General features: G+C 44.6%; 15 non-coding genes across 15 annotated transcripts; all 15 read right to left on the bottom strand.

Moving 5' to 3' along the window:
* Nucleotides 1-2,833: 2,833 nt before the first annotated feature.
* Nucleotides 2,834-2,997, bottom strand: LOC142190707 (U1 spliceosomal RNA). The gene has a single exon (XR_012714388.1). It is a non-coding gene; the product is annotated as a U1 spliceosomal RNA (small nuclear RNA).
* Nucleotides 2,998-6,866: 3,869 nt separating this feature from the next.
* LOC142190642 (U1 spliceosomal RNA) lies at nucleotides 6,867-7,030 on the bottom strand. The gene has a single exon (XR_012714327.1). It is a non-coding gene; the product is annotated as a U1 spliceosomal RNA (small nuclear RNA).
* A 3,869-nt stretch (nucleotides 7,031-10,899) lies between these two features.
* LOC142190641 (U1 spliceosomal RNA) lies at nucleotides 10,900-11,063 on the bottom strand. Its single transcript, XR_012714326.1, has one exon. It is a non-coding gene; the product is annotated as a U1 spliceosomal RNA (small nuclear RNA).
* Nucleotides 11,064-14,932: 3,869 nt separating this feature from the next.
* LOC142190640 (U1 spliceosomal RNA) lies at nucleotides 14,933-15,096 on the bottom strand. The gene has a single exon (XR_012714325.1). It is a non-coding gene; the product is annotated as a U1 spliceosomal RNA (small nuclear RNA).
* Nucleotides 15,097-18,968: 3,872 nt separating this feature from the next.
* On the bottom strand, nucleotides 18,969-19,132 carry LOC142190639 (U1 spliceosomal RNA). The gene has a single exon (XR_012714324.1). It is a non-coding gene; the product is annotated as a U1 spliceosomal RNA (small nuclear RNA).
* A 3,872-nt stretch (nucleotides 19,133-23,004) lies between these two features.
* Nucleotides 23,005-23,168, bottom strand: LOC142190637 (U1 spliceosomal RNA). Its single transcript, XR_012714322.1, has one exon. It is a non-coding gene; the product is annotated as a U1 spliceosomal RNA (small nuclear RNA).
* A 3,866-nt stretch (nucleotides 23,169-27,034) lies between these two features.
* On the bottom strand, nucleotides 27,035-27,198 carry LOC142190636 (U1 spliceosomal RNA). Its single transcript, XR_012714321.1, has one exon. It is a non-coding gene; the product is annotated as a U1 spliceosomal RNA (small nuclear RNA).
* Nucleotides 27,199-31,061: 3,863 nt separating this feature from the next.
* On the bottom strand, nucleotides 31,062-31,225 carry LOC142190635 (U1 spliceosomal RNA). The gene has a single exon (XR_012714320.1). It is a non-coding gene; the product is annotated as a U1 spliceosomal RNA (small nuclear RNA).
* Nucleotides 31,226-35,097: 3,872 nt separating this feature from the next.
* On the bottom strand, nucleotides 35,098-35,261 carry LOC142190634 (U1 spliceosomal RNA). Its single transcript, XR_012714319.1, has one exon. It is a non-coding gene; the product is annotated as a U1 spliceosomal RNA (small nuclear RNA).
* A 3,866-nt stretch (nucleotides 35,262-39,127) lies between these two features.
* LOC142190633 (U1 spliceosomal RNA) lies at nucleotides 39,128-39,291 on the bottom strand. Its single transcript, XR_012714318.1, has one exon. It is a non-coding gene; the product is annotated as a U1 spliceosomal RNA (small nuclear RNA).
* A 3,863-nt stretch (nucleotides 39,292-43,154) lies between these two features.
* Nucleotides 43,155-43,318, bottom strand: LOC142190632 (U1 spliceosomal RNA). Its single transcript, XR_012714317.1, has one exon. It is a non-coding gene; the product is annotated as a U1 spliceosomal RNA (small nuclear RNA).
* Nucleotides 43,319-47,190: 3,872 nt separating this feature from the next.
* Nucleotides 47,191-47,350, bottom strand: LOC142190731 (U1 spliceosomal RNA). The gene has a single exon (XR_012714411.1). It is a non-coding gene; the product is annotated as a U1 spliceosomal RNA (small nuclear RNA).
* A 3,866-nt stretch (nucleotides 47,351-51,216) lies between these two features.
* LOC142190631 (U1 spliceosomal RNA) lies at nucleotides 51,217-51,380 on the bottom strand. Its single transcript, XR_012714316.1, has one exon. It is a non-coding gene; the product is annotated as a U1 spliceosomal RNA (small nuclear RNA).
* Nucleotides 51,381-55,247: 3,867 nt separating this feature from the next.
* LOC142190630 (U1 spliceosomal RNA) lies at nucleotides 55,248-55,411 on the bottom strand. Its single transcript, XR_012714315.1, has one exon. It is a non-coding gene; the product is annotated as a U1 spliceosomal RNA (small nuclear RNA).
* Nucleotides 55,412-59,274: 3,863 nt separating this feature from the next.
* On the bottom strand, nucleotides 59,275-59,438 carry LOC142190629 (U1 spliceosomal RNA). The gene has a single exon (XR_012714314.1). It is a non-coding gene; the product is annotated as a U1 spliceosomal RNA (small nuclear RNA).
* Nucleotides 59,439-59,752: the final 314 nt, after the last annotated feature.

Here is a 59,752-nt window from a genome sequence, read left to right as displayed (position 1 = left end):
GTCAGTAATAAAAGACAATTACCTATCGCAACTAGTGCAGGACCCAACAAGAGGCCAGGCCCTTTTAGACCTAATTTTAACAAATGAACCTGACACACTATCAAAAGTGGAGGTTGGGGGACATCTGGGTAATAGTGACCATAACAGAATAAGTTTTCTTGTACACATTAAGAAGACGTTCATTAGAGGGGGTACAAAAACACTAAACTTCAGGAAGGCAAATTTTAACCAGCTGAGAGAGGAGCCTAGCAGCATAAACTGGGACAATGTCCTCAACGTGACGGGAACACAAACTAAATGGGACATCTTCAAAAATATACTAAATAAGAGCACTAGAAAACACATACCCTATGGGAATAAGCGGGCTAGAAATCATAGAAAACCAATATGGCTAACTAAAACAGTACAGAATGCAATGAGGGATAAAAAGGAAGCATTTAAAGTACTAAAACAAGAGAGTAGCGACACAGCATTAAAAAACTATAACAGAGAAAAATAAATTGTGCAAAAAACAAATAAAGGAGGCGAAGATTGAGGCTGAGAGAAAAATTGCCAAGGAAAGTAAAAGTAATCCAAAATTATTCTTCAATTACATAAATAATAAGAGAATAAAAACTGACAATGTCGGCACTCTCAAAAATAATCTGGGTGTAATGGTGGAGGAGGATGAGGAAAGAGCACAAGTATTAAATGCCTTCTTCTCTACAGTGTTTACACAAGAATATCCATTGGCCGGCAACATGATTAGGGGTAATGTTAACTCTCAATTAAATGTCACCTGCTTAACCCAGGAAGAAGTGCAGCGCCGCCTGCAAAACACTAAAATAGAGAAATCGCCCGGTCCAGATGGTATACACCCCCGAGTTCTGAGGGAATTAAGCATGGTCATAGATAGACCCTTGTATCTAATATTTAAGGATTCAGTAATGACTGGGTCTGTTCCACAGGATTGGCGAATAGCAAATGTGGTGCCAATTTTCAAAAAGGGGTGTAAAAGGGAACCTGGAAACTATAGGCCAGTAAGTTTAACTTCTGTGGTGGGAAAGATATTTGAGGGCTTTCTAAGAGATGCTATCCTGGGGTATCTCAATGTAAATAATCTTATAACACCCAATCAGCATGGGTTTATGAGGAATCGGTCCTGTCAGACTAATCTGATCAGCTTCTATGAGGAGGTCAGTTCAAGACTGGACATGGCTAATGCAGTAGACGTGGTGTACCTGGACTTTTCAAAGGCTTTTGATACTGTTCCAGATAAACGGTTGGGATGCAAAATGAGATTGTTGGGACTGGGGGGAAACATATGCATTTGGGTTAGCAACTGGCTCACTGATAGGAAACAGAGGGTACTTGTTAATGGTAAATATTCAGACGGGGCCACAGTCACCAGTGGGGTGCCGCAGGGGTCAGTATTAGGTCCTCTCTTGTTTAACATCTTTATTAATGACCTGGTAGAGGGTTTACAAAGCAGGGTGTCTATATTTGCAGATGATACTAAACTTTGTAGGGTAATCAATAATGAGGAGGATAGTAGAATATTACAAGGGGATCTAAGGAAACTGGAAGCATGGGCGGAGACTTGGCAAATGAAGTTTAATGTTGACAAATGTAAAGTAATGCACTTTGGGCGACGTAATAAAATGTATGACTATGTACTAAATAGTAAATTACTGGGTAAGACTGTCAATGAAAAAGACTTAGGGATTTTGGTGGACAGCAAGCTTACCTTTAATGACCAGTGTCAGGCAGCTGCTGCCAAGGCAAATAAAATTATGGGATGCATCAAAAGAGGTCTAGATTCTCATGACAAGGACATAGTTATGCCTCTATACAAATCACTGGTACGGCCACACTTAGAATATTGTGCACAATTTTGGGCCCCGATATACAAGAAAGACATACGTGAACTTGAAAAAGTGCAAAGACGGGCAACCAAAATGATTAGGGGAATGGGTGGACTGGAGTACAACGATAGATTAACAAACTTGGGGTTATTCAGCTTAGAGAAAAGACGTCTACGGGGAGATCTAATAACAATGTACAAATACATGAAGGGACAATACAAAGAACTTTCTAAGGATCTTTTTACTCCTAGGCCAGTGACAGTGACAAGAGGACATCCACTACGTATGGAGGAGAGAAGGTTTCACCAGAAACATAGAAGGGGATTCTTCACAGTAAGAACAGCGAGGCTCTGGAAGTCTCTGCCCCAGGAAGTGGTGATGGCGGATTCACTGAACAAGTTCAAAGTGGGCCTGGATGCCTTTCTTGAAGAGAAAAATATAATGGGTTATGGTCTCTAGATTTTAAGGACACGTTGATCCAGGGTTTTATACTGACTGCCAGATTTGGAGTCGGGAAGGAATTTTTTCCTCTGAAATAGGGCAATTGGCATGAGCCTCATGGGGGTTTTTGCCTTCCCCTGGATCAACACTGTAGGGGATTGTAGGGCTATAGGTTGGACTTGATGGACTCATGTCTTTATCCAACTTCATCTACTATGTAACTATGAATGGCAGGTATGGAAAGCGGCGGGTTCAGGCCTGAAGCGGAGAACTTGCTGCATCACCATAACAGTTGAAACTCTAACGTTCCAACGGTGTGACTGAATGAGTGGACTGTCGCTCATCCACTAGAGGGAGACAAAGGCCACCTGGAATGCTTTGCTTACACTGTGGCAGCGGCGGCAGCAGCAGCAGCGTGCCTCTCTGCCAGCAACCCGGTTGCGATAGTCTAACCATCTGAGTGTACTGCACAGGTACGCAGCATCGAGCAACAAACTAGCAAGCGAGAGGAAGCAAGGAACGAGCACTGTCTTTCAACCAGAGAAAATCAGGGGAAAGCGCGAACGCAGTCCCCCACTACCACAAATTATGCAGTCGAGTTTCCCGCATTTGGGGAAATCGCAGGGGTCAGCACACCCGGAGTGCAAGGGATGAGCCTCACCCTGGGAGAACCACCTTCATGATCATGGTATCTCCCCTGCCAGGTAAGTATGAGTTATTCACCGACTGCTAGGCCAGCGCCCCTCCCCCGCAGCCCTGCCGCATTGGGGAGGCATTGGCCCTTGGCCAACAGAGGTCCGCATGGTGCAATGCCACACCGCATGCGTTTTCCTCGGTAGGCGGCCGTAGCACAGGCTGCGCTCCATTCCTCGCCCCGACACCCCGCTGCCTGCATTCAAATGTTCCCGGCTAGGCATTTCCAAGATGCAGTGCAGCAAGGGCATTAGCATAAAACGAAAGGGGAGGGGGCGAATGGGTGGCGGCTTCCAGAAACCGAGCTCCGGCTGGGCAGCAGAGTCAGGCACGAGGCAGCTGCGTGCCTTTGGTTTACTTAAGCCGGGATGGCTCATTAGAATTAGAAGAGAAGATGGCTAGACGGTTGGAGGAGTGTTTAAACTAGGTACTGGGGGGAGAGGGTAACATGTAGAGGGCAAGATAGTGTAGAAATGGAAAGAGGGCTAGATACTGAAACTGGGGGTGGAGCAGGGGGTCGGGTTAGAGCAGTCAGTAGGCAGTGGAAGAGTAGGGAAGATAAATCTATGAAATGTATGCATACGAATGCCCGAAGTCTTACTAACAAGATGGAGGAACTAGAAGTGATGATGTTGGAAGACAATTATGACATGGTGGGGGGTAAGTGAGACATGGCTGGACTCTAGCTATGACTGGGCTGTAAATAAACAAGGGTACAGTATGTTTAGAAAGGAGCGTACAAATAAGAAAGGGGGAGGGGTTTGCTTATACGTAAAAAACGGCCTTAAGCCAGTCCTGCGTGAGGACATCTGGGAGGAAAATGATTATGTGGAGTCCTTATGGGTGGAGATTACGGGAGGAACAAAAAATAATAAAATACTGATAGGGGTTTGTTATAAATCTCCAAATATAATGGAAGAAGCTGAAAATGTACTAATAAAACAAATAGATGAGGCCGCAAAGCAGAATAAAGTCATTATTATGGGGGATTTCAACTACCCAGATATCAACTGGGAGGCAGAAACCTGCAGATCCAACAAAGGGAGCAGGTTCTTGTCAGTAATAAAAGACAATTACCTATCGCAACTAGTGCAGGACCCAACAAGAGGCCAGGCCCTTTTAGACCTAATTTTAACAAATGAACCTGACACACTATCAAAAGTGGAGGTTGGGGGACATCTGGGTAATAGTGACCATAACAGAATAAGTTTTCTTGTACACATTAAGAAGACGTTCATTAGAGGGGGTACAAAAACACTAAACTTCAGGAAGGCAAATTTTAACCAGCTGAGAGAGGAGCCTAGCAGCATAAACTGGGACAATGTCCTCAACGTGACGGGAACACAAACTAAATGGGACATCTTCAAAAATATACTAAATAAGAGCACTAGAAAACACATACCCTATGGGAATAAGCGGGCTAGAAATCATAGAAAACCAATATGGCTAACTAAAACAGTACAGAATGCAATGAGGGATAAAAAGGAAGCATTTAAAGTACTAAAACAAGAGAGTAGCGACACAGCATTAAAAAACTATAACAGAGAAAAATAAATTGTGCAAAAAACAAATAAAGGAGGCGAAGATTGAGGCTGAGAGAAAAATTGCCAAGGAAAGTAAAAGTAATCCAAAATTATTCTTCAATTACATAAATAATAAGAGAATAAAAACTGACAATGTCGGCACTCTCAAAAATAATCTGGGTGTAATGGTGGAGGAGGATGAGGAAAGAGCACAAGTATTAAATGCCTTCTTCTCTACAGTGTTTACACAAGAATATCCATTGGCCGGCAACATGATTAGGGGTAATGTTAACTCTCAATTAAATGTCACCTGCTTAACCCAGGAAGAAGTGCAGCGCCGCCTGCAAAACACTAAAATAGAGAAATCGCCCGGTCCAGATGGTATACACCCCCGAGTTCTGAGGGAATTAAGCATGGTCATAGATAGACCCTTGTATCTAATATTTAAGGATTCAGTAATGACTGGGTCTGTTCCACAGGATTGGCGAATAGCAAATGTGGTGCCAATTTTCAAAAAGGGGTGTAAAAGGGAACCTGGAAACTATAGGCCAGTAAGTTTAACTTCTGTGGTGGGAAAGATATTTGAGGGCTTTCTAAGAGATGCTATCCTGGGGTATCTCAATGTAAATAATCTTATAACACCCAATCAGCATGGGTTTATGAGGAATCGGTCCTGTCAGACTAATCTGATCAGCTTCTATGAGGAGGTCAGTTCAAGACTGGACATGGCTAATGCAGTAGACGTGGTGTACCTGGACTTTTCAAAGGCTTTTGATACTGTTCCAGATAAACGGTTGGGATGCAAAATGAGATTGTTGGGACTGGGGGGAAACATATGCATTTGGGTTAGCAACTGGCTCACTGATAGGAAACAGAGGGTACTTGTTAATGGTAAATATTCAGACGGGGCCACAGTCACCAGTGGGGTGCCGCAGGGGTCAGTATTAGGTCCTCTCTTGTTTAACATCTTTATTAATGACCTGGTAGAGGGTTTACAAAGCAGGGTGTCTATATTTGCAGATGATACTAAACTTTGTAGGGTAATCAATAATGAGGAGGATAGTAGAATATTGCAAGGGGATCTAAGGAAACTGGAAGCATGGGCGGAGACTTGGCAAATGAAGTTTAATGTTGACAAATGTAAAGTAATGCACTTTGGGCGACGTAATAAAATGTATGACTATGTACTAAATAGTAAATTACTGGGTAAGACTGTCAATGAAAAAGACTTAGGGATTTTGGTGGACAGCAAGCTTACCTTTAATGACCAGTGTCAGGCAGCTGCTGCCAAGGCAAATAAAATTATGGGATGCATCAAAAGAGGTCTAGATTCTCATGACAAGGACATAGTTATGCCTCTATACAAATCACTGGTACGGCCACACTTAGAATATTGTGCACAATTTTGGGCCCCGATATACAAGAAAGACATACGTGAACTTGAAAAAGTGCAAAGACGGGCAACCAAAATGATTAGGGGAATGGGTGGACTGGAGTACAACGATAGATTAACAAACTTGGGGTTATTCAGCTTAGAGAAAAGACGTCTACGGGGAGATCTAATAACAATGTACAAATACATGAAGGGACAATACAAAGAACTTTCTAAGGATCTTTTTACTCCTAGGCCAGTGACAGTGACAAGAGGACATCCACTACGTATGGAGGAGAGAAGGTTTCACCAGAAACATAGACGGGGATTCTTCACAGTAAGAACAGCGAGGCTCTGGAAGTCTCTGCCCCAGGAAGTGGTGATGGCGGATTCACTGAACAAGTTCAAAGTGGGCCTGGATGCCTTTCTTGAAGAGAAAAATATAATGGGTTATGGTCTCTAGATTTTAAGGACACGTTGATCCAGGGTTTTATACTGACTGCCAGATTTGGAGTCGGGAAGGAATTTTTTCCTCTGAAATAGGGCAATTGGCATGAGCCTCATGGGGGTTTTTGCCTTCCCCTGGATCAACACTGTAGGGGATTGTATGGCTATAGGTTGGACTTGATGGACTCATGTCTTTATCCAACTTCATCTACTATGTAACTATGAATGGCAGGTATGGAAAGCGGCGGGTTCAGGCCTGAAGCGGAGAACTTGCTGCATCACCATAACAGTTGAAACTCTAACGTTCCAACGGTGTGACTGAATGAGTGGACTGTCGCTCATCCACTAGAGGGAGACAAAGGCCACCTGGAATGCTTTGCTTACACTGTGGCAGCGGCGGCAGCAGCAGCAGCGTGCCTCTCTGCCAGCAACCCGGTTGCGATAGTCTAACCATCTGAGTGTACTGCACAGGTACGCAGCATCGAGCAACAAACTAGCAAGCGAGAGGAAGCAAGGAACGAGCACTGTCTTTCAACCAGAGAAAATCAGGGGAAAGCGCGAACGCAGTCCCCCACTACCACAAATTATGCAGTCGAGTTTCCCGCATTTGGGGAAATCGCAGGGGTCAGCACACCCGGAGTGCAATGGATGAGCCTCACCCTGGGAGAACCACCTTCATGATCATGGTATCTCCCCTGCCAGGTAAGTATGAGTTATTCACCGACTGCTAGGCCAGCGCCCCTCCCCCGCAGCCCTGCCGCATTGGGGAGGCATTGGCCCTTGGCCAACAGAGGTCCGCATGGTGCAATGCCACACCGCATGCGTTTTCCTCGGTAGGCGGCCGTAGCACAGGCTGCGCTCCATTCCTCGCCCCGACACCCCGCTGCCTGCATTCAAATGTTCCCGGCTAGGCATTTCCAAGATGCAGTGCAGCAAGGGCATTAGCATAAAACGAAAGGGGAGGGGGCGAATGGGTGGCGGCTTCCAGAAACCGAGCTCCGGCTGGGCAGCAGAGTCAGGCACGAGGCAGCTGCGTGCCTTTGGTTTACTTAAGCCGGGATGGCTCATTAGAATTAGAAGAGAAGATGGCTAGACGGTTGGAGGAGTGTTTAAACTAGGTACTGGGGGGAGAGGGTAACATGTAGAGGGCAAGATAGTGTAGAAATGGAAAGAGGGCTAGATACTGAAACTGGGGGTGGAGCAGGGGGTCGGGTTAGAGCAGTCAGTAGGCAGTGGAAGAGTAGGGAAGATAAATCTATGAAATGTATGCATACGAATGCCCGAAGTCTTACTAACAAGATGGAGGAACTAGAAGTGATGATGTTGGAAGACAATTATGACATGGTGGGGGGTAAGTGAGACATGGCTGGACTCTAGCTATGACTGGGCTGTAAATAAACAAGGGTACAGTATGTTTAGAAAGGAGCGTACAAATAAGAAAGGGGGAGGGGTTTGCTTATACGTAAAAAACGGCCTTAAGCCAGTCCTGCGTGAGGACATCTGGGAGGAAAATGATTATGTGGAGTCCTTATGGGTGGAGATTACGGGAGGAACAAAAAATAATAAAATACTGATAGGGGTTTGTTATAAATCTCCAAATATAATGGAAGAAGCTGAAAATGTACTAATAAAACAAATAGATGAGGCCGCAAAGCAGAATAAAGTCATTATTATGGGGGATTTCAACTACCCAGATATCAACTGGGAGGCAGAAACCTGCAGATCCAACAAAGGGAGCAGGTTCTTGTCAGTAATAAAAGACAATTACCTATCGCAACTAGTGCAGGACCCAACAAGAGGCCAGGCCCTTTTAGACCTAATTTTAACAAATGAACCTGACACACTATCAAAAGTGGAGGTTGGGGGACATCTGGGTAATAGTGACCATAACAGAATAAGTTTTCTTGTACACATTAAGAAGACGTTCATTAGAGGGGGTACAAAAACACTAAACTTCAGGAAGGCAAATTTTAACCAGCTGAGAGAGGAGCCTAGCAGCATAAACTGGGACAATGTCCTCAACGTGACGGGAACACAAACTAAATGGGACATCTTCAAAAATATACTAAATAAGAGCACTAGAAAACACATACCCTATGGGAATAAGCGGGCTAGAAATCATAGAAAACCAATATGGCTAACTAAAACAGTACAGAATGCAATGAGGGATAAAAAGGAAGCATTTAAAGTACTAAAACAAGAGAGTAGCGACACAGCATTAAAAAACTATAACAGAGAAAAATAAATTGTGCAAAAAACAAATAAAGGAGGCGAAGATTGAGGCTGAGAGAAAAATTGCCAAGGAAAGTAAAAGTAATCCAAAATTATTCTTCAATTACATAAATAATAAGAGAATAAAAACTGACAATGTCGGCACTCTCAAAAATAATCTGGGTGTAATGGTGGAGGAGGATGAGGAAAGAGCACAAGTATTAAATGCCTTCTTCTCTACAGTGTTTACACAAGAATATCCATTGGCCGGCAACATGATTAGGGGTAATGTTAACTCTCAATTAAATGTCACCTGCTTAACCCAGGAAGAAGTGCAGCGCCGCCTGCAAAACACTAAAATAGAGAAATCGCCCGGTCCAGATGGTATACACCCCCGAGTTCTGAGGGAATTAAGCATGGTCATAGATAGACCCTTGTATCTAATATTTAAGGATTCAGTAATGACTGGGTCTGTTCCACAGGATTGGCGAATAGCAAATGTGGTGCCAATTTTCAAAAAGGGGTGTAAAAGGGAACCTGGAAACTATAGGCCAGTAAGTTTAACTTCTGTGGTGGGAAAGATATTTGAGGGCTTTCTAAGAGATGCTATCCTGGGGTATCTCAATGTAAATAATCTTATAACACCCAATCAGCATGGGTTTATGAGGAATCGGTCCTGTCAGACTAATCTGATCAGCTTCTATGAGGAGGTCAGTTCAAGACTGGACATGGCTAATGCAGTAGACGTGGTGTACCTGGACTTTTCAAAGGCTTTTGATACTGTTCCAGATAAACGGTTGGGATGCAAAATGAGATTGTTGGGACTGGGGGGAAACATATGCATTTGGGTTAGCAACTGGCTCACTGATAGGAAACAGAGGGTACTTGTTAATGGTAAATATTCAGACGGGGCCACAGTCACCAGTGGGGTGCCGCAGGGGTCAGTATTAGGTCCTCTCTTGTTTAACATCTTTATTAATGACCTGGTAGAGGGTTTACAAAGCAGGGTGTCTATATTTGCAGATGATACTAAACTTTGTAGGGTAATCAATAATGAGGAGGATAGTAGAATATTACAAGGGAATCTAAGGAAACTGGAAGCATGGGCGGAGACTTGGCAAATGAAGTTTAATGTTGACAAATGTAAAGTAATGCACTTTGGGCGACGTAATAAAATGTATGACTATGTACTAAATAGTAAATTACTGGGTAAGACTGTCAATGAAAAAGACTTAGGGATTTTGGTGGACAGCAAGCTTACCTTTAATGACCAGTGTCAGGCAGCTGCTGCCAAGGCAAATAAAATTATGGGATGCATCAAAAGAGGTCTAGATTCTCATGACAAGGACATAGTTATGCCTCTATACAAATCACTGGTACGGCCACACTTAGAATATTGTGCACAATTTTGGGCCCCGATATACAAGAAAGACATACGTGAACTTGAAAAAGTGCAAAGACGGGCAACCAAAATGATTAGGGGAATGGGTGGACTGGAGTACAACGATAGATTAACAAACTTGGGGTTATTCAGCTTAGAGAAAAGACGTCTACGGGGAGATCTAATAACAATGTACAAATACATGAAGGGACAATACAAAGAACTTTCTAAGGATCTTTTTACTCCTAGGCCAGTGACAGTGACAAGAGGACATCCACTACGTATGGAGGAGAGAAGGTTTCACCAGAAACATAGAAGGGGATTCTTCACAGTAAGAACAGCGAGGCTCTGGAAGTCTCTGCCCCAGGAAGTGGTGATGGCGGATTCACTGAACAAGTTCAAAGTGGGCCTGGATGCCTTTCTTGAAGAGAAAAATATAATGGGTTATGGTCTCTAGATTTTAAGGACACGTTGATCCAGGGTTTTATACTGACTGCCAGATTTGGAGTCGGGAAGGAATTTTTTCCTCTGAAATAGGGCAATTGGCATGAGCCTCATGGGGGTTTTTGCCTTCCCCTGGATCAACACTGTAGGGGATTGTAGGGCTATAGGTTGGACTTGATGGACTCATGTCTTTATCCAACTTCATCTACTATGTAACTATGAATGGCAGGTATGGAAAGCGGCGGGTTCAGGCCTGAAGCGGAGAACTTGCTGCATCACCATAACAGTTGAAACTCTAACGTTCCAACGGTGTGACTGAATGAGTGGACTGTCGCTCATCCACTAGAGGGAGACAAAGGCCACCTGGAATGCTTTGCTTACACTGTGGCAGCGGCGGCAGCAGCAGCAGCGTGCCTCTCTGCCAGCAACCCGGTTGCGATAGTCTAACCATCTGAGTGTACTGCACAGGTACGCAGCATCGAGCAACAAACTAGCAAGCGAGAGGAAGCAAGGAACGAGCACTGTCTTTCAACCAGAGAAAATCAGGGGAAAGCGCGAACGCAGTCCCCCACTACCACAAATTATGCAGTCGAGTTTCCCGCATTTGGGGAAATCGCAGGGGTCAGCACACCCGGAGTGCAATGGATGAGCCTCACCCTGGGAGAACCACCTTCATGATCATGGTATCTCCCCTGCCAGGTAAGTATGAGTTATTCACCGACTGCTAGGCCAGCGCCCCTCCCCCGCAGCCCTGCCGCATTGGGGAGGCATTGGCCCTTGGCCAACAGAGGTCCGCATGGTGCAATGCCACACCGCATGCGTTTTCCTCGGTAGGCGGCCGTAGCACAGGCTGCGCTCCATTCCTCGCCCCGACACCCCGCTGCCTGCATTCAAATGTTCCCGGCTAGGCATTTCCAAGATGCAGTGCAGCAAGGGCATTAGCATAAAACGAAAGGGGAGGGGGCGAATGGGTGGCGGCTTCCAGAAACCGAGCTCCGGCTGGGCAGCAGAGTCAGGCACGAGGCAGCTGCGTGCCTTTGGTTTACTTAAGCCGGGATGGCTCATTAGAATTAGAAGAGAAGATGGCTAGACGGTTGGAGGAGTGTTTAAACTAGGTACTGGGGGGAGAGGGTAACATGTAGAGGGCAAGATAGTGTAGAAATGGAAAGAGGGCTAGATACTGAAACTGGGGGTGGAGCAGGGGGTCGGGTTAGAGCAGTCAGTAGGCAGTGGAAGAGTAGGGAAGATAAATCTATGAAATGTATGCATACGAATGCCCGAAGTCTTACTAACAAGATGGAGGAACTAGAAGTGATGATGTTGGAAGACAATTATGACATGGTGGGGGGTAAGTGAGACATGGCTGGACTCTAGCTATGACTGGGCTGTAAATAAACAAGGGTACAGTATGTTTAGAAAGGAGCGTACAAATAAGAAAGGGGGAGGGGTTTGCTTATACGTAAAAAACGGCCTTAAGCCAGTCCTGCGTGAGGACATCTGGGAGGAAAATGATTATGTGGAGTCCTTATGGGTGGAGATTACGGGAGGAACAAAAAATAATAAAATACTGATAGGGGTTTGTTATAAATCTCCAAATATAATGGAAGAAGCTGAAAATGTACTAATAAAACAAATAGATGAGGCCGCAAAGCAGAATAAAGTCATTATTATGGGGGATTTCAACTACCCAGATATCAACTGGGAGGCAGAAACCTGCAGATCCAACAAAGGGAGCAGGTTCTTGTCAGTAATAAAAGACAATTACCTATCGCAACTAGTGCAGGACCCAACAAGAGGCCAGGCCCTTTTAGACCTAATTTTAACAAATGAACCTGACACACTATCAAAAGTGGAGGTTGGGGGACATCTGGGTAATAGTGACCATAACAGAATAAGTTTTCTTGTACACATTAAGAAGACGTTCATTAGAGGGGGTACAAAAACACTAAACTTCAGGAAGGCAAATTTTAACCAGCTGAGAGAGGAGCCTAGCAGCATAAACTGGGACAATGTCCTCAACGTGACGGGAACACAAACTAAATGGGACATCTTCAAAAATATACTAAATAAGAGCACTAGAAAACACATACCCTATGGGAATAAGCGGGCTAGAAATCATAGAAAACCAATATGGCTAACTAAAACAGTACAGAATGCAATGAGGGATAAAAAGGAAGCATTTAAAGTACTAAAACAAGAGAGTAGCGACACAGCATTAAAAAACTATAACAGAGAAAAATAAATTGTGCAAAAAACAAATAAAGGAGGCGAAGATTGAGGCTGAGAGAAAAATTGCCAAGGAAAGTAAAAGTAATCCAAAATTATTCTTCAATTACATAAATAATAAGAGAATAAAAACTGACAATGTCGGCACTCTCAAAAATAATCTGGGTGTAATGGTGGAGGAGGATGAGGAAAGAGCACAAGTATTAAATGCCTTCTTCTCTACAGTGTTTACACAAGAATATCCATTGGCCGGCAACATGATTAGGGGTAATGTTAACTCTCAATTAAATGTCACCTGCTTAACCCAGGAAGAAGTGCAGCGCCGCCTGCAAAACACTAAAATAGAGAAATCGCCCGGTCCAGATGGTATACACCCCCGAGTTCTGAGGGAATTAAGCATGGTCATAGATAGACCCTTGTATCTAATATTTAAGGATTCAGTAATGACTGGGTCTGTTCCACAGGATTGGCGAATAGCAAATGTGGTGCCAATTTTCAAAAAGGGGTGTAAAAGGGAACCTGGAAACTATAGGCCAGTAAGTTTAACTTCTGTGGTGGGAAAGATATTTGAGGGCTTTCTAAGAGATGCTATCCTGGGGTATCTCAATGTAAATAATCTTATAACACCCAATCAGCATGGGTTTATGAGGAATCGGTCCTGTCAGACTAATCTGATCAGCTTCTATGAGGAGGTCAGTTCAAGACTGGACATGGCTAATGCAGTAGACGTGGTGTACCTGGACTTTTCAAAGGCTTTTGATACTGTTCCAGATAAACGGTTGGGATGCAAAATGAGATTGTTGGGACTGGGGGGAAACATATGCATTTGGGTTAGCAACTGGCTCACTGATAGGAAACAGAGGGTACTTGTTAATGGTAAATATTCAGACGGGGCCACAGTCACCAGTGGGGTGCCGCAGGGGTCAGTATTAGGTCCTCTCTTGTTTAACATCTTTATTAATGACCTGGTAGAGGGTTTACAAAGCAGGGTGTCTATATTTGCAGATGATACTAAACTTTGTAGGGTAATCAATAATGAGGAGGATAGTAGAATATTGCAAGGGGATCTAAGGAAACTGGAAGCATGGGCGGAGACTTGGCAAATGAAGTTTAATGTTGACAAATGTAAAGTAATGCACTTTGGGCGACGTAATAAAATGTATGACTATGTACTAAATAGTAAATTACTGGGTAAGACTGTCAATGAAAAAGACTTAGGGATTTTGGTGGACAGCAAGCTTACCTTTAATGACCAGTGTCAGGCAGCTGCTGCCAAGGCAAATAAAATTATGGGATGCATCAAAAGAGGTCTAGATTCTCATGACAAGGACATAGTTATGCCTCTATACAAATCACTGGTACGGCCACACTTAGAATATTGTGCACAATTTTGGGCCCCGATATACAAGAAAGACATACGTGAACTTGAAAAAGTGCAAAGACGGGCAACCAAAATGATTAGGGGAATGGGTGGACTGGAGTACAACGATAGATTAACAAACTTGGGGTTATTCAGCTTAGAGAAAAGACGTCTACGGGGAGATCTAATAACAATGTACAAATACATGAAGGGACAATACAAAGAACTTTCTAAGGATCTTTTTACTCCTAGGCCAGTGACAGTGACAAGAGGACATCCACTACGTATGGAGGAGAGAAGGTTTCACCAGAAACATAGAAGGGGATTCTTCACAGTAAGAACAGCGAGGCTCTGGAAGTCTCTGCCCCAGGAAGTGGTGATGGCGGATTCACTGAACAAGTTCAAAGTGGGCCTGGATGCCTTTCTTGAAGAGAAAAATATAATGGGTTATGGTCTCTAGATTTTAAGGACACGTTGATCCAGGGTTTTATACTGACTGCCAGATTTGGAGTCGGGAAGGAATTTTTTCCTCTGAAATAGGGCAATTGGCATGAGCCTCATGGGGGTTTTTGCCTTCCCCTGGATCAACACTGTAGGGGATTGTAGGGCTATAGGTTGGACTTGATGGACTCATGTCTTTATCCAACTTCATCTACTATGTAACTATGAATGGCAGGTATGGAAAGCGGCGGGTTCAGGCCTGAAGCGGAGAACTTGCTGCATCACCATAACAGTTGAAACTCTAACGTTCCAACGGTGTGACTGAATGAGTGGACTGTCGCTCATCCACTAGAGGGAGACAAAGGCCACCTGGAATGCTTTGCTTACACTGTGGCAGCGGCGGCAGCAGCAGCAGCGTGCCTCTCTGCCAGCAACCCGGTTGCGATAGTCTAACCATCTGAGTGTACTGCACAGGTACGCAGCATCGAGCAACAAACTAGCAAGCGAGAGGAAGCAAGGAACGAGCACTGTCTTTCAACCAGAGAAAATCAGGGGAAAGCGCGAACGCAGTCCCCCACTACCACAAATTATGCAGTCGAGTTTCCCGCATTTGGGGAAATCGCAGGGGTCAGCACACCCGGAGTGCAATGGATGAGCCTCACCCTGGGAGAACCACCTTCATGATCATGGTATCTCCCCTGCCAGGTAAGTATGAGTTATTCACCGACTGCTAGGCCAGCGCCCCTCCCCCGCAGCCCTGCCGCATTGGGGAGGCATTGGCCCTTGGCCAACAGAGGTCCGCATGGTGCAATGCCACACCGCATGCGTTTTCCTCGGTAGGCGGCCGTAGCACAGGCTGCGCTCCATTCCTCGCCCCGACACCCCGCTGCCTGCATTCAAATGTTCCCGGCTAGGCATTTCCAAGATGCAGTGCAGCAAGGGCATTAGCATAAAACGAAAGGGGAGGGGGCGAATGGGTGGCGGCTTCCAGAAACCGAGCTCCGGCTGGGCAGCAGAGTCAGGCACGAGGCAGCTGCGTGCCTTTGGTTTACTTAAGCCGGGATGGCTCATTAGAATTAGAAGAGAAGATGGCTAGACGGTTGGAGGAGTGTTTAAACTAGGTACTGGGGGGAGAGGGTAACATGTAGAGGGCAAGATAGTGTAGAAATGGAAAGAGGGCTAGATACTGAAACTGGGGGTGGAGCAGGGGGTCGGGTTAGAGCAGTCAGTAGGCAGTGGAAGAGTAGGGAAGATAAATCTATGAAATGTATGCATACGAATGCCCGAAGTCTTACTAACAAGATGGAGGAACTAGAAGTGATGATGTTGGAAGACAATTATGACATGGTGGGGGGTAAGTGAGACATGGCTGGACTCTAGCTATGACTGGGCTGTAAATAAACAAGGGTACAGTATGTTTAGAAAGGAGCGTACAAATAAGAAAGGGGGAGGGGTTTGCTTATACGTAAAAAACGGCCTTAAGCCAGTCCTGCGTGAGGACATCTGGGAGGAAAATGATTATGTGGAGTCCTTATGGGTGGAGATTACGGGAGGAACAAAAAATAATAAAATACTGATAGGGGTTTGTTATAAATCTCCAAATATAATGGAAGAAGCTGAAAATGTACTAATAAAACAAATAGATGAGGCCGCAAAGCAGAATAAAGTCATTATTATGGGGGATTTCAACTACCCAGATATCAACTGGGAGGCAGAAACCTGCAGATCCAACAAAGGGAGCAGGTTCTTGTCAGTAATAAAAGACAATTACCTATCGCAACTAGTGCAGGACCCAACAAGAGGCCAGGCCCTTTTAGACCTAATTTTAACAAATGAACCTGACACACTATCAAAAGTGGAGGTTGGGGGACATCTGGGTAATAGTGACCATAACAGAATAAGTTTTCTTGTACACATTAAGAAGACGTTCATTAGAGGGGGTACAAAAACACTAAACTTCAGGAAGGCAAATTTTAACCAGCTGAGAGAGGAGCCTAGCAGCATAAACTGGGACAATGTCCTCAACGTGACGGGAACACAAACTAAATGGGACATCTTCAAAAATATACTAAATAAGAGCACTAGAAAACACATACCCTATGGGAATAAGCGGGCTAGAAATCATAGAAAACCAATATGGCTAACTAAAACAGTACAGAATGCAATGAGGGATAAAAAGGAAGCATTTAAAGTACTAAAACAAGAGAGTAGCGACACAGCATTAAAAAACTATAACAGAGAAAAATAAATTGTGCAAAAAACAAATAAAGGAGGCGAAGATTGAGGCTGAGAGAAAAATTGCCAAGGAAAGTAAAAGTAATCCAAAATTATTCTTCAATTACATAAATAATAAGAGAATAAAAACTGACAATGTCGGCACTCTCAAAAATAATCTGGGTGTAATGGTGGAGGAGGATGAGGAAAGAGCACAAGTATTAAATGCCTTCTTCTCTACAGTGTTTACACAAGAATATCCATTGGCCGGCAACATGATTAGGGGTAATGTTAACTCTCAATTAAATGTCACCTGCTTAACCCAGGAAGAAGTGCAGCGCCGCCTGCAAAACACTAAAATAGAGAAATCGCCCGGTCCAGATGGTATACACCCCCGAGTTCTGAGGGAATTAAGCATGGTCATAGATAGACCCTTGTATCTAATATTTAAGGATTCAGTAATGACTGGGTCTGTTCCACAGGATTGGCGAATAGCAAATGTGGTGCCAATTTTCAAAAAGGGGTGTAAAAGGGAACCTGGAAACTATAGGCCAGTAAGTTTAACTTCTGTGGTGGGAAAGATATTTGAGGGCTTTCTAAGAGATGCTATCCTGGGGTATCTCAATGTAAATAATCTTATAACACCCAATCAGCATGGGTTTATGAGGAATCGGTCCTGTCAGACTAATCTGATCAGCTTCTATGAGGAGGTCAGTTCAAGACTGGACATGGCTAATGCAGTAGACGTGGTGTACCTGGACTTTTCAAAGGCTTTTGATACTGTTCCAGATAAACGGTTGGGATGCAAAATGAGATTGTTGGGACTGGGGGGAAACATATGCATTTGGGTTAGCAACTGGCTCACTGATAGGAAACAGAGGGTACTTGTTAATGGTAAATATTCAGACGGGGCCACAGTCACCAGTGGGGTGCCGCAGGGGTCAGTATTAGGTCCTCTCTTGTTTAACATCTTTATTAATGACCTGGTAGAGGGTTTACAAAGCAGGGTGTCTATATTTGCAGATGATACTAAACTTTGTAGGGTAATCAATAATGAGGAGGATAGTAGAATATTACAAGGGGATCTAAGGAAACTGGAAGCATGGGCGGAGACTTGGCAAATGAAGTTTAATGTTGACAAATGTAAAGTAATGCACTTTGGGCGACGTAATAAAATGTATGACTATGTACTAAATAGTAAATTACTGGGTAAGACTGTCAATGAAAAAGACTTAGGGATTTTGGTGGACAGCAAGCTTACCTTTAATGACCAGTGTCAGGCAGCTGCTGCCAAGGCAAATAAAATTATGGGATGCATCAAAAGAGGTCTAGATTCTCATGACAAGGACATAGTTATGCCTCTATACAAATCACTGGTACGGCCACACTTAGAATATTGTGCACAATTTTGGGCCCCGATATACAAGAAAGACATACGTGAACTTGAAAAAGTGCAAAGACGGGCAACCAAAATGATTAGGGGAATGGGTGGACTGGAGTACAACGATAGATTAACAAACTTGGGGTTATTCAGCTTAGAGAAAAGACGTCTACGGGGAGATCTAATAACAATGTACAAATACATGAAGGGACAATACAAAGAACTTTCTAAGGATCTTTTTACTCCTAGGCCAGTGACAGTGACAAGAGGACATCCACTACGTATGGAGGAGAGAAGGTTTCACCAGAAACATAGAAGGGGATTCTTCACAGTAAGAACAGCGAGGCTCTGGAAGTCTCTGCCCCAGGAAGTGGTGATGGCGGATTCACTGAACAAGTTCAAAGTGGGCCTGGATGCCTTTCTTGAAGAGAAAAATATAATGGGTTATGGTCTCTAGATTTTAAGGACACGTTGATCCAGGGTTTTATACTGACTGCCAGATTTGGAGTCGGGAAGGAATTTTTTCCTCTGAAATAGGGCAATTGGCATGAGCCTCATGGGGGTTTTTGCCTTCCCCTGGATCAACACTGTAGGGGATTGTAGGGCTATAGGTTGGACTTGATGGACTCATGTCTTTATCCAACTTCATCTACTATGTAACTATGAATGGCAGGTATGGAAAGCGGCGGGTTCAGGCCTGAAGCGGAGAACTTGCTGCATCACCATAACAGTTGAAACTCTAACGTTCCAACGGTGTGACTGAATGAGTGGACTGTCGCTCATCCACTAGAGGGAGACAAAGGCCACCTGGAATGCTTTGCTTACACTGTGGCAGCGGCGGCAGCAGCAGCAGCAGCGTGCCTCTCTGCCAGCAACCCGGTTGCGATAGTCTAACCATCTGAGTGTACTGCACAGGTACGCAGCATCGAGCAACAAACTAGCAAGCGAGAGGAAGCAAGGAACGAGCACTGTCTTTCAACCAGAGAAAATCAGGGGAAAGCGCGAACGCAGTCCCCCACTACCACAAATTATGCAGTCGAGTTTCCCGCATTTGGGGAAATCGCAGGGGTCAGCACACCCGGAGTGCAATGGATGAGCCTCACCCTGGGAGAACCACCTTCATGATCATGGTATCTCCCCTGCCAGGTAAGTATGAGTTATTCACCGACTGCTAGGCCAGCGCCCCTCCCCCGCAGCTCTGCCGCATTGGGGAGGCATTGGCCCTTGGCCAACAGAGGTCCGCATGGTGCAATGCCACACCGCATGCGTTTTCCTCGGTAGGCGGCCGTAGCACAGGCTGCGCTCCATTCCTCGCCCCGACACCCCGCTGCCTGCATTCAAATGTTCCCGGCTAGGCATTTCCAAGATGCAGTGCAGCAAGGGCATTAGCATAAAACGAAAGGGGAGGGGGCGAATGGGTGGCGGCTTCCAGAAACCGAGCTCCGGCTGGGCAGCAGAGTCAGGCACGAGGCAGCTGCGTGCCTTTGGTTTACTTAAGCCGGGATGGCTCATTAGAATTAGAAGAGAAGATGGCTAGACGGTTGGAGGAGTGTTTAAACTAGGTACTGGGGGGAGAGGGTAACATGTAGAGGGCAAGATAGTGTAGAAATGGAAAGAGGGCTAGATACTGAAACTGGGGGTGGAGCAGGGGGTCGGGTTAGAGCAGTCAGTAGGCAGTGGAAGAGTAGGGAAGATAAATCTATGAAATGTATGCATACGAATGCCCGAAGTCTTACTAACAAGATGGAGGAACTAGAAGTGATGATGTTGGAAGACAATTATGACATGGTGGGGGGTAAGTGAGACATGGCTGGACTCTAGCTATGACTGGGCTGTAAATAAACAAGGGTACAGTATGTTTAGAAAGGAGCGTACAAATAAGAAAGGGGGAGGGGTTTGCTTATACGTAAAAAACGGCCTTAAGCCAGTCCTGCGTGAGGACATCTGGGAGGAAAATGATTATGTGGAGTCCTTATGGGTGGAGATTACGGGAGGAACAAAAAATAATAAAATACTGATAGGGGTTTGTTATAAATCTCCAAATATAATGGAAGAAGCTGAAAATGTACTAATAAAACAAATAGATGAGGCCGCAAAGCAGAATAAAGTCATTATTATGGGGGATTTCAACTACCCAGATATCAACTGGGAGGCAGAAACCTGCAGATCCAACAAAGGGAGCAGGTTCTTGTCAGTAATAAAAGACAATTACCTATCGCAACTAGTGCAGGACCCAACAAGAGGCCAGGCCCTTTTAGACCTAATTTTAACAAATGAACCTGACACACTATCAAAAGTGGAGGTTGGGGGACATCTGGGTAATAGTGACCATAACAGAATAAGTTTTCTTGTACACATTAAGAAGACGTTCATTAGAGGGGGTACAAAAACACTAAACTTCAGGAAGGCAAATTTTAACCAGCTGAGAGAGGAGCCTAGCAGCATAAACTGGGACAATGTCCTCAACGTGACGGGAACACAAACTAAATGGGACATCTTCAAAAATATACTAAATAAGAGCACTAGAAAACACATACCCTATGGGAATAAGCGGGCTAGAAATCATAGAAAACCAATATGGCTAACTAAAACAGTACAGAATGCAATGAGGGATAAAAAGGAAGCATTTAAAGTACTAAAACAAGAGAGTAGCGACACAGCATTAAAAAACTATAACAGAGAAAAATAAATTGTGCAAAAAACAAATAAAGGAGGCGAAGATTGAGGCTGAGAGAAAAATTGCCAAGGAAAGTAAAAGTAATCCAAAATTATTCTTCAATTACATAAATAATAAGAGAATAAAAACTGACAATGTCGGCACTCTCAAAAATAATCTGGGTGTAATGGTGGAGGAGGATGAGGAAAGAGCACAAGTATTAAATGCCTTCTTCTCTACAGTGTTTACACAAGAATATCCATTGGCCGGCAACATGATTAGGGGTAATGTTAACTCTCAATTAAATGTCACCTGCTTAACCCAGGAAGAAGTGCAGCGCCGCCTGCAAAACACTAAAATAGAGAAATCGCCCGGTCCAGATGGTATACACCCCCGAGTTCTGAGGGAATTAAGCATGGTCATAGATAGACCCTTGTATCTAATATTTAAGGATTCAGTAATGACTGGGTCTGTTCCACAGGATTGGCGAATAGCAAATGTGGTGCCAATTTTCAAAAAGGGGTGTAAAAGGGAACCTGGAAACTATAGGCCAGTAAGTTTAACTTCTGTGGTGGGAAAGATATTTGAGGGCTTTCTAAGAGATGCTATCCTGGGGTATCTCAATGTAAATAATCTTATAACACCCAATCAGCATGGGTTTATGAGGAATCGGTCCTGTCAGACTAATCTGATCAGCTTCTATGAGGAGGTCAGTTCAAGACTGGACATGGCTAATGCAGTAGACGTGGTGTACCTGGACTTTTCAAAGGCTTTTGATACTGTTCCAGATAAACGGTTGGGATGCAAAATGAGATTGTTGGGACTGGGGGGAAACATATGCATTTGGGTTAGCAACTGGCTCACTGATAGGAAACAGAGGGTACTTGTTAATGGTAAATATTCAGACGGGGCCACAGTCACCAGTGGGGTGCCGCAGGGGTCAGTATTAGGTCCTCTCTTGTTTAACATCTTTATTAATGACCTGGTAGAGGGTTTACAAAGCAGGGTGTCTATATTTGCAGATGATACTAAACTTTGTAGGGTAATCAATAATGAGGAGGATAGTAGAATATTACAAGGGGATCTAAGGAAACTGGAAGCATGGGCGGAGACTTGGCAAATGAAGTTTAATGTTGACAAATGTAAAGTAATGCACTTTGGGCGACGTAATAAAATGTATGACTATGTACTAAATAGTAAATTACTGGGTAAGACTGTCAATGAAAAAGACTTAGGGATTTTGGTGGACAGCAAGCTTACCTTTAATGACCAGTGTCAGGCAGCTGCTGCCAAGGCAAATAAAATTATGGGATGCATCAAAAGAGGTCTAGATTCTCATGACAAGGACATAGTTATGCCTCTATACAAATCACTGGTACGGCCACACTTAGAATATTGTGCACAATTTTGGGCCCCGATATACAAGAAAGACATACGTGAACTTGAAAAAGTGCAAAGACGGGCAACCAAAATGATTAGGGGAATGGGTGGACTGGAGTACAACGATAGATTAACAAACTTGGGGTTATTCAGCTTAGAGAAAAGACGTCTACGGGGAGATCTAATAACAATGTACAAATACATGAAGGGACAATACAAAGAACTTTCTAAGGATCTTTTTACTCCTAGGCCAGTGACAGTGACAAGAGGACATCCACTACGTATGGAGGAGAGAAGGTTTCACCAGAAACATAGAAGGGGATTCTTCACAGTAAGAACAGCGAGGCTCTGGAAGTCTCTGCCCCAGGAAGTGGTGATGGCGGATTCACTGAACAAGTTCAAAGTGGGCCTGGATGCCTTTCTTGAAGAGAAAAATATAATGGGTTATGGTCTCTAGATTTTAAGGACACGTTGATCCAGGGTTTTATACTGACTGCCAGATTTGGAGTCGGGAAGGAATTTTTTCCTCTGAAATAGGGCAATTGGCATGAGCCTCATGGGGGTTTTTGCCTTCCCCTGGATCAACACTGTAGGGGATTGTATGGCTATAGGTTGGACTTGATGGACTCATGTCTTTATCCAACTTCATCTACTATGTAACTATGAATGGCAGGTATGGAAAGCGGCGGGTTCAGGCCTGAAGCGGAGAACTTGCTGCATCACCATAACAGTTGAAACTCTAACGTTCCAACGGTGTGACTGAATGAGTGGACTGTCGCTCATCCACTAGAGGGAGACAAAGGCCACCTGGAATGCTTTGCTTACACTGTGGCAGCGGCGGCAGCAGCAGCAGCAGCGTGCCTCTCTGCCAGCAACCCGGTTGCGATAGTCTAACCATCTGAGTGTACTGCACAGGTACGCAGCATCGAGCAACAAACTAGCAAGCGAGAGGAAGCAAGGAACGAGCACTGTCTTTCAACCAGAGAAAATCAGGGGAAAGCGCGAACGCAGTCCCCCACTACCACAAATTATGCAGTCGAGTTTCCCGCATTTGGGGAAATCGCAGGGGTCAGCACACCCGGAGTGCAATGGATGAGCCTCACCCTGGGAGAACCACCTTCATGATCATGGTATCTCCCCTGCCAGGTAAGTATGAGTTATTCACCGACTGCTAGGCCAGCGCCCCTCCCCCGCAGCCCTGCCGCATTGGGGAGGCATTGGCCCTTGGCCAACAGAGGTCCGCATGGTGCAATGCCACACCGCATGCGTTTTCCTCGGTAGGCGGCCGTAGCACAGGCTGCGCTCCATTCCTCGCCCCGACACCCCGCTGCCTGCATTCAAATGTTCCCGGCTAGGCATTTCCAAGATGCAGTGCAGCAAGGGCATTAGCATAAAACGAAAGGGGAGGGGGCGAATGGGTGGCGGCTTCCAGAAACCGAGCTCCGGCTGGGCAGCAGAGTCAGGCACGAGGCAGCTGCGTGCCTTTGGTTTACTTAAGCCGGGATGGCTCATTAGAATTAGAAGAGAAGATGGCTAGACGGTTGGAGGAGTGTTTAAACTAGGTACTGGGGGGAGAGGGTAACATGTAGAGGGCAAGATAGTGTAGAAATGGAAAGAGGGCTAGATACTGAAACTGGGGGTGGAGCAGGGGGTCGGGTTAGAGCAGTCAGTAGGCAGTGGAAGAGTAGGGAAGATAAATCTATGAAATGTATGCATACGAATGCCCGAAGTCTTACTAACAAGATGGAGGAACTAGAAGTGATGATGTTGGAAGACAATTATGACATGGTGGGGGGTAAGTGAGACATGGCTGGACTCTAGCTATGACTGGGCTGTAAATAAACAAGGGTACAGTATGTTTAGAAAGGAGCGTACAAATAAGAAAGGGGGAGGGGTTTGCTTATACGTAAAAAACGGCCTTAAGCCAGTCCTGCGTGAGGACATCTGGGAGGAAAATGATTATGTGGAGTCCTTATGGGTGGAGATTACGGGAGGAACAAAAAATAATAAAATACTGATAGGGGTTTGTTATAAATCTCCAAATATAATGGAAGAAGCTGAAAATGTACTAATAAAACAAACAGATGAGGCCGCAAAGCAGAATAAAGTCATTATTATGGGGGATTTCAACTACCCAGATATCAACTGGGAGGCAGAAACCTGCAGATCCAACAAAGGGAGCAGGTTCTTGTCAGTAATAAAAGACAATTACCTATCGCAACTAGTGCAGGACCCAACAAGAGGCCAGGCCCTTTTAGACCTAATTTTAACAAATGAACCTGACACACTATCAAAAGTGGAGGTTGGGGGACATCTGGGTAATAGTGACCATAACAGAATAAGTTTTCTTGTACACATTAAGAAGACGTTCATTAGAGGGGGTACAAAAACACTAAACTTCAGGAAGGCAAATTTTAACCAGCTGAGAGAGGAGCCTAGCAGCATAAACTGGGACAATGTCCTCAACGTGACGGGAACACAAACTAAATGGGACATCTTCAAAAATATACTAAATAAGAGCACTAGAAAACACATACCCTATGGGAATAAGCGGGCTAGAAATCATAGAAAACCAATATGGCTAACTAAAACAGTACAGAATGCAATGAGGGATAAAAAGGAAGCATTTAAAGTACTAAAACAAGAGAGTAGCGACACAGCATTAAAAAACTATAACAGAGAAAAATAAATTGTGCAAAAAACAAATAAAGGAGGCGAAGATTGAGGCTGAGAGAAAAATTGCCAAGGAAAGTAAAAGTAATCCAAAATTATTCTTCAATTACATAAATAATAAGAGAATAAAAACTGACAATGTCGGCACTCTCAAAAATAATCTGGGTGTAATGGTGGAGGAGGATGAGGAAAGAGCACAAGTATTAAATGCCTTCTTCTCTACAGTGTTTACACAAGAATATCCATTGGCCGGCAACATGATTAGGGGTAATGTTAACTCTCAATTAAATGTCACCTGCTTAACCCAGGAAGAAGTGCAGCGCCGCCTGCAAAACACTAAAATAGAGAAATCGCCCGGTCCAGATGGTATACACCCCCGAGTTCTGAGGGAATTAAGCATGGTCATAGATAGACCCTTGTATCTAATATTTAAGGATTCAGTAATGACTGGGTCTGTTCCACAGGATTGGCGAATAGCAAATGTGGTGCCAATTTTCAAAAAGGGGTGTAAAAGGGAACCTGGAAACTATAGGCCAGTAAGTTTAACTTCTGTGGTGGGAAAGATATTTGAGGGCTTTCTAAGAGATGCTATCCTGGGGTATCTCAATGTAAATAATCTTATAACACCCAATCAGCATGGGTTTATGAGGAATCGGTCCTGTCAGACTAATCTGATCAGCTTCTATGAGGAGGTCAGTTCAAGACTGGACATGGCTAATGCAGTAGACGTGGTGTACCTGGACTTTTCAAAGGCTTTTGATACTGTTCCAGATAAACGGTTGGGATGCAAAATGAGATTGTTGGGACTGGGGGGAAACATATGCATTTGGGTTAGCAACTGGCTCACTGATAGGAAACAGAGGGTACTTGTTAATGGTAAATATTCAGACGGGGCCACAGTCACCAGTGGGGTGCCGCAGGGGTCAGTATTAGGTCCTCTCTTGTTTAACATCTTTATTAATGACCTGGTAGAGGGTTTACAAAGCAGGGTGTCTATATTTGCAGATGATACTAAACTTTGTAGGGTAATCAATAATGAGGAGGATAGTAGAATATTGCAAGGGGATCTAAGGAAACTGGAAGCATGGGCGGAGACTTGGCAAATGAAGTTTAATGTTGACAAATGTAAAGTAATGCACTTTGGGCGACGTAATAAAATGTATGACTATGTACTAAATAGTAAATTACTGGGTAAGACTGTCAATGAAAAAGACTTAGGGATTTTGGTGGACAGCAAGCTTACCTTTAATGACCAGTGTCAGGCAGCTGCTGCCAAGGCAAATAAAATTATGGGATGCATCAAAAGAGGTCTAGATTCTCATGACAAGGACATAGTTATGCCTCTATACAAATCACTGGTACGGCCACACTTAGAATATTGTGCACAATTTTGGGCCCCGATATACAAGAAAGACATACGTGAACTTGAAAAAGTGCAAAGACGGGCAACCAAAATGATTAGGGGAATGGGTGGACTGGAGTACAACGATAGATTAACAAACTTGGGGTTATTCAGCTTAGAGAAAAGACGTCTACGGGGAGATCTAATAACAATGTACAAATACATGAAGGGACAATACAAAGAACTTTCTAAGGATCTTTTTACTCCTAGGCCAGTGACAGTGACAAGAGGACATCCACTACGTATGGAGGAGAGAAGGTTTCACCAGAAACATAGAAGGGGATTCTTCACAGTAAGAACAGCGAGGCTCTGGAAGTCTCTGCCCCAGGAAGTGGTGATGGCGGATTCACTGAACAAGTTCAAAGTGGGCCTGGATGCCTTTCTTGAAGAGAAAAATATAATGGGTTATGGTCTCTAGATTTTAAGGACACGTTGATCCAGGGTTTTATACTGACTGCCAGATTTGGAGTCGGGAAGGAATTTTTTCCTCTGAAATAGGGCAATTGGCATGAGCCTCATGGGGGTTTTTGCCTTCCCCTGGATCAACACTGTAGGGGATTGTAGGGCTATAGGTTGGACTTGATGGACTCATGTCTTTATCCAACTTCATCTACTATGTAACTATGAATGGCAGGTATGGAAAGCGGCGGGTTCAGGCCTGAAGCGGAGAACTTGCTGCATCACCATAACAGTTGAAACTCTAACGTTCCAACGGTGTGACTGAATGAGTGGACTGTCGCTCATCCACTAGAGGGAGACAAAGGCCACCTGGAATGCTTTGCTTACACTGTGGCAGCGGCGGCAGCAGCAGCGTGCCTCTCTGCCAGCAACCCGGTTGCGATAGTCTAACCATCTGAGTGTACTGCACAGGTACGCAGCATCGAGCAACAAACTAGCAAGCGAGAGGAAGCAAGGAACGAGCACTGTCTTTCAACCAGAGAAAATCAGGGGAAAGCGCGAACGCAGTCCCCCACTACCACAAATTATGCAGTCGAGTTTCCCGCATTTGGGGAAATCGCAGGGGTCAGCACACCCGGAGTGCAATGGATGAGCCTCACCCTGGGAGAACCACCTTCATGATCATGGTATCTCCCCTGCCAGGTAAGTATGAGTTATTCACCGACTGCTAGGCCAGCGCCCCTCCCCCGCAGCCCTGCCGCATTGGGGAGGCATTGGCCCTTGGCCAACAGAGGTCCGCATGGTGCAATGCCACACCGCATGCGTTTTCCTCGGTAGGCGGCCGTAGCACAGGCTGCGCTCCATTCCTCGCCCCGACACCCCGCTGCCTGCATTCAAATGTTCCCGGCTAGGCATTTCCAAGATGCAGTGCAGCAAGGGCATTAGCATAAAACGAAAGGGGAGGGGGCGAATGGGTGGCGGCTTCCAGAAACCGAGCTCCGGCTGGGCAGCAGAGTCAGGCACGAGGCAGCTGCGTGCCTTTGGTTTACTTAAGCCGGGATGGCTCATTAGAATTAGAAGAGAAGATGGCTAGACGGTTGGAGGAGTGTTTAAACTAGGTACTGGGGGGAGAGGGTAACATGTAGAGGGCAAGATAGTGTAGAAATGGAAAGAGGGCTAGATACTGAAACTGGGGGTGGAGCAGGGGGTCAGGTTAGAGCAGTCAGTAGGCAGTGGAAGAGTAGGGAAGATAAATCTATGAAATGTATGCATACGAATGCCCGAAGTCTTACTAACAAGATGGAGGAACTAGAAGTGATGATGTTGGAAGACAATTATGACATGGTGGGGGGTAAGTGAGACATGGCTGGACTCTAGCTATGACTGGGCTGTAAATAAACAAGGGTACAGTATGTTTAGAAAGGAGCGTACAAATAAGAAAGGGGGAGGGGTTTGCTTATACGTAAAAAACGGCCTTAAGCCAGTCCTGCGTGAGGACATCTGGGAGGAAAATGATTATGTGGAGTCCTTATGGGTGGAGATTACGGGAGGAACAAAAAATAATAAAATACTGATAGGGGTTTGTTATAAATCTCCAAATATAATGGAAGAAGCTGAAAATGTACTAATAAAACAAATAGATGAGGCCGCAAAGCAGAATAAAGTCATTATTATGGGGGATTTCAACTACCCAGATATCAACTGGGAGGCAGAAACCTGCAGATCCAACAAAGGGAGCAGGTTCTTGTCAGTAATAAAAGACAATTACCTATCGCAACTAGTGCAGGACCCAACAAGAGGCCAGGCCCTTTTAGACCTAATTTTAACAAATGAACCTGACACACTATCAAAAGTGGAGGTTGGGGGACATCTGGGTAATAGTGACCATAACAGAATAAGTTTTCTTGTACACATTAAGAAGACGTTCATTAGAGGGGGTACAAAAACACTAAACTTCAGGAAGGCAAATTTTAACCAGCTGAGAGAGGAGCCTAGCAGCATAAACTGGGACAATGTCCTCAACGTGACGGGAACACAAACTAAATGGGACATCTTCAAAAATATACTAAATAAGAGCACTAGAAAACACATACCCTATGGGAATAAGCGGGCTAGAAATCATAGAAAACCAATATGGCTAACTAAAACAGTACAGAATGCAATGAGGGATAAAAAGGAAGCATTTAAAGTACTAAAACAAGAGAGTAGCGACACAGCATTAAAAAACTATAACAGAGAAAAATAAATTGTGCAAAAAACAAATAAAGGAGGCGAAGATTGAGGCTGAGAGAAAAATTGCCAAGGAAAGTAAAAGTAATCCAAAATTATTCTTCAATTACATAAATAATAAGAGAATAAAAACTGACAATGTCGGCACTCTCAAAAATAATCTGGGTGTAATGGTGGAGGAGGATGAGGAAAGAGCACAAGTATTAAATGCCTTCTTCTCTACAGTGTTTACACAAGAATATCCATTGGCCGGCAACATGATTAGGGGTAATGTTAACTCTCAATTAAATGTCACCTGCTTAACCCAGGAAGAAGTGCAGCGCCGCCTGCAAAACACTAAAATAGAGAAATCGCCCGGTCCAGATGGTATACACCCCCGAGTTCTGAGGGAATTAAGCATGGTCATAGATAGACCCTTGTATCTAATATTTAAGGATTCAGTAATGACTGGGTCTGTTCCACAGGATTGGCGAATAGCAAATGTGGTGCCAATTTTCAAAAAGGGGTGTAAAAGGGAACCTGGAAACTATAGGCCAGTAAGTTTAACTTCTGTGGTGGGAAAGATATTTGAGGGCTTTCTAAGAGATGCTATCCTGGGGTATCTCAATGTAAATAATCTTATAACACCCAATCAGCATGGGTTTATGAGGAATCGGTCCTGTCAGACTAATCTGATCAGCTTCTATGAGGAGGTCAGTTCAAGACTGGACATGGCTAATGCAGTAGACGTGGTGTACCTGGACTTTTCAAAGGCTTTTGATACTGTTCCAGATAAACGGTTGGGATGCAAAATGAGATTGTTGGGACTGGGGGGAAACATATGCATTTGGGTTAGCAACTGGCTCACTGATAGGAAACAGAGGGTACTTGTTAATGGTAAATATTCAGACGGGGCCACAGTCACCAGTGGGGTGCCGCAGGGGTCAGTATTAGGTCCTCTCTTGTTTAACATCTTTATTAATGACCTGGTAGAGGGTTTACAAAGCAGGGTGTCTATATTTGCAGATGATACTAAACTTTGTAGGGTAATCAATAATGAGGAGGATAGTAGAATATTACAAGGGGATCTAAGGAAACTGGAAGCATGGGCGGAGACTTGGCAAATGAAGTTTAATGTTGACAAATGTAAAGTAATGCACTTTGGGCGACGTAATAAAATGTATGACTATGTACTAAATAGTAAATTACTGGGTAAGACTGTCAATGAAAAAGACTTAGGGATTTTGGTGGACAGCAAGCTTACCTTTAATGACCAGTGTCAGGCAGCTGCTGCCAAGGCAAATAAAATTATGGGATGCATCAAAAGAGGTCTAGATTCTCATGACAAGGACATAGTTATGCCTCTATACAAATCACTGGTACGGCCACACTTAGAATATTGTGCACAATTTTGGGCCCCGATATACAAGAAAGACATACGTGAACTTGAAAAAGTGCAAAGACGGGCAACCAAAATGATTAGGGGAATGGGTGGACTGGAGTACAACGATAGATTAACAAACTTGGGGTTATTCAGCTTAGAGAAAAGACGTCTACGGGGAGATCTAATAACAATGTACAAATACATGAAGGGACAATACAAAGAACTTTCTAAGGATCTTTTTACTCCTAGGCCAGTGACAGTGACAAGAGGACATCCACTACGTATGGAGGAGAGAAGGTTTCACCAGAAACATAGAAGGGGATTCTTCACAGTAAGAACAGCGAGGCTCTGGAAGTCTCTGCCCCAGGAAGTGGTGATGGCGGATTCACTGAACAAGTTCAAAGTGGGCCTGGATGCCTTTCTTGAAGAGAAAAATATAATGGGTTATGGTCTCTAGATTTTAAGGACACGTTGATCCAGGGTTTTATACTGACTGCCAGATTTGGAGTCGGGAAGGAATTTTTTCCTCTGAAATAGGGCAATTGGCATGAGCCTCATGGGGGTTTTTGCCTTCCCCTGGATCAACACTGTAGGGGATTGTAGGGCTATAGGTTGGACTTGATGGACTCATGTCTTTATCCAACTTCATCTACTATGTAACTATGAATGGCAGGTATGGAAAGCGGCGGGTTCAGGCCTGAAGCGGAGAACTTGCTGCATCACCATAACAGTTGAAACTCTAACGTTCCAACGGTGTGACTGAATGAGTGGACTGTCGCTCATCCACTAGAGGGAGACAAAGGCCACCTGGAATGCTTTGCTTACACTGTGGCAGCGGCGGCAGCAGCGTGCCTCTCTGCCAGCAACCCGGTTGCGATAGTCTAACCATCTGAGTGTACTGCACAGGTACGCAGCATCGAGCAACAAACTAGCAAGCGAGAGGAAGCAAGGAACGAGCACTGTCTTTCAACCAGAGAAAATCAGGGGAAAGCGCGAACGCAGTCCCCCACTACCACAAATTATGCAGTCGAGTTTCCCGCATTTGGGGAAATCGCAGGGGTCAGCACACCCGGAGTGCAATGGATGAGCCTCACCCTGGGAGAACCACCTTCATGATCATGGTATCTCCCCTGCCAGGTAAGTATGAGTTATTCACCGACTGCTAGGCCAGCGCCCCTCCCCCGCAGCCCTGCCGCATTGGGGAGGCATTGGCCCTTGGCCAACAGAGGTCCGCATGGTGCAATGCCACACCGCATGCGTTTTCCTCGGTAGGCGGCCGTAGCACAGGCTGCGCTCCATTCCTCGCCCCGACACCCCGCTGCCTGCATTCAAATGTTCCCGGCTAGGCATTTCCAAGATGCAGTGCAGCAAGGGCATTAGCATAAAACGAAAGGGGAGGGGGCGAATGGGTGGCGGCTTCCAGAAACCGAGCTCCGGCTGGGCAGCAGAGTCAGGCACGAGGCAGCTGCGTGCCTTTGGTTTACTTAAGCCGGGATGGCTCATTAGAATTAGAAGAGAAGATGGCTAGACGGTTGGAGGAGTGTTTAAACTAGGTACTGGGGGGAGAGGGTAACATGTAGAGGGCAAGATAGTGTAGAAATGGAAAGAGGGCTAGATACTGAAACTGGGGGTGGAGCAGGGGGTCGGGTTAGAGCAGTCAGTAGGCAGTGGAAGAGTAGGGAAGATAAATCTATGAAATGTATGCATACGAATGCCCGAAGTCTTACTAACAAGATGGAGGAACTAGAAGTGATGATGTTGGAAGACAATTATGACATGGTGGGGGGTAAGTGAGACATGGCTGGACTCTAGCTATGACTGGGCTGTAAATAAACAAGGGTACAGTATGTTTAGAAAGGAGCGTACAAATAAGAAAGGGGGAGGGGTTTGCTTATACGTAAAAAACGGCCTTAAGCCAGTCCTGCGTGAGGACATCTGGGAGGAAAATGATTATGTGGAGTCCTTATGGGTGGAGATTACGGGAGGAACAAAAAATAATAAAATACTGATAGGGGTTTGTTATAAATCTCCAAATATAATGGAAGAAGCTGAAAATGTACTAATAAAACAAATAGATGAGGCCGCAAAGCAGAATAAAGTCATTATTATGGGGGATTTCAACTACCCAGATATCAACTGGGAGGCAGAAACCTGCAGATCCAACAAAGGGAGCAGGTTCTTGTCAGTAATAAAAGACAATTACCTATCGCAACTAGTGCAGGACCCAACAAGAGGCCAGGCCCTTTTAGACCTAATTTTAACAAATGAACCTGACACACTATCAAAAGTGGAGGTTGGGGGACATCTGGGTAATAGTGACCATAACAGAATAAGTTTTCTTGTACACATTAAGAAGACGTTCATTAGAGGGGGTACAAAAACACTAAACTTCAGGAAGGCAAATTTTAACCAGCTGAGAGAGGAGCCTAGCAGCATAAACTGGGACAATGTCCTCAACGTGACGGGAACACAAACTAAATGGGACATCTTCAAAAATATACTAAATAAGAGCACTAGAAAACACATACCCTATGGGAATAAGCGGGCTAGAAATCATAGAAAACCAATATGGCTAACTAAAACAGTACAGAATGCAATGAGGGATAAAAAGGAAGCATTTAAAGTACTAAAACAAGAGAGTAGCGACACAGCATTAAAAAACTATAACAGAGAAAAATAAATTGTGCAAAAAACAAATAAAGGAGGCGAAGATTGAGGCTGAGAGAAAAATTGCCAAGGAAAGTAAAAGTAATCCAAAATTATTCTTCAATTACATAAATAATAAGAGAATAAAAACTGACAATGTCGGCACTCTCAAAAATAATCTGGGTGTAATGGTGGAGGAGGATGAGGAAAGAGCACAAGTATTAAATGCCTTCTTCTCTACAGTGTTTACACAAGAATATCCATTGGCCGGCAACATGATTAGGGGTAATGTTAACTCTCAATTAAATGTCACCTGCTTAACCCAGGAAGAAGTGCAGCGCCGCCTGCAAAACACTAAAATAGAGAAATCGCCCGGTCCAGATGGTATACACCCCCGAGTTCTGAGGGAATTAAGCATGGTCATAGATAGACCCTTGTATCTAATATTTAAGGATTCAGTAATGACTGGGTCTGTTCCACAGGATTGGCGAATAGCAAATGTGGTGCCAATTTTCAAAAAGGGGTGTAAAAGGGAACCTGGAAACTATAGGCCAGTAAGTTTAACTTCTGTGGTGGGAAAGATATTTGAGGGCTTTCTAAGAGATGCTATCCTGGGGTATCTCAATGTAAATAATCTTATAACACCCAATCAGCATGGGTTTATGAGGAATCGGTCCTGTCAGACTAATCTGATCAGCTTCTATGAGGAGGTCAGTTCAAGACTGGACATGGCTAATGCAGTAGACGTGGTGTACCTGGACTTTTCAAAGGCTTTTGATACTGTTCCAGATAAACGGTTGGGATGCAAAATGAGATTGTTGGGACTGGGGGGAAACATATGCATTTGGGTTAGCAACTGGCTCACTGATAGGAAACAGAGGGTACTTGTTAATGGTAAATATTCAGACGGGGCCACAGTCACCAGTGGGGTGCCGCAGGGGTCAGTATTAGGTCCTCTCTTGTTTAACATCTTTATTAATGACCTGGTAGAGGGTTTACAAAGCAGGGTGTCTATATTTGCAGATGATACTAAACTTTGTAGGGTAATCAATAATGAGGAGGATAGTAGAATATTACAAGGGGATCTAAGGAAACTGGAAGCATGGGCGGAGACTTGGCAAATGAAGTTTAATGTTGACAAATGTAAAGTAATGCACTTTGGGCGACGTAATAAAATGTATGACTATGTACTAAATAGTAAATTACTGGGTAAGACTGTCAATGAAAAAGACTTAGGGATTTTGGTGGACAGCAAGCTTACCTTTAATGACCAGTGTCAGGCAGCTGCTGCCAAGGCAAATAAAATTATGGGATGCATCAAAAGAGGTCTAGATTCTCATGACAAGGACATAGTTATGCCTCTATACAAATCACTGGTACGGCCACACTTAGAATATTGTGCACAATTTTGGGCCCCGATATACAAGAAAGACATACGTGAACTTGAAAAAGTGCAAAGACGGGCAACCAAAATGATTAGGGGAATGGGTGGACTGGAGTACAACGATAGATTAACAAACTTGGGGTTATTCAGCTTAGAGAAAAGACGTCTACGGGGAGATCTAATAACAATGTACAAATACATGAAGGGACAATACAAAGAACTTTCTAAGGATCTTTTTACTCCTAGGCCAGTGACAGTGACAAGAGGACATCCACTACGTATGGAGGAGAGAAGGTTTCACCAGAAACATAGAAGGGGATTCTTCACAGTAAGAACAGCGAGGCTCTGGAAGTCTCTGCCCCAGGAAGTGGTGATGGCGGATTCACTGAACAAGTTCAAAGTGGGCCTGGATGCCTTTCTTGAAGAGAAAAATATAATGGGTTATGGTCTCTAGATTTTAAGGACACGTTGATCCAGGGTTTTATACTGACTGCCAGATTTGGAGTCGGGAAGGAATTTTTTCCTCTGAAATAGGGCAATTGGCATGAGCCTCATGGGGGTTTTTGCCTTCCCCTGGATCAACACTGTAGGGGATTGTAGGGCTATAGGTTGGACTTGATGGACTCATGTCTTTATCCAACTTCATCTACTATGTAACTATGAATGGCAGGTATGGAAAGCGGCGGGTTCAGGCCTGAAGCGGAGAACTTGCTGCATCACCATAACAGTTGAAACTCTAACGTTCCAACGGTGTGACTGAATGAGTGGACTGTCGCTCATCCACTAGAGGGAGACAAAGGCCACCTGGAATGCTTTGCTTACACTGTGGCAGCGGCGGCAGCAGCAGCAGCAGCGTGCCTCTCTGCCAGCAACCCGGTTGCGATAGTCTAACCATCTGAGTGTACTGCACAGGTACGCAGCATCGAGCAACAAACTAGCAAGCGAGAGGAAGCAAGGAACGAGCACTGTCTTTCAACCAGAGAAAATCAGGGGAAAGCGCGAACGCAGTCCCCCACTACCACAAATTATGCAGTCGAGTTTCCCGCATTTGGGGAAATCGCAGGGGTCAGCACACCCGGAGTGCAATGGATGAGCCTCACCCTGGGAGAACCACCTTCATGATCATGGTATCTCCCCTGCCAGGTAAGTATGAGTTATTCACCGACTGCTAGGCCAGCGCCCCTCCCCCGCAGCTCTGCCGCATTGGGGAGGCATTGGCCCTTGGCCAACAGAGGTCCGCATGGTGCAATGCCACACCGCATGCGTTTTCCTCGGTAGGCGGCCGTAGCACAGGCTGCGCTCCATTCCTCGCCCCGACACCCCGCTGCCTGCATTCAAATGTTCCCGGCTAGGCATTTCCAAGATGCAGTGCAGCAAGGGCATTAGCATAAAACGAAAGGGGAGGGGGCGAATGGGTGGCGGCTTCCAGAAACCGAGCTCCGGCTGGGCAGCAGAGTCAGGCACGAGGCAGCTGCGTGCCTTTGGTTTACTTAAGCCGGGATGGCTCATTAGAATTAGAAGAGAAGATGGCTAGACGGTTGGAGGAGTGTTTAAACTAGGTACTGGGGGGAGAGGGTAACATGTAGAGGGCAAGATAGTGTAGAAATGGAAAGAGGGCTAGATACTGAAACTGGGGGTGGAGCAGGGGGTCGGGTTAGAGCAGTCAGTAGGCAGTGGAAGAGTAGGGAAGATAAATCTATGAAATGTATGCATACGAATGCCCGAAGTCTTACTAACAAGATGGAGGAACTAGAAGTGATGATGTTGGAAGACAATTATGACATGGTGGGGGGTAAGTGAGACATGGCTGGACTCTAGCTATGACTGGGCTGTAAATAAACAAGGGTACAGTATGTTTAGAAAGGAGCGTACAAATAAGAAAGGGGGAGGGGTTTGCTTATACGTAAAAAACGGCCTTAAGCCAGTCCTGCGTGAGGACATCTGGGAGGAAAATGATTATGTGGAGTCCTTATGGGTGGAGATTACGGGAGGAACAAAAAATAATAAAATACTGATAGGGGTTTGTTATAAATCTCCAAATATAATGGAAGAAGCTGAAAATGTACTAATAAAACAAATAGATGAGGCCGCAAAGCAGAATAAAGTCATTATTATGGGGGATTTCAACTACCCAGATATCAACTGGGAGGCAGAAACCTGCAGATCCAACAAAGGGAGCAGGTTCTTGTCAGTAATAAAAGACAATTACCTATCGCAACTAGTGCAGGACCCAACAAGAGGCCAGGCCCTTTTAGACCTAATTTTAACAAATGAACCTGACACACTATCAAAAGTGGAGGTTGGGGGACATCTGGGTAATAGTGACCATAACAGAATAAGTTTTCTTGTACACATTAAGAAGACGTTCATTAGAGGGGGTACAAAAACACTAAACTTCAGGAAGGCAAATTTTAACCAGCTGAGAGAGGAGCCTAGCAGCATAAACTGGGACAATGTCCTCAACGTGACGGGAACACAAACTAAATGGGACATCTTCAAAAATATACTAAATAAGAGCACTAGAAAACACATACCCTATGGGAATAAGCGGGCTAGAAATCATAGAAAACCAATATGGCTAACTAAAACAGTACAGAATGCAATGAGGGATAAAAAGGAAGCATTTAAAGTACTAAAACAAGAGAGTAGCGACACAGCATTAAAAAACTATAACAGAGAAAAATAAATTGTGCAAAAAACAAATAAAGGAGGCGAAGATTGAGGCTGAGAGAAAAATTGCCAAGGAAAGTAAAAGTAATCCAAAATTATTCTTCAATTACATAAATAATAAGAGAATAAAAACTGACAATGTCGGCACTCTCAAAAATAATCTGGGTGTAATGGTGGAGGAGGATGAGGAAAGAGCACAAGTATTAAATGCCTTCTTCTCTACAGTGTTTACACAAGAATATCCATTGGCCGGCAACATGATTAGGGGTAATGTTAACTCTCAATTAAATGTCACCTGCTTAACCCAGGAAGAAGTGCAGCGCCGCCTGCAAAACACTAAAATAGAGAAATCGCCCGGTCCAGATGGTATACACCCCCGAGTTCTGAGGGAATTAAGCATGGTCATAGATAGACCCTTGTATCTAATATTTAAGGATTCAGTAATGACTGGGTCTGTTCCACAGGATTGGCGAATAGCAAATGTGGTGCCAATTTTCAAAAAGGGGTGTAAAAGGGAACCTGGAAACTATAGGCCAGTAAGTTTAACTTCTGTGGTGGGAAAGATATTTGAGGGCTTTCTAAGAGATGCTATCCTGGGGTATCTCAATGTAAATAATCTTATAACACCCAATCAGCATGGGTTTATGAGGAATCGGTCCTGTCAGACTAATCTGATCAGCTTCTATGAGGAGGTCAGTTCAAGACTGGACATGGCTAATGCAGTAGACGTGGTGTACCTGGACTTTTCAAAGGCTTTTGATACTGTTCCAGATAAACGGTTGGGATGCAAAATGAGATTGTTGGGACTGGGGGGAAACATATGCATTTGGGTTAGCAACTGGCTCACTGATAGGAAACAGAGGGTACTTGTTAATGGTAAATATTCAGACGGGGCCACAGTCACCAGTGGGGTGCCGCAGGGGTCAGTATTAGGTCCTCTCTTGTTTAACATCTTTATTAATGACCTGGTAGAGGGTTTACAAAGCAGGGTGTCTATATTTGCAGATGATACTAAACTTTGTAGGGTAATCAATAATGAGGAGGATAGTAGAATATTACAAGGGGATCTAAGGAAACTGGAAGCACGGGCGGAGACTTGGCAAATGAAGTTTAATGTTGACAAATGTAAAGTAATGCACTTTGGGCGACGTAATAAAATGTATGACTATGTACTAAATAGTAAATTACTGGGTAAGACTGTCAATGAAAAAGACTTAGGGATTTTGGTGGACAGCAAGCTTACCTTTAATGACCAGTGTCAGGCAGCTGCTGCCAAGGCAAATAAAATTATGGGATGCATCAAAAGAGGTCTAGATTCTCATGACAAGGACATAGTTATGCCTCTATACAAATCACTGGTACGGCCACACTTAGAATATTGTGCACAATTTTGGGCCCCGATATACAAGAAAGACATACGTGAACTTGAAAAAGTGCAAAGACGGGCAACCAAAATGATTAGGGGAATGGGTGGACTGGAGTACAACGATAGATTAACAAACTTGGGGTTATTCAGCTTAGAGAAAAGACGTCTACGGGGAGATCTAATAACAATGTACAAATACATGAAGGGACAATACAAAGAACTTTCTAAGGATCTTTTTACTCCTAGGCCAGTGACAGTGACAAGAGGACATCCACTACGTATGGAGGAGAGAAGGTTTCACCAGAAACATAGACGGGGATTCTTCACAGTAAGAACAGCGAGGCTCTGGAAGTCTCTGCCCCAGGAAGTGGTGATGGCGGATTCACTGAACAAGTTCAAAGTGGGCCTGGATGCCTTTCTTGAAGAGAAAAATATAATGGGTTATGGTCTCTAGATTTTAAGGACACGTTGATCCAGGGTTTTATACTGACTGCCAGATTTGGAGTCGGGAAGGAATTTTTTCCTCTGAAATAGGGCAATTGGCATGAGCCTCATGGGGGTTTTTGCCTTCCCCTGGATCAACACTGTAGGGGATTGTAGGGCTATAGGTTGGACTTGATGGACTCATGTCTTTATCCAACTTCATCTACTATGTAACTATGAATGGCAGGTATGGAAAGCGGCGGGTTCAGGCCTGAAGCGGAGAACTTGCTGCATCACCATAACAGTTGAAACTCTAACGTTCCAACGGTGTGACTGAATGAGTGGACTGTCGCTCATCCACTAGAGGGAGACAAAGGCCACCTGGAATGCTTTGCTTACACTGTGGCAGCGGCGGCAGCAGCAGCGTGCCTCTCTGCCAGCAACCCGGTTGCGATAGTCTAACCATCTGAGTGTACTGCACAGGTACGCAGCATCGAGCAACAAACTAGCAAGCGAGAGGAAGCAAGGAACGAGCACTGTCTTTCAACCAGAGAAAATCAGGGGAAAGCGCGAACGCAGTCCCCCACTACCACAAATTATGCAGTCGAGTTTCCCGCATTTGGGGAAATCGCAGGGGTCAGCACACCCGGAGTGCAATGGATGAGCCTCACCCTGGGAGAACCACCTTCATGATCATGGTATCTCCCCTGCCAGGTAAGTATGAGTTATTCACCGACTGCTAGGCCAGCGCCCCTCCCCCGCAGCCCTGCCGCATTGGGGAGGCATTGGCCCTTGGCCAACAGAGGTCCGCATGGTGCAATGCCACACCGCATGCGTTTTCCTCGGTAGGCGGCCGTAGCACAGGCTGCGCTCCATTCCTCGCCCCGACACCCCGCTGCCTGCATTCAAATGTTCCCGGCTAGGCATTTCCAAGATGCAGTGCAGCAAGGGCATTAGCATAAAACTAAAGGGTAGGGGGCGAATGGGTGGCGGCTTCCAGAAACCGAGCTCCGGCTGGGCAGCAGAGTCAGGCACGAGGCAGCTGCGTGCCTTTGGTTTACTTAAGCCGGGATGGCTCATTAGAATTAGAAGAGAAGATGGCTAGACGGTTGGAGGAGTGTTTAAACTAGGTACTGGGGGGAGAGGGTAACATGTAGAGGGCAAGATAGTGTAGAAATGGAAAGAGGGCTAGATACTGAAACTGGGGGTGGAGCAGGGGGTCGGGTTAGAGCAGTCAGTAGGCAGTGGAAGAGTAGGGAAGATAAATCTATGAAATGTATGCATACGAATGCCCGAAGTCTTACTAACAAGATGGAGGAACTAGAAGTGATGATGTTGGAAGACAATTATGACATGGTGGGGGGTAAGTGAGACATGGCTGGACTCTAGCTATGACTGGGCTGTAAATAAACAAGGGTACAGTATGTTTAGAAAGGAGCGTACAAATAAGAAAGGGGGAGGGGTTTGCTTATACGTAAAAAACGGCCTTAAGCCAGTCCTGCGTGAGGACATCTGGGAGGAAAATGATTATGTGGAGTCCTTATGGGTGGAGATTACGGGAGGAACAAAAAATAATAAAATACTGATAGGGGTTTGTTATAAATCTCCAAATATAATGGAAGAAGCTGAAAATGTACTAATAAAACAAATAGATGAGGCCGCAAAGCAGAATAAAGTCATTATTATGGGGGATTTCAACTACCCAGATATCAACTGGGAGGCAGAAACCTGCAGATCCAACAAAGGGAGCAGGTTCTTGTCAGTAATAAAAGACAATTACCTATCGCAACTAGTGCAGGACCCAACAAGAGGCCAGGCCCTTTTAGACCTAATTTTAACAAATGAACCTGACACACTATCAAAAGTGGAGGTTGGGGGACATCTGGGTAATAGTGACCATAACAGAATAAGTTTTCTTGTACACATTAAGAAGACGTTCATTAGAGGGGGTACAAAAACACTAAACTTCAGGAAGGCAAATTTTAACCAGCTGAGAGAGGAGCCTAGCAGCATAAACTGGGACAATGTCCTCAACGTGACGGGAACACAAACTAAATGGGACATCTTCAAAAATATACTAAATAAGAGCACTAGAAAACACATACCCTATGGGAATAAGCGGGCTAGAAATCATAGAAAACCAATATGGCTAACTAAAACAGTACAGAATGCAATGAGGGATAAAAAGGAAGCATTTAAAGTACTAAAACAAGAGAGTAGCGACACAGCATTAAAAAACTATAACAGAGAAAAATAAATTGTGCAAAAAACAAATAAAGGAGGCGAAGATTGAGGCTGAGAGAAAAATTGCCAAGGAAAGTAAAAGTAATCCAAAATTATTCTTCAATTACATAAATAATAAGAGAATAAAAACTGACAATGTCGGCACTCTCAAAAATAATCTGGGTGTAATGGTGGAGGAGGATGAGGAAAGAGCACAAGTATTAAATGCCTTCTTCTCTACAGTGTTTACACAAGAATATCCATTGGCCGGCAACATGATTAGGGGTAATGTTAACTCTCAATTAAATGTCACCTGCTTAACCCAGGAAGAAGTGCAGCGCCGCCTGCAAAACACTAAAATAGAGAAATCGCCCGGTCCAGATGGTATACACCCCCGAGTTCTGAGGGAATTAAGCATGGTCATAGATAGACCCTTGTATCTAATATTTAAGGATTCAGTAATGACTGGGTCTGTTCCACAGGATTGGCGAATAGCAAATGTGGTGCCAATTTTCAAAAAGGGGTGTAAAAGGGAACCTGGAAACTATAGGCCAGTAAGTTTAACTTCTGTGGTGGGAAAGATATTTGAGGGCTTTCTAAGAGATGCTATCCTGGGGTATCTCAATGTAAATAATCTTATAACACCCAATCAGCATGGGTTTATGAGGAATCGGTCCTGTCAGACTAATCTGATCAGCTTCTATGAGGAGGTCAGTTCAAGACTGGACATGGCTAATGCAGTAGACGTGGTGTACCCCGACTTTTCAAAGGCTTTTGATACTGTTCCAGATAAACGGTTGGGATGCAAAATGAGATTGTTGGGACTGGGGGGAAACATATGCATTTGGGTTAGCAACTGGCTCACTGATAGGAAACAGAGGGTACTTGTTAATGGTAAATATTCAGACGGGGCCACAGTCACCAGTGGGGTGCCGCAGGGGTCAGTATTAGGTCCTCTCTTGTTTAACATCTTTATTAATGACCTGGTAGAGGGTTTACAAAGCAGGGTGTCTATATTTGCAGATGATACTAAACTTTGTAGGGTAATCAATAATGAGGAGGATAGTAGAATATTACAAGGGGATCTAAGGAAACTGGAAGCATGGGCGGAGACTTGGCAAATGAAGTTTAATGTTGACAAATGTAAAGTAATGCACTTTGGGCGACGTAATAAAATGTATGACTATGTACTAAATAGTAAATTACTGGGTAAGACTGTCAATGAAAAAGACTTAGGGATTTTGGTGGACAGCAAGCTTACCTTTAATGACCAGTGTCAGGCAGCTGCTGCCAAGGCAAATAAAATTATGGGATGCATCAAAAGAGGTCTAGATTCTCATGACAAGGACATAGTTATGCCTCTATACAAATCACTGGTACGGCCACACTTAGAATATTGTGCACAATTTTGGGCCCCGATATACAAGAAAGACATACGTGAACTTGAAAAAGTGCAAAGACGGGCAACCAAAATGATTAGGGGAATGGGTGGACTGGAGTACAACGATAGATTAACAAACTTGGGGTTATTCAGCTTAGAGAAAAGACGTCTACGGGGAGATCTAATAACAATGTACAAATACATGAAGGGACAATACAAAGAACTTTCTAAGGATCTTTTTACTCCTAGGCCAGTGACAGTGACAAGAGGACATCCACTACGTATGGAGGAGAGAAGGTTTCACCAGAAACATAGAAGGGGATTCTTCACAGTAAGAACAGCGAGGCTCTGGAAGTCTCTGCCCCAGGAAGTGGTGATGGCGGATTCACTGAACAAGTTCAAAGTGGGCCTGGATGCCTTTCTTGAAGAGAAAAATATAATGGGTTATGGTCTCTAGATTTTAAGGACACGTTGATCCAGGGTTTTATACTGACTGCCAGATTTGGAGTCGGGAAGGAATTTTTTCCTCTGAAATAGGGCAATTGGCATGAGCCTCATGGGGGTTTTTGCCTTCCCCTGGATCAACACTGTAGGGGATTGTAGGGCTATAGGTTGGACTTGATGGACTCATGTCTTTATCCAACTTCATCTACTATGTAACTATGAATGGCAGGTATGGAAAGCGGCGGGTTCAGGCCTGAAGCGGAGAACTTGCTGCATCACCATAACAGTTGAAACTCTAACGTTCCAACGGTGTGACTGAATGAGTGGACTGTCGCTCATCCACTAGAGGGAGACAAAGGCCACCTGGAATGCTTTGCTTACACTGTGGCAGCGGCGGCAGCAGCGTGCCTCTCTGCCAGCAACCCGGTTGCGATAGTCTAACCATCTGAGTGTACTGCACAGGTACGCAGCATCGAGCAACAAACTAGCAAGCGAGAGGAAGCAAGGAACGAGCACTGTCTTTCAACCAGAGAAAATCAGGGGAAAGCGCGAACGCAGTCCCCCACTACCACAAATTATGCAGTCGAGTTTCCCGCATTTGGGGAAATCGCAGGGGTCAGCACACCCGGAGTGCAATGGATGAGCCTCACCCTGGGAGAACCACCTTCATGATCATGGTATCTCCCCTGCCAGGTAAGTATGAGTTATTCACCGACTGCTAGGCCAGCGCCCCTCCCCCGCAGCCCTGCCGCATTGGGGAGGCATTGGCCCTTGGCCAACAGAGGTCCGCATGGTGCAATGCCACACCGCATGCGTTTTCCTCGGTAGGCGGCCGTAGCACAGGCTGCGCTCCATTCCTCGCCCCGACACCCCGCTGCCTGCATTCAAATGTTCCCGGCTAGGCATTTCCAAGATGCAGTGCAGCAAGGGCATTAGCATAAAACGAAAGGGGAGGGGGCGAATGGGTGGCGGCTTCCAGAAACCGAGCTCCGGCTGGGCAGCAGAGTCAGGCACGAGGCAGCTGCGTGCCTTTGGTTTACTTAAGCCGGGATGGCTCATTAGAATTAGAAGAGAAGATGGCTAGACGGTTGGAGGAGTGTTTAAACTAGGTACTGGGGGGAGAGGGTAACATGTAGAGGGCAAGATAGTGTAGAAATGGAAAGAGGGCTAGATACTGAAACTGGGGGTGGAGCAGGGGGTCGGGTTAGAGCAGTCAGTAGGCAGTGGAAGAGTAGGGAAGATAAATCTATGAAATGTATGCATACGAATGCCCGAAGTCTTACTAACAAGATGGAGGAACTAGAAGTGATGATGTTGGAAGACAATTATGACATGGTGGGGGGTAAGTGAGACATGGCTGGACTCTAGCTATGACTGGGCTGTAAATAAACAAGGGTACAGTATGTTTAGAAAGGAGCGTACAAATAAGAAAGGGGGAGGGGTTTGCTTATACGTAAAAAACGGCCTTAAGCCAGTCCTGCGTGAGGACATCTGGGAGGAAAATGATTATGTGGAGTCCTTATGGGTGGAGATTACGGGAGGAACAAAAAATAATAAAATACTGATAGGGGTTTGTTATAAATCTCCAAATATAATGGAAGAAGCTGAAAATGTACTAATAAAACAAATAGATGAGGCCGCAAAGCAGAATAAAGTCATTATTATGGGGGATTTCAACTACCCAGATATCAACTGGGAGGCAGAAACCTGCAGATCCAACAAAGGGAGCAGGTTCTTGTCAGTAATAAAAGACAATTACCTATCGCAACTAGTGCAGGACCCAACAAGAGGCCAGGCCCTTTTAGACCTAATTTTAACAAATGAACCTGACACACTATCAAAAGTGGAGGTTGGGGGACATCTGGGTAATAGTGACCATAACAGAATAAGTTTTCTTGTACACATTAAGAAGACGTTCATTAGAGGGGGTACAAAAACACTAAACTTCAGGAAGGCAAATTTTAACCAGCTGAGAGAGGAGCCTAGCAGCATAAACTGGGACAATGTCCTCAACGTGACGGGAACACAAACTAAATGGGACATCTTCAAAAATATACTAAATAAGAGCACTAGAAAACACATACCCTATGGGAATAAGCGGGCTAGAAATCATAGAAAACCAATATGGCTAACTAAAACAGTACAGAATGCAATGAGGGATAAAAAGGAAGCATTTAAAGTACTAAAACAAGAGAGTAGCGACACAGCATTAAAAAACTATAACAGAGAAAAATAAATTGTGCAAAAAACAAATAAAGGAGGCGAAGATTGAGGCTGAGAGAAAAATTGCCAAGGAAAGTAAAAGTAATCCAAAATTATTCTTCAATTACATAAATAATAAGAGAATAAAAACTGACAATGTCGGCACTCTCAAAAATAATCTGGGTGTAATGGTGGAGGAGGATGAGGAAAGAGCACAAGTATTAAATGCCTTCTTCTCTACAGTGTTTACACAAGAATATCCATTGGCCGGCAACATGATTAGGGGTAATGTTAACTCTCAATTAAATGTCACCTGCTTAACCCAGGAAGAAGTGCAGCGCCGCCTGCAAAACACTAAAATAGAGAAATCGCCCGGTCCAGATGGTATACACCCCCGAGTTCTGAGGGAATTAAGCATGGTCATAGATAGACCCTTGTATCTAATATTTAAGGATTCAGTAATGACTGGGTCTGTTCCACAGGATTGGCGAATAGCAAATGTGGTGCCAATTTTCAAAAAGGGGTGTAAAAGGGAACCTGGAAACTATAGGCCAGTAAGTTTAACTTCTGTGGTGGGAAAGATATTTGAGGGCTTTCTAAGAGATGCTATCCTGGGGTATCTCAATGTAAATAATCTTATAACACCCAATCAGCATGGGTTTATGAGGAATCGGTCCTGTCAGACTAATCTGATCAGCTTCTATGAGGAGGTCAGTTCAAGACTGGACATGGCTAATGCAGTAGACGTGGTGTACCTGGACTTTTCAAAGGCTTTTGATACTGTTCCAGATAAACGGTTGGGATGCAAAATGAGATTGTTGGGACTGGGGGGAAACATATGCATTTGGGTTAGCAACTGGCTCACTGATAGGAAACAGAGGGTACTTGTTAATGGTAAATATTCAGACGGGGCCACAGTCACCAGTGGGGTGCCGCAGGGGTCAGTATTAGGTCCTCTCTTGTTTAACATCTTTATTAATGACCTGGTAGAGGGTTTACAAAGCAGGGTGTCTATATTTGCAGATGATACTAAACTTTGTAGGGTAATCAATAATGAGGAGGATAGTAGAATATTACAAGGGGATCTAAGGAAACTGGAAGCATGGGCGGAGACTTGGCAAATGAAGTTTAATGTTGACAAATGTAAAGTAATGCACTTTGGGCGACGTAATAAAATGTATGACTATGTACTAAATAGTAAATTACTGGGTAAGACTGTCAATGAAAAAGACTTAGGGATTTTGGTGGACAGCAAGCTTACCTTTAATGACCAGTGTCAGGCAGCTGCTGCCAAGGCAAATAAAATTATGGGATGCATCAAAAGAGGTCTAGATTCTCATGACAAGGACATAGTTATGCCTCTATACAAATCACTGGTACGGCCACACTTAGAATATTGTGCACAATTTTGGGCCCCGATATACAAGAAAGACATACGTGAACTTGAAAAAGTGCAAAGACGGGCAACCAAAATGATTAGGGGAATGGGTGGACTGGAGTACAACGATAGATTAACAAACTTGGGGTTATTCAGCTTAGAGAAAAGACGTCTACGGGGAGATCTAATAACAATGTACAAATACATGAAGGGACAATACAAAGAACTTTCTAAGGATCTTTTTACTCCTAGGCCAGTGACAGTGACAAGAGGACATCCACTACGTATGGAGGAGAGAAGGTTTCACCAGAAACATAGACGGGGATTCTTCACAGTAAGAACAGCGAGGCTCTGGAAGTCTCTGCCCCAGGAAGTGGTGATGGCGGATTCACTGAACAAGTTCAAAGTGGGCCTGGATGCCTTTCTTGAAGAGAAAAATATAATGGGTTATGGTCTCTAGATTTTAAGGACACGTTGATCCAGGGTTTTATACTGACTGCCAGATTTGGAGTCGGGAAGGAATTTTTTCCTCTGAAATAGGGCAATTGGCATGAGCCTCATGGGGGTTTTTGCCTTCCCCTGGATCAACACTGTAGGGGATTGTAGGGCTATAGGTTGGACTTGATGGACTCATGTCTTTATCCAACTTCATCTACTATGTAACTATGAATGGCAGGTATGGAAAGCGGCGGGTTCAGGCCTGAAGCGGAGAACTTGCTGCATCACCATAACAGTTGAAACTCTAACGTTCCAACGGTGTGACTGAATGAGTGGACTGTCGCTCATCCACTAGAGGGAGACAAAGGCCACCTGGAATGCTTTGCTTACACTGTGGCAGCGGCGGCAGCAGCAGCAGCAGCGTGCCTCTCTGCCAGCAACCCGGTTGCGATAGTCTAACCATCTGAGTGTACTGCACAGGTACGCAGCATCGAGCAACAAACTAGCAAGCGAGAGGAAGCAAGGAACGAGCACTGTCTTTCAACCAGAGAAAATCAGGGGAAAGCGCGAACGCAGTCCCCCACTACCACAAATTATGCAGTCGAGTTTCCCACATTTGGGTCATTAGAATCAGCACACCCGGAGTGCAATGGATGAGCCTCACCCTGGGAGAACCACCTTCATGATCATGGTATCTCCCCTGCCAGGTAAGTATGAGTTATTCACCGACTGCTAGGCCAGCGCCCCTCCCCCGCAGCCCTGCCGCATTGGGGAGGCATTGGCCCTTGGCCAACAGAGGTCCGCATGGTGCAATGCCACACCGCATGCGTTTTCCTCGGTAGGCGGCCGTAGCACAGGCTGCGCTCCATTCCTCGCCCCGACACCCCGCTGCCTGCATTCAAATGTTCCCGGCTAGGCATTTCCAAGATGCAGTGCAGCAAGGGCATTAGCATAAAACGAAAGGGGAGGGGGCGAATGGGTGGCGGCTTCCAGAAACCGAGCTCCGGCTGGGCAGCAGAGTCAGGCACGAGGCAGCTGCGTGCCTTTGGTTTACTTAAGCCGGGATGGCTCATTAGAATTAGAAGAGAAGATGGCTAGACGGTTGGAGGAGTGTTTAAACTAGGTACTGGGGGGAGAGGGTAACATGTAGAGGGCAAGATAGTGTAGAAATGGAAAGAGGGCTAGATACTGAAACTGGGGGTGGAGCAGGGGGTCGGGTTAGAGCAGTCAGTAGGCAGTGGAAGAGTAGGGAAGATAAATCTATGAAATGTATGCATACGAATGCCCGAAGTCTTACTAACAAGATGGAGGAACTAGAAGTGATGATGTTGGAAGACAATTATGACATGGTGGGGGGTAAGTGAGACATGGCTGGACTCTAGCTATGACTGGGCTGTAAATAAACAAGGGTACAGTATGTTTAGAAAGGAGCGTACAAATAAGAAAGGGGGAGGGGTTTGCTTATACGTAAAAAACGGCCTTAAGCCAGTCCTGCGTGAGGACATCTGGGAGGAAAATGATTATGTGGAGTCCTTATGGGTGGAGATTACGGGAGGAACAAAAAATAATAAAATACTGATAGGGGTTTGTTATAAATCTCCAAATATAATGGAAGAAGCTGAAAATGTACTAATAAAACAAATAGATGAGGCCGCAAAGCAGAATAAAGTCATTATTATGGGGGATTTCAACTACCCAGATATCAACTGGGAGGCAGAAACCTGCAGATCCAACAAAGGGAGCAGGTTCTTGTCAGTAATAAAAGACAATTACCTATCGCAACTAGTGCAGGACCCAACAAGAGGCCAGGCCCTTTTAGACCTAATTTTAACAAATGAACCTGACACACTATCAAAAGTGGAGGTTGGGGGACATCTGGGTAATAGTGACCATAACAGAATAAGTTTTCTTGTACACATTAAGAAGACGTTCATTAGAGGGGGTACAAAAACACTAAACTTCAGGAAGGCAAATTTTAACCAGCTGAGAGAGGAGCCTAGCAGCATAAACTGGGACAATGTCCTCAACGTGACGGGAACACAAACTAAATGGGACATCTTCAAAAATATACTAAATAAGAGCACTAGAAAACACATACCCTATGGGAATAAGCGGGCTAGAAATCATAGAAAACCAATATGGCTAACTAAAACAGTACAGAATGCAATGAGGGATAAAAAGGAAGCATTTAAAGTACTAAAACAAGAGAGTAGCGACACAGCATTAAAAAACTATAACAGAGAAAAATAAATTGTGCAAAAAACAAATAAAGGAGGCGAAGATTGAGGCTGAGAGAAAAATTGCCAAGGAAAGTAAAAGTAATCCAAAATTATTCTTCAATTACATAAATAATAAGAGAATAAAAACTGACAATGTCGGCACTCTCAAAAATAATCTGGGTGTAATGGTGGAGGAGGATGAGGAAAGAGCACAAGTATTAAATGCCTTCTTCTCTACAGTGTTTACACAAGAATATCCATTGGCCGGCAACATGATTAGGGGTAATGTTAACTCTCAATTAAATGTCACCTGCTTAACCCAGGAAGAAGTGCAGCGCCGCCTGCAAAACACTAAAATAGAGAAATCGCCCGGTCCAGATGGTATACACCCCCGAGTTCTGAGGGAATTAAGCATGGTCATAGATAGACCCTTGTATCTAATATTTAAGGATTCAGTAATGACTGGGTCTGTTCCACAGGATTGGCGAATAGCAAATGTGGTGCCAATTTTCAAAAAGGGGTGTAAAAGGGAACCTGGAAACTATAGGCCAGTAAGTTTAACTTCTGTGGTGGGAAAGATATTTGAGGGCTTTCTAAGAGATGCTATCCTGGGGTATCTCAATGTAAATAATCTTATAACACCCAATCAGCATGGGTTTATGAGGAATCGGTCCTGTCAGACTAATCTGATCAGCTTCTATGAGGAGGTCAGTTCAAGACTGGACATGGCTAATGCAGTAGACGTGGTGTACCTGGACTTTTCAAAGGCTTTTGATACTGTTCCAGATAAACGGTTGGGATGCAAAATGAGATTGTTGGGACTGGGGGGAAACATATGCATTTGGGTTAGCAACTGGCTCACTGATAGGAAACAGAGGGTACTTGTTAATGGTAAATATTCAGACGGGGCCACAGTCACCAGTGGGGTGCCGCAGGGGTCAGTATTAGGTCCTCTCTTGTTTAACATCTTTATTAATGACCTGGTAGAGGGTTTACAAAGCAGGGTGTCTATATTTGCAGATGATACTAAACTTTGTAGGGTAATCAATAATGAGGAGGATAGTAGAATATTACAAGGGGATCTAAGGAAACTGGAAGCATGGGCGGAGACTTGGCAAATGAAGTTTAATGTTGACAAATGTAAAGTAATGCACTTTGGGCGACGTAATAAAATGTATGACTATGTACTAAATAGTAAATTACTGGGTAAGACTGTCAATGAAAAAGACTTAGGGATTTTGGTGGACAGCAAGCTTACCTTTAATGACCAGTGTCAGGCAGCTGCTGCCAAGGCAAATAAAATTATGGGATGCATCAAAAGAGGTCTAGATTCTCATGACAAGGACATAGTTATGCCTCTATACAAATCACTGGTACGGCCACACTTAGAATATTGTGCACAATTTTGGGCCCCGATATACAAGAAAGACATACGTGAACTTGAAAAAGTGCAAAGACGGGCAACCAAAATGATTAGGGGAATGGGTGGACTGGAGTACAACGATAGATTAACAAACTTGGGGTTATTCAGCTTAGAGAAAAGACGTCTACGGGGAGATCTAATAACAATGTACAAATACATGAAGGGACAATACAAAGAACTTTCTAAGGATCTTTTTACTCCTAGGCCAGTGACAGTGACAAGAGGACATCCACTACGTATGGAGGAGAGAAGGTTTCACCAGAAACATAGACGGGGATTCTTCACAGTAAGAACAGCGAGGCTCTGGAAGTCTCTGCCCCAGGAAGTGGTGATGGCGGATTCACTGAACAAGTTCAAAGTGGGCCTGGATGCCTTTCTTGAAGAGAAAAATATAATGGGTTATGGTCTCTAGATTTTAAGGACACGTTGATCCAGGGTTTTATACTGACTGCCAGATTTGGAGTCGGGAAGGAATTTTTTCCTCTGAAATAGGGCAATTGGCATGAGCCTCATGGGGGTTTTTGCCTTCCCCTGGATCAACACTGTAGGGGATTGTAGGGCTATAGGTTGGACTTGATGGACTCATGTCTTTATCCAACTTCATCTACTATGTAACTATGAATGGCAGGTATGGAAAGCGGCGGGTTCAGGCCTGAAGCGGAGAACTTGCTGCATCACCATAACAGTTGAAACTCTAACGTTCCAACGGTGTGACTGAATGAGTGGACTGTCGCTCATCCACTAGAGGGAGACAAAGGCCACCTGGAATGCTTTGCTTACACTGTGGCAGCGGCGGCAGCAGCAGCGTGCCTCTCTGCCAGCAACCCGGTTGCGATAGTCTAACCATCTGAGTGTACTGCACAGGTACGCAGCATCGAGCAACAAACTAGCAAGCGAGAGGAAGCAAGGAACGAGCACTGTCTTTCAACCAGAGAAAATCAGGGGAAAGCGCGAACGCAGTCCCCCACTACCACAAATTATGCAGTCGAGTTTCCCGCATTTGGGGAAATCGCAGGGGTCAGCACACCCGGAGTGCAATGGATGAGCCTCACCCTGGGAGAACCACCTTCATGATCATGGTATCTCCCCTGCCAGGTAAGTATGAGTTATTCACCGACTGCTAGGCCAGCGCCCCTCCCCCGCAGCCCTGCCGCATTGGGGAGGCATTGGCCCTTGGCCAACAGAGGTCCGCATGGTGCAATGCCACACCGCATGCGTTTTCCTCGGTAGGCGGCCGTAGCACAGGCTGCGCTCCATTCCTCGCCCCGACACCCCGCTGCCTGCATTCAAATGTTCCCGGCTAGGCATTTCCAAGATGCAGTGCAGCAAGGGCATTAGCATAAAACGAAAGGGGAGGGGGCGAATGGGTGGCGGCTTCCAGAAACCGAGCTCCGGCTGGGCAGCAGAGTCAGGCACGAGGCAGCTGCGTGCCTTTGGTTTACTTAAGCCGGGATGGCTCATTAGAATTAGAAGAGAAGATGGCTAGACGGTTGGAGGAGTGTTTAAACTAGGTACTGGGGGGAGAGGGTAACATGTAGAGGGCAAGATAGTGTAGAAATGGAAAGAGGGCTAGATACTGAAACTGGGGGTGGAGCAGGGGGTCGGGTTAGAGCAGTCAGTAGGCAGTGGAAGAGTAGGGAAGATAAATCTATGAAATGTATGCATACGAATGCCCGAAGTCTTACTAACAAGATGGAGGAACTAGAAGTGATGATGTTGGAAGACAATTATGACATGGTGGGGGGTAAGTGAGACATGGCTGGACTCTAGCTATGACTGGGCTGTAAATAAACAAGGGTACAGTATGTTTAGAAAGGAGCGTACAAATAAGAAAGGGGGAGGGGTTTGCTTATACGTAAAAAACGGCCTTAAGCCAGTCCTGCGTGAGGACATCTGGGAGGAAAATGATTATGTGGAGTCCTTATGGGTGGAGATTACGGGAGGAACAAAAAATAATAAAATACTGATAGGGGTTTGTTATAAATCTCCAAATATAATGGAAGAAGCTGAAAATGTACTAATAAAACAAATAGATGAGGCCGCAAAGCAGAATAAAGTCATTATTATGGGGGATTTCAACTACCCAGATATCAACTGGGAGGCAGAAACCTGCAGATCCAACAAAGGGAGCAGGTTCTTGTCAGTAATAAAAGACAATTACCTATCGCAACTAGTGCAGGACCCAACAAGAGGCCAGGCCCTTTTAGACCTAATTTTAACAAATGAACCTGACACACTATCAAAAGTGGAGGTTGGGGGACATCTGGGTAATAGTGACCATAACAGAATAAGTTTTCTTGTACACATTAAGAAGACGTTCATTAGAGGGGGTACAAAAACACTAAACTTCAGGAAGGCAAATTTTAACCAGCTGAGAGAGGAGCCTAGCAGCATAAACTGGGACAATGTCCTCAACGTGACGGGAACACAAACTAAATGGGACATCTTCAAAAATATACTAAATAAGAGCACTAGAAAACACATACCCTATGGGAATAAGCGGGCTAGAAATCATAGAAAACCAATATGGCTAACTAAAACAGTACAGAATGCAATGAGGGATAAAAAGGAAGCATTTAAAGTACTAAAACAAGAGAGTAGCGACACAGCATTAAAAAACTATAACAGAGAAAAATAAATTGTGCAAAAAACAAATAAAGGAGGCGAAGATTGAGGCTGAGAGAAAAATTGCCAAGGAAAGTAAAAGTAATCCAAAATTATTCTTCAATTACATAAATAATAAGAGAATAAAAACTGACAATGTCGGCACTCTCAAAAATAATCTGGGTGTAATGGTGGAGGAGGATGAGGAAAGAGCACAAGTATTAAATGCCTTCTTCTCTACAGTGTTTACACAAGAATATCCATTGGCCGGCAACATGATTAGGGGTAATGTTAACTCTCAATTAAATGTCACCTGCTTAACCCAGGAAGAAGTGCAGCGCCGCCTGCAAAACACTAAAATAGAGAAATCGCCCGGTCCAGATGGTATACACCCCCGAGTTCTGAGGGAATTAAGCATGGTCATAGATAGACCCTTGTATCTAATATTTAAGGATTCAGTAATGACTGGGTCTGTTCCACAGGATTGGCGAATAGCAAATGTGGTGCCAATTTTCAAAAAGGGGTGTAAAAGGGAACCTGGAAACTATAGGCCAGTAAGTTTAACTTCTGTGGTGGGAAAGATATTTGAGGGCTTTCTAAGAGATGCTATCCTGGGGTATCTCAATGTAAATAATCTTATAACACCCAATCAGCATGGGTTTATGAGGAATCGGTCCTGTCAGACTAATCTGATCAGCTTCTATGAGGAGGTCAGTTCAAGACTGGACATGGCTAATGCAGTAGACGTGGTGTACCTGGACTTTTCAAAGGCTTTTGATACTGTTCCAGATAAACGGTTGGGATGCAAAATGAGATTGTTGGGACTGGGGGGGAAACATATGCATTTGGGTTAGCAACTGGCTCACTGATAGGAAACAGAGGGTACTTGTTAATGGTAAATATTCAGACGGGGCCACAGTCACCAGTGGGGTGCCGCAGGGGTCAGTATTAGGTCCTCTCTTGTTTAACATCTTTATTAATGACCTGGTAGAGGGTTTACAAAGCAGGGTGTCTATATTTGCAGATGATACTAAACTTTGTAGGGTAATCAATAATGAGGAGGATAGTAGAATATTACAAGGGGATCTAAGGAAACTGGAAGCATGGGCGGAGACTTGGCAAATGAAGTTTAATGTTGACAAATGTAAAGTAATGCACTTTGGGCGACGTAATAAAATGTATGACTATGTACTAAATAGTAAATTACTGGGTAAGACTGTCAATGAAAAAGACTTAGGGATTTTGGTGGACAGCAAGCTTACCTTTAATGACCAGTGTCAGGCAGCTGCTGCCAAGGCAAATAAAATTATGGGATGCATCAAAAGAGGTCTAGATTCTCATGACAAGGACATAGTTATGCCTCTATACAAATCACTGGTACGGCCACACTTAGAATATTGTGCACAATTTTGGGCCCCGATATACAAGAAAGACATACGTGAACTTGAAAAAGTGCAAAGACGGGCAACCAAAATGATTAGGGGAATGGGTGGACTGGAGTACAACGATAGATTAACAAACTTGGGGTTATTCAGCTTAGAGAAAAGACGTCTACGGGGAGATCTAATAACAATGTACAAATACATGAAGGGACAATACAAAGAACTTTCTAAGGATCTTTTTACTCCTAGGCCAGTGACAGTGACAAGAGGACATCCACTACGTATGGAGGAGAGAAGGTTTCACCAGAAACATAGACGGGGATTCTTCACAGTAAGAACAGCGAGGCTCTGGAAGTCTCTGCCCCAGGAAGTGGTGATGGCGGATTCACTGAACAAGTTCAAAGTGGGCCTGGATGCCTTTCTTGAAGAGAAAAATATAATGGGTTATGGTCTCTAGATTTTAAGGACACGTTGATCCAGGGTTTTATACTGACTGCCAGATTTGGAGTCGGGAAGGAATTTTTTCCTCTGAAATAGGGCAATTGGCATGAGCCTCATGGGGGTTTTTGCCTTCCCCTGGATCAACACTGTAGGGGATTGTAGGGCTATAGGTTGGACTTGATGGACTCATGTCTTTATCCAACTTCATCTACTATGTAACTATGAATGGCAGGTATGGAAAGCGGCGGGTTCAGGCCTGAAGCGGAGAACTTGCTGCATCACCATAACAGTTGAAACTCTAACGTTCCAACGGTGTGACTGAATGAGTGGACTGTCGCTCATCCACTAGAGGGAGACAAAGGCCACCTGGAATGCTTTGCTTACACTGTGGCAGCGGCGGCAGCAGCAGCGTGCCTCTCTGCCAGCAACCCGGTTGCGATAGTCTAACCATCTGAGTGTACTGCACAGGTACGCAGCATCGAGCAACAAACTAGCAAGCGAGAGGAAGCAAGGAACGAGCACTGTCTTTCAACCAGAGAAAATCAGGGGAAAGCGCGAACGCAGTCCCCCACTACCACAAATTATGCAGTCGAGTTTCCCGCATTTGGGGAAATCGCAGGGGTCAGCACACCCGGAGTGCAATGGATGAGCCTCACCCTGGGAGAACCACCTTCATGATCATGGTATCTCCCCTGCCAGGTAAGTATGAGTTATTCACCGACTGCTAGGCCAGCGCCCCTCCCCCGCAGCCCTGCCGCATTGGGGAGGCATTGGCCCTTGGCCAACAGAGGTCCGCATGGTGCAATGCCACACCGCATGCGTTTTCCTCGGTAGGCGGCCGTAGCACAGGCTGCGCTCCATTCCTCGCCCCGACACCCCGCTGCCTGCATTCAAATGTTCCCGGCTAGGCATTTCCAAGATGCAGTGCAGCAAGGGCATTAGCATAAAACGAAAGGGGAGGGGGCGAATGGGTGGCGGCTTCCAGAAACCGAGCTCCGGCTGGGCAGCAGAGTCAGGCACGAGGCAGCTGCGTGCCTTTGGTTTACTTAAGCCGGGATGGCTCATTAGAATTAGAAGAGAAGATGGCTAGACGGTTGGAGGAGTGTTTAAACTAGGTACTGGGGGGAGAGGGTAACATGTAGAGGGCAAGATAGTGTAGAAATGGAAAGAGGGCTAGATACTGAAACTGGGGGTGGAGCAGGGGGTCAGGTTAGAGCAGTCAGTAGGCAGTGGAAGAGTAGGGAAGATAAATCTATGAAATGTATGCATACGAATGCCCGAAGTCTTACTAACAAGATGGAGGAACTAGAAGTGATGATGTTGGAAGACAATTATGACATGGTGGGGGGTAAGTGAGACATGGCTGGACTCTAGCTATGACTGGGCTGTAAATAAACAAGGGTACAGTATGTTTAGAAAGGAGCGTACAAATAAGAAAGGGGGAGGGGTTTGCTTATACGTAAAAAACGGCCTTAAGCCAGTCCTGCGTGAGGACATCTGGGAGGAAAATGATTATGTGGAGTCCTTATGGGTGGAGATTACGGGAGGAACAAAAAATAATAAAATACTGATAGGGGTTTGTTATAAATCTCCAAATATAATGGAAGAAGCTGAAAATGTACTAATAAAACAAATAGATGAGGCCGCAAAGCAGAATAAAGTCATTATTATGGGGGATTTCAACTACCCAGATATCAACTGGGAGGCAGAAACCTGCAGATCCAACAAAGGGAGCAGGTTCTTGTCAGTAATAAAAGACAATTACCTATCGCAACTAGTGCAGGACCCAACAAGAGGCCAGGCCCTTTTAGACCTAATTTTAACAAATGAACCTGACACACTATCAAAAGTGGAGGTTGGGGGACATCTGGGTAATAGTGACCATAACAGAATAAGTTTTCTTGTACACATTAAGAAGACGTTCATTAGAGGGGGTACAAAAACACTAAACTTCAGGAAGGCAAATTTTAACCAGCTGAGAGAGGAGCCTAGCAGCATAAACTGGGACAATGTCCTCAACGTGACGGGAACACAAACTAAATGGGACATCTTCAAAAATATACTAAATAAGAGCACTAGAAAACACATACCCTATGGGAATAAGCGGGCTAGAAATCATAGAAAACCAATATGGCTAACTAAAACAGTACAGAATGCAATGAGGGATAAAAAGGAAGCATTTAAAGTACTAAAACAAGAGAGTAGCGACACAGCATTAAAAAACTATAACAGAGAAAAATAAATTGTGCAAAAAACAAATAAAGGAGGCGAAGATTGAGGCTGAGAGAAAAATTGCCAAGGAAAGTAAAAGTAATCCAAAATTATTCTTCAATTACATAAATAATAAGAGAATAAAAACTGACAATGTCGGCACTCTCAAAAATAATCTGGGTGTAATGGTGGAGGAGGATGAGGAAAGAGCACAAGTATTAAATGCCTTCTTCTCTACAGTGTTTACACAAGAATATCCATTGGCCGGCAACATGATTAGGGGTAATGTTAACTCTCAATTAAATGTCACCTGCTTAACCCAGGAAGAAGTGCAGCGCCGCCTGCAAAACACTAAAATAGAGAAATCGCCCGGTCCAGATGGTATACACCCCCGAGTTCTGAGGGAATTAAGCATGGTCATAGATAGACCCTTGTATCTAATATTTAAGGATTCAGTAATGACTGGGTCTGTTCCACAGGATTGGCGAATAGCAAATGTGGTGCCAATTTTCAAAAAGGGGTGTAAAAGGGAACCTGGAAACTATAGGCCAGTAAGTTTAACTTCTGTGGTGGGAAAGATATTTGAGGGCTTTCTAAGAGATGCTATCCTGGGGTATCTCAATGTAAATAATCTTATAACACCCAATCAGCATGGGTTTATGAGGAATCGGTCCTGTCAGACTAATCTGATCAGCTTCTATGAGGAGGTCAGTTCAAGACTGGACATGGCTAATGCAGTAGACGTGGTGTACCTGGACTTTTCAAAGGCTTTTGATACTGTTCCAGATAAACGGTTGGGATGCAAAATGAGATTGTTGGGACTGGGGGGAAACATATGCATTTGGGTTAGCAACTGGCTCACTGATAGGAAACAGAGGGTACTTGTTAATGGTAAATATTCAGACGGGGCCACAGTCACCAGTGGGGTGCCGCAGGGGTCAGTATTAGGTCCTCTCTTGTTTAACATCTTTATTAATGACCTGGTAGAGGGTTTACAAAGCAGGGTGTCTATATTTGCAGATGATACTAAACTTTGTAGAGTAATCAATAATGAGGAGGATAGTAGAATATTACAAGGGGATCTAAGGAAACTGGAAGCATGGGCGGAGACTTGGCAAATGAAGTTTAATGTTGACAAATGTAAAGTAATGCACTTTGGGCGACGTAATAAAATGTATGACTATGTACTAAATAGTAAATTACTGGGTAAGACTGTCAATGAAAAAGACTTAGGGATTTTGGTGGACAGCAAGCTTACCTTTAATGACCAGTGTCAGGCAGCTGCTGCCAAGGCAAATAAAATTATGGGATGCATCAAAAGAGGTCTAGATTCTCATGACAAGGACATAGTTATGCCTCTATACAAATCACTGGTACGGCCACACTTAGAATATTGTGCACAATTTTGGGCCCCGATATACAAGAAAGACATACGTGAACTTGAAAAAGTGCAAAGACGGGCAACCAAAATGATTAGGGGAATGGGTGGACTGGAGTACAACGATAGATTAACAAACTTGGGGTTATTCAGCTTAGAGAAAAGACGTCTACGGGGAGATCTAATAACAATGTACAAATACATGAAGGGACAATACAAAGAACTTTCTAAGGATCTTTTTACTCCTAGGCCAGTGACAGTGACAAGAGGACATCCACTACGTATGGAGGAGAGAAGGTTTCACCAGAAACATAGAAGGGGATTCTTCACAGTAAGAACAGCGAGGCTCTGGAAGTCTCTGCCCCAGGAAGTGGTGATGGCGGATTCACTGAACAAGTTCAAAGTGGGCCTGGATGCCTTTCTTGAAGAGAAAAATATAATGGGTTATGGTCTCTAGATTTTAAGGACACGTTGATCCAGGGTTTTATACTGACTGCCAGATTTGGAGTCGGGAAGGAATTTTTTCCTCTGAAATAGGGCAATTGGCATGAGCCTCATGGGGGTTTTTGCCTTCCCCTGGATCAACACTGTAGGGGATTGTAGGGCTATAGGTTGGACTTGATGGACTCATGTCTTTATCCAACTTCATCTACTATGTAACTATGAATGGCAGGTATGGAAAGCGGCGGGTTCAGGCCTGAAGCGGAGAACTTGCTGCATCACCATAACAGTTGAAACTCTAACGTTCCAACGGTGTGACTGAATGAGTGGACTGTCGCTCATCCACTAGAGGGAGACAAAGGCCACCTGGAATGCTTTGCTTACACTGTGGCAGCGGCGGCAGCAGCGTGCCTCTCTGCCAGCAACCCGGTTGCGATAGTCTAACCATCTGAGTGTACTGCACAGGTACGCAGCATCGAGCAACAAACTAGCAAGCGAGAGGAAGCAAGGAACGAGCACTGTCTTTCAACCAGAGAAAATCAGGGGAAAGCGCGAACGCAGTCCCCCACTACCACAAATTATGCAGTCGAGTTTCCCGCATTTGGGGAAATCGCAGGGGTCAGCACACCCGGAGTGCAATGGATGAGCCTCACCCTGGGAGAACCACCTTCATGATCATGGTATCTCCCCTGCCAGGTAAGTATGAGTTATTCACCGACTGCTAGGCCAGCGCCCCTCCCCCGCAGCCCTGCCGCATTGGGGAGGCATTGGCCCTTGGCCAACAGAGGTCCGCATGGTGCAATGCCACACCGCATGCGTTTTCCTCGGTAGGCGGCCGTAGCACAGGCTGCGCTCCATTCCTCGCCCCGACACCCCGCTGCCTGCATTCAAATGTTCCCGGCTAGGCATTTCCAAGATGCAGTGCAGCAAGGGCATTAGCATAAAACGAAAGGGGAGGGGGCGAATGGGTGGCGGCTTCCAGAAACCGAGCTCCGGCTGGGCAGCAGAGTCAGGCACG

Source organism: Leptodactylus fuscus, chromosome 1 (assembly GCF_031893055.1).
Source record: "Leptodactylus fuscus isolate aLepFus1 chromosome 1, aLepFus1.hap2, whole genome shotgun sequence".
In the NCBI taxonomy this organism is placed as follows: Eukaryota; Metazoa; Chordata; class Amphibia; order Anura; family Leptodactylidae; genus Leptodactylus; species Leptodactylus fuscus.
Note: the sequence above shows the minus strand (reverse complement) of the source record. Positions and strands in the feature narration are given on the sequence as shown.